Source organism: Triticum aestivum, chromosome 6B (genome assembly GCF_018294505.1).
Source record: "Triticum aestivum cultivar Chinese Spring chromosome 6B, IWGSC CS RefSeq v2.1, whole genome shotgun sequence".
NCBI classification, from domain to species: domain Eukaryota; kingdom Viridiplantae; phylum Streptophyta; class Magnoliopsida; order Poales; family Poaceae; genus Triticum; species Triticum aestivum.
Genome location: NC_057810.1, coordinates 682,830,834 through 682,902,922, shown reverse-complemented (window position 1 = coordinate 682,902,922; position 72,089 = coordinate 682,830,834). Strand labels below are relative to the sequence as shown.

The following is a 72,089-nucleotide window of genomic DNA, read 5'->3' as shown; positions in this document are numbered from 1 at the left end:
TCAAGAAGCTTACAGCGGTCGGCAGCATTCTTCAAATTTACAGCCATCTTGGCCATTTCCTTCTTGCTTTGGCAGTGAGCAGTCTGTTCGGCTTTCAGCTCTTCAGCCGCCTTTAAGGAAGCCGCATTGCTTTTCCTGGCCTACTCCTTGGCTCGGGCAAGTTCTGCCCAAAGGTTCTCCATGGCAGCGGCACCATCTGCATCAAGCACACATGTTGTAAGGTACGGGCATCAAGCTCCTCTTACCAAGTGTCTTCGGAGAAATTACATACCTTGTGCCTCGTCTAGCCGCTTGTTGACAAGCGCGATGTCGGCATCTGCCACGTCAAGTTGCCGCTTTAGTTCGGCAAATTCATCAGTCCGGCTAGCCACCGGACACTTCGCCACCTACATAGGAAAGGCGACATATTATACCTGGGATTATGATCCTCGGCGCGCCATCATTTTTGATAACGCACCGAGTCTCAGGGGCTACTATCTATACATGGCACATCTTATATATGCGAATCTGTCAAAAGGTACATCATTTCGCGTACCTCAAAAGCTGTCAGTAAACTCCTGACGGCCTCGTACAACTCGCTCTCCGCGAATGAAATCCTTCCAATCACCGTATCCATCAACGCACGGTGTTCTTCTGAGATAGACACTCGCCCGAGCAGATCCTTCAGCTCCTTCGACCGTGCACCGGATGGTGCCGCACTCGTCCGATGGCCTTTCTCGAAGGCCGGACACGGAGGGCCTTGGGGGGCCATACGACTGTGTTCCGGCTCTGCCGGATTCGGAGAAACCCTCCGTGATGAAACCTCAGGGTCACCCGCCTCGCAAGGGGGTACGGCAGGGGGAGGCGTTCCGCTCTCCATCATCTCCGGACGAAGATCCCCTGAAGATGAGCTCTGCTGAGAAGGGCTGAGATCCGAACTACAAGGTAAAATTTCGGTTATCTTACTCAGAAATAGAACAGGGATGTCTCTCATTTTCAAACCCCCCTCTTTACTTACGGCTCGGTGGAGAGCTGATCCCCTTGGGGGCGCAATGCGACCGAGGCACCCCCCGGCGCCGGACCCTCTGAAAAAGATTTCTTCCCCCGCTTTGGGACCATGGCCTCCGGGTCTTCTGAGGCGGTCCTCTTCTTCCCCTGGTTAGAGGAATTCTCGATTCCTCCTTTCCTGACAGCCTCCTTCGGGGAGGCGGTAGCTTCCTTGTTCCCCTCTTCGCCTTCTTCCAAAGGCGCAACCTCCAGCATCCTGGTTAACACGGGATCCGGCGTAGTCTCAGGGAGGGGGGGCGGACACCTGATTAGCTTTGCTTTTGCTATCCACTCCTGTTTAAGGGACAACTCTTTTAAGGGCAATTTTATGATAAATATACGGATAGCGTGTCCGGCTACAGGGCTACTTACTTGCGTATCCGGGCGATTGCAGCTCACACCTGCATCCTCGGACGAGTCCGGACACATTGCTTGTGACCCGAAGAACAATTTGTACATCTCCATGGGCGTCGCGCCCACAAAATGTGGGAGGGCTTGTGGTCCTTCCGGATTAAACTCCCACAGGAGGAGGGGGCGACGTTTGCAGGGCATGATGCGGCGAATCAACATAACCTGTGTCACTACGGCCAGATTGATATCTCTTTCTAGGAGACCTCGAACGCGGCCCTGCAACATGGGCACGTCCTTGGACGGCCCCCAGTTAAGCCTTTTATTGACCCATGACGCTAGCTGTGGTGGGGGACCCGAGCAAAAGGCAGGTGGCGCCACCCATTTGGAGCACCTGCGAGCTGTGATATAAAACCACTCTCGTTGCCATAAGCTGAACTCCTCTTGGAAAGAGCCCTCAGGCCATGGAGCATCAGCATTCTTGCTTATAACAGCACCTCCGCACTCTGCGTGCTGCCCCTCGATCATCTTTGGCTCTACTTTGAAGGTCTTAAGCCACAATCTGAAGTGAGGAGTAATACGGAGGAAGGCCTCGCACACGACAATGAACGATGAGATATGGAGGACGGACTCCAGAGCTAAGTTGTGAAATTCCAGCCCGTAATAAAACATGAGCCCCCTCACGAAGGGGTCCGTCGGGAAGCCTAGCCCCCGAAGGAAGTGAGACGTGAACACCATGCTCTCACCAGGCTTGGGAGTGGGGATAACCTGCCCTTGAGCAGGCAGCCTATGCGAGATTTCGCCGGTTAGATACCTGGCATCTCTTAGCTTTAGCACGTCTTCTTCTGTAATGGAGGAAGGCATCCACCGGCCTTGAAGGTCGGAGCCGGACATCCTCGGAGGTCCGAAGCGCCTGAATCTGGAGCTTTGGGTGTTGGAACTCAAGGTGAGAGGCGGATTTGATTGAGATTGAAAGAAAGGAGTCGAGCCTTGGTCTCTTTATAAAGAGGTTGAATACCAAGAGCCCTCCCCATGACCGTTTGGGACTCGCCTTCGATTGAGGAGACATACCAACAGGCACGATCGGGTTACCCACGCCCGTATTGGTGAGAATCCCAAAATAAGGGGACACGATCTCTGCTTTGACAAGATGTGCCAAGGAAACCGCCTCGCTAAACGCGCTGATGAGGGACAGTAAAATGATTCGAATAAAGGCTTGGCCGTGGCGTGATGTCACGCTGCGGAATACGTCAGCAGATTAGATTTGTGCAAATATTATTCTCTCTACGGTGGTATGTGGAACTTGTTTTGCAGAGCCGGACACTATCCTTGTGTTCAAAATCTTCAATGAAGTATTCGGAGGAGGAACCCGCCTTGCAATACCGAAGACAATCAGCGCACCGGACTCGTCGTCATTGAAGCCTGGTTCAGGGGCTACTGAAGGAGTCCTGGATTAGGGGGTGTCCGGCTGACCAGACTATAACCTTTGGCCGGACTCCTGGACTATGAAGATACAAGATTGAAGACTTCGTCCCGTGTCCGGATGGGACTTTCCTTGGCGTGGAAGGCAAGCTTGGTGATACGGATATGTAGATCTCCTCCCATTGTAACTGACTCTGTGTAACCCTAGCCCTCTCCGGTGTCTATATAAACGGGAGGGTTTTAGTCCGTAGGACGAACAACAATCATACCATAGGCTACCTTCTAGGGTTTAGCCTCTCTGATCTCGTGGTAGATCTACTCTTGTACTACCCATATCATCAATATTAGTCAAGCAGGAGTAGGGTTTTACCTCCATCGAGAGGGCCCGAACCTGGGTAAAAACATTGTGTCCCTTGTCTCCTCTTACCATCCGCCCAGACGCACAGTTCGGGACCCCCTACCCGAGATCCGCCGGTTTTGACAGCGACACTTGGGTCGCCTGTTGAGCCGTAATATAGACATCACGAACATCTAAATGGGTGCTTTGGTTGATTTCAACTATCCCTATATGTTCATGAGTCTCCTTCGGTTGAAACCAATAACTTTTGAAGACTACGACATTCGGTGGGTTTTCGCCATAGAATAGAAGTTCATAAATTGCTTCAACTCTCCCATAATACTCGGTACCTCCTTCACCAATAGCAGATACACAACAATTTGTAGACTTTCGGTCGGCCATAGATAGCTCTTTGCCATAGGTACGAAAGCGATACCCGTTGATGTCGTATTTGTCAAATGAACGGACCTTATAGTCAAAACCATTAGCGACTTGTCTCAATACGGCGTCCATAGACTCTGAATTAGCCTACAAGTTTAATACGAAAGGATTGTTGCATTACGCACAAATTAGCAAATGAAATGAAATTGTCTAATAGAAATTACCGTTTGTTTGAACCAAGAGATGAAACCGGGATAGCTGCCTCCTTGCTTAGCGAGAATCTCGTACACTTCGACGGAATCCTTTTGGATCATCGCTCCGTACGAGAATATGGCGACGTATTGACTGTATGAAATATCCAGGAATAAGAGCAGTTCAAAGGAAATAGAAGTTGCAAAACAATGTACCGAGATCTTACTCGATGTACGGTCGCACTTCTATCATGTTGTTGAAGATATACAACGAAATGGTCCGCCATTCTTCGTTATCTAAAGATACTGGATTTGAAACACTAACTGGTGCGAGATTCCCTTTGAATAGGCTGAGGTTGGATCCACCCTTCTTAGGGTCGTCAGCATTGTCCTGAGGCTTCGGATTATGCAAATGACGATTTTTGGCTTCGTAGTGTGCTGTCACGAAGTTTGCCGCCTCCTCAGTGATGAATGCCTCAGCCATCGATGCTTCAATTCTACGTTTATTTTTACATTTTTCTTGAAGCGTCTTCTGCATCCTCTCAGTTGGGTAGCACCAACGATTTTGCATGCCCCCCCCCAATCTTGCCTCGTTCTGGAGATGCAAAATCAAGTGCTGCATTGGATTAAAGAAGCCCGGTGGAAAGATCTTCTCTAACTTGTAGATCAACTCCGACGCCAACTCTTCCATTTCTTCTAGCACGCCAGGCGACAGTTCTTTCGTACAAAGAACACGGAGGAAATAGACGAGTTCTGGCAGTACTAGCCATTCATCCTCAGGGATGAAGCCACGCAACATCACCGGCATTACCCGCTCAATCCATATGTGCCAATCATGACTCTTGAGACCAAATATCTTCAATTTATCAAGACTCGCTCCCCTTTTTAGATTCGCTGCATACCCATCGGGGAACATCAACTACATTTTCACCCACAAGATAATTTCCCTCATAGCTGGCCTTCCAAGATTGAACCATGCCTTCGGCTTCATCTAGTTCTGCTTTCCTTATGGTTCTTTCATGTTTTGTAACGGCCTATCACATAGCGCCTCCAGATCGACTCTAGACTTAATATTATCCTTTGACTTCCCATCTATGCCGAACAATGTACCAAAAAGTGCCTCAGCAATATTCTTCTCAGTGTGCATTACGTCGATGTTGTGTGGGCAAAGGAGGTCTTTGAAGTAAGGCAAATCCCATAAGCATGTCTTGTGAGTCCAGGCGTGCTCAGAATTATACCCCTTGAAGTACCCTGGACGCTCTGGATCTAGCTCGAGAACGTTTAACTGATCCAGGGTCTGTTGGCCTGTCAACGCAGGTGGTGCAGAGTTTTTGACAACTCTACCTCTGATGAAGTTCTTCTTGTCTTTCTTGAACTTCTGGCGAGGATCCAGGAACTGTCTATGCATGTCGAAGCAAGAAACCTTGCGACCAGCCTAAAGCCAACGAAACTCAAGAGCTCCCTTGCATGTGGGACACGGGAACCTTCCATGCACACACCAGCCAATGAATAGTGCATACACCGGCAAGTCATGCGTCGAGTACATGTACCAGACACGCATTATGAAGTTCCGTTTGCTATAGGCATTGTATGTCTGGAACCCATTATCCCAGGCTTCTTGCAATTCGTCCTTAAGCGGCTACATGTACACATTCATATTTTTCCCCGGATAGTTGGGCCCCGGAATTATCAATGTCAGGAAAATATTCTTTCTTTGCATAATCTGTCCGGGGGGAGATTAAGTGGAAAGACAAATATGGGGCAACAACTGTATTGGGTTGCCATCATACCAAACACACTGAACCCATCCGTGCTGACACCGACTCGAGGATGCCTTAGATCTGCCGCTTTGTCAGCATGTAATTCATCAAACTTTTTCCACGCAACACCATCCGATCTGTGTATCATCATCAGATTCCCATCAGCATCTAGTTCAGTTCTTTTGCCTGTTTTGTGCCATGTCATCTGTCTGGCCGTCTCTTCGACCATGAGAAGACGTTGAAGTCTTGGTACGATTGGCATATACCGAAGAACACTAACGGGGATTTTGGTCTGTGTCTTCTCACCCATACCGTTGTCTACCACAACATACGTGGAAGACTTGCAAATGGGACAATAGTTCAAGTCCGCATTGTCAAGCGTAAATAAGGCACATCCTTTCTCACAGGCATGTATCTTCTCATAGGGCATCTTCAGTGCACGGAGGATTTTGTCCGACTGGTACATGTTTGCAGGAATTACATGGACTTTGGGTAGAAAGCATCCAAATACTGTCATCATTGCATCGTAGCATTCACTGCCCAAGTTGAACTGAGACTCCAGAGCCATTACTTGGGCGATGGCATCCAACTGACAAAGCTCAGTGTGCTCGTGGAGCGGATGTTTTGAAGACTCCAACATTTCATTGAAGGCCTTTGCAGAGTCCTCCATCTCCTCGTCCGAATCCCGAGCATCATCATAGTCTTGCACCATGTTTTCCATCTCGGTACCATGCTCGTCGGTGCGACGATGATCCACCTTAGCTCGGTCGTTGAGCAGACTCACCATGATATGTCCACACCGTATAATCGGGCATAAAACCACTCTTCTGCAGGTGTTTGCCCATTTCAGCCTCTGTCCTCTTTTCCCAATTGCCGCACCGGAAACAGGGGCACCAGGTTTTCCTCTGGCCATTTGCAAATGCGGCTTGCACAAACCCCTTGGTTTTTGTGAACCATTCAGTGCTCCATTTGTTCTGACCAGTGTGACCAGTATACATCCACGCACGATCACTCATCTTGACTTTCAGAGCAAATGGACACACAACAAATATATATATATAATTCACCATGTATATATTCATCAGTTGATCTACTTTGTCAATTTTAATACGTCCATGCAACCTACACTCTAATAGGTAATGATAGGTCCTAATCCCACCCGAGTATGTGTAGATTGGGTTCATTTTCCCATGCTATGCTCCGGATACGACGCAAAATTTCGGCAGCACCTCCCCGTTGTTCTCCTGATACATGTCTCTGCAATAAACAGTGAGGATGTGTACCCGGAGAACAACATGGGAGGCACTGACAAAATTTATGCGTCGGATCCGGAGCAAAGCATATGGAAAAACGAAGCGAATCTACACATACTCGGGCTGTCCATGGATAGCGTTGGACAATTCGAAAGAATCAAGGTTATAAATATGCAAATGCATGCATATTTATAACTATAACGCTTTCGAATGGCAGACACATATTGGTTACGCATACTTATGATTCAAGACACATATATAGCTAGCTATCAAGTTTCATCGGCACGAACACCGGAACAGAGAAAATAATAAATGGGGGAGGAGGACATGTTATTTGTGCTCACCCATGAACGAAGGGGCAGAGCTCGTCAAACGCACAGCGAGGTCATCGAACACCAAACCTCGCAGCGATGAAACAACTGCACATTTAAATCTACCCGATCAACACAATTATATATGATGTTTTTCATAAAAAAATCGAAAAAATATGACCTAACTCATGATGCACAAATATATGACCCCGTCGGCCTCTGGAAGGCCAAAGAGCACCTTTTCGGGAGGTTTCGGGGGTCGGGGTGTCGTGTCGGTGTCGGGGTCGGGTTGCTGTTTCGGGGTTGGGGTGTCGGGGTGTGGTGTCGGGGTCGGGGTGTGGTGTCGGGGTCGGGGTGTCAGGGTCAGGGGGTCGGGGTCAGGTGTCGGGGTGTGGTGCCGGGGTCGGGGTGTCGGGGTCGGGGTGTTTCCTTCTATCCTTCTTCTTCTTTCCTTCTCTTCTTCTTCTTTTTTGTTCTTCTTTCCTTTCTTCTTCTTCTTCTTGCATCTTTTTTCTACTTCTTTTACTTCTTTTCTTTTCTTCTTTTCTTCTTCTTCTACTTCTTCTACTTCTTCTACTTCTTTTCTTCTTTTCTTCTTCTTCTTTTTTCATCTTTTTCATCTAAAACCCATGCACTAAATCTAACACTAACACATATGTAGCACTAAATCTAACACTAACACTAACACATATCTAGAACTAAAACTAACACTAACAATTAAACAGCAAAAAAACGGAAAAAAAACTCACCGGAGCCGGGGGCGACGCTGGCGCCGGGGTGGTGGGCGGGTGGGGGGCGGCGGGGCTACAGGGCAGTGGGACGGTCAGGCGGGTGGGGGAGGGGCGGGGGCGGGGGCGGCGTCGGGTGGCATGATGGTGGGGCGTCGGCGGGTGGGGGAGGGGGCGGTGGTGGGGGCAGCGCCGGGCGGCGGGGGCGGGGGCGGTGGCGGGGTGGTGTTGGGCGGTGGGGGCGGGGGCGATGGCGGCGGCGGCGGGGCACCGAGGCGGCGGATGGTGGGGCGTCGGTGGGTGGGGGAGGGGGCGGTAGCAGGGGCGGGGGCGGTGGCGGGGCGACGGCGGGCGGCGGGGGCGGCGCGGTGGGTGGATCTGGCGTCGAGGAGGAAAGAGGGAGAAGATAGAAAGAGTAACGGGCGAGGGGGGGCGCTCGGCTGTTAATTAGGTTGGCCTTTGCCGTCCGCCCCTCCTTTGCCGTCCGCTTTTCTTTATCTTTGTCGTCTGCTGCGGACGGCAAAGAGGGGGGACGTTAAGTTTTTCCGTTAGTGGGTGCCACCTCCCTCTTTGCCGTCAACCAGCGGACGGCAAAGATTCTTTGTCGTCAGCCTGCGGACGGCAAAGAATTGGCAGATGGCAAAGGCCTTCTTTGCCGTCTGCCATTTGTTTGCCGTCAGCTTCTTTGTAGCTGATGGCAAAGACCTTCTTTGTTGTCCGCTAGCTGACGGCAAAGAATTGGCAGACGACAAATTCCCTCATTCCAGTAGTGTCCCCCTCTAGTCCGAATTGGACAAGGACGGGGGCGGCGCCCCCCATTCCTTCCTCACCTCTCTCCCTTCCTCCCCCCTCTCCTACTTGGACAACGAAAGGAGGGAGTCCTACTCCCGGTGGGAGTAGGACCCCCCTTGGCGCACCCTCCTCCTGGTCGGCCGCCCCCTCCTCCTTGAACCTTTATATACGGGGGCAGGGGGGCACCTCTAGACACAACAATTGATCATTGATCTCTTAGCCGTGTGCGGTGCCCCCCTCCACCATAATCCACCTCGATAATATCTTAGCAGTGCTTAGGCGAAGCCCTGCGTAGGTAGAACATCATCATCGTCACCATGCCGTCGTGCTGACGGAACTCTCCCTCGACACTTGGCTGGATCGGAGTTCGAGGGACGTCATCGAGCTGAACGTGTGCAAGAACTCGGAGGTGCTGTGCGTTCGGTGGTTGATCGGTCGGGCCATAAAGACGTACGACTACATCAACCGCGTTGTGCTAACGCTTCTGCTTTCGGTCTATGAGGGTACGTGGACACACTCTCCCATCTCGTTGCTATGCATCACCATGATCTTGCGTGTGCGTAGGAACTTTTTTGAAATTACTATGTTCCCCAACAGTGGCACCCGAGCCTAGGTTTTATGCGTTGATGTTATATGCATGAGTAGAACACAAGTGAGTTGTGGGCGATACGAGTCATACTGCTTACCAACATGTCATACTTTGGTTCGGCGGTATTGTTGGATGAAGCGGCCCGGACCGACAATACGCGTACGCTTACGCGAGACTGGTTCTACCGACGTGCTTTGCACATAGGTGGCTGGCGGGTGTCAGTTTCTCCAACTTTAGTTGAACCGAGTGTGGCTACGCCCGGTCCTTGAGAAGGTTAAAACAACACTAACTTGACGAACTATCGTTGTGGTTTTGATGCGTAGGTAAGAACGGTTCTTGTTCAGCCCGTAGCAGCCACGTAAAAACTTGCAACAACAAAGTAGAGGATGTCTAACTTGTTTTTGCAGGGCATGTTGTGATGTGATATGGTCAAGACCTGATGCTATATTTTATTGTATGAGATGATCATGTTCTGTAACCGAGTTATCAGCAACTGGCAGGAGCCATATGGTTGTCGCTTTATTGTATGCAATGCAATCTCCCTGTAATTGCTTTACTTTATCACTAAGCGGTAGCGATAGTCGTAGAAGCAATAGGTGGCAAAACGACAACGATGCTACGATGGATATCAAGGTGTCGCGCCGGTGACAATGGTGATCATGATGGTGCTTCGAAGATGGAGATCACGAGCACAAGATGATGATGGCCATATCATATCACTTATATTGATTGCATGTGATGTTTATCCTTTATGCATCTTATCTTGCTTTGATTGACGGTAGCATTATAAGATGATCTCTCACTAAATTTCAAGATAAAAAGTGTTCTCCCTGAGTATGCACCATTGCCAAAGTTCGTTGTGCCCAGACTCCACGTGATGATCGAGTGTGATAAGCTCTACGTCCATCTACAACGGGTGCAAGCCAGTTTTGCACACGCAGAATACTGAGGTTAAACTTGACGAGCCTAGCATATGCAGATATGGCCTCGGAACACTGAGACCGAAAGGTCGAGCGTGAATCATATAGTAGATATGATCAACATAATGATGTTCACCATTGAAAACTACTCCATTTCACATGATGATCGGTTATGGTTTAGTTGATTTGGATCACGTGATCACTTAGATGATTAGAGGGATGTCTATCTAAGGGGGAGTTCTTAAGTAATATGATTAATTGAACTTTAATTTATCATGAACTTAGTCCTGGTAGTATTTTGCAAATTATGTTGTAGATCAATAGCTCGCGTTGTTGGTTCCCTATGTTTTATATGTGTTCCTAGAGAAAACTAAGTTGAAAGATGTTAGTAGCAATGATGCGGACTTGGTCCGTGATCTGAGGTTTATCCTTATTGTTGCACAGAAGAATTATGTCCTTTATGCACCGCTAGGTGACACACCTATTGCACGACCAGATGCAGACGTTATTGAACATTTGGATAGCTCAATATGATGACTACTTGATAGTTCTGCGCACCATGCTTTATGGCTTAAAACTGGGACTACAAAAACGTTTTTGAAATGTCATGGAACATATAAGATGTTTCAAGAGATGAAATTGGTATTTCAGACTCATGGCCGTGTCAAGAGGTATGAGACCTTTGACAAATACTTCGCCTAAAAGATGGAGGAGAATTGCTCAACTAGTGAGCAAGTACTTAGATTGTCTGAGTACTACAATCGCTTGAATCAAGTGGGAGTTAATCTTCCAGATAAGATAGTGATTGGCAGAGTTCTCTAGTCACCATCACCAAGTTACTGGAACTTCATGATGAACTATAATGCAAGGGATGACGAAAACGATTGCCGAGCTCTTCGTGATGCTGAAATCGACGAAGGTAGAAATCAAGAAAGAGCATCAAGTGTTGATGATTGACAAGACCACTAGTTTCAAGAAAAGGGCAAAGGGAAAGAAAGGGAACTTCAAGTAGAATGACAAGCAAGTTGTCACTCCCGCGAAGAAGCCCAAAGCTGGACCAAAGCCTTAAACTGAGTGCTTACACTGCAAAGGAAATGGTCACTGGAAGCGGAAATGCCCTGAATATTTGGTGGATAAGAAGGATGGCAAAGTGAACAAGGGTATATTTGATATATAGGTTATTGATGTGTACCTTACTAGTGTTTATAGTAGCCCCTGAGTATTTGATACTTGTTCTTTTGCTAAAAATTAGTAACTCGAAACAGGAGTTACAGAATAAACAGAGACTAGTTGAGGGTGAAGTGATGATGTGTGTTCGAAGTGGTTCCAAGATTGATATGATCATCATCGCACACTCCCTATACTTTTGGGATTAATGGTAAACCTACATAAATGTTATTTGGCGTTTGCGTTGAGCATGAATATGATTTGATCATGTTTATTGCAATACGGTTATTCATTTAAAGTCAGAGAATAATTGTTGTTCTGTTTACATGAATAAAACCTTCAATGGTCATACACCCAATGAAAATAGTTTGTTGGATCTCAATCGTAGTGATACACATATTCATAATATTGATGCCAAAATATGCAAAGTTGATAATGATAGTGCAACATATTTGTGGCACTACCGTTTGGGTCATATCGGTGTAAAGCGCATGAAGAAACTCCATAAAAATGGACTTTTGGAATCACTTGATTATGAATCATTTGATGCTTGTGAACCGTGCCTTATGAGCAAGATGACTAAAACTCCGTTCTCCGGAACAATGGAACGAGCTACTGACTTATTGGAAATAATACATACCGATGTATGCGATCCAATGAGTGTTGATGCTCGTGGCAAGTATCGTTATTTTTTGACCTCCGCAGATGATTTGAGCAGATATAGGTATATCTACTTAATGAAACACAAGTCTGAAACGTTTGAAAAGTTCAAAGAATTTCAGAGTGAAGTGGAGAATCATTGTAACAAGAAAATAAAGTTTCTGCGATTTGATCGCGGGGACAAATATTTGAGTTACGAGTTTGGTCTTCAAATAAAACAATATGGAATAGTTTCACAGCTAATGCCACATGGAAGACCACATCGTAATGGTGTGTCCGAATGTCGTAACCGCACTTCATTGGATATGGTGCGATCTATGATGTATCTTACCGATTTACCACTATCGTTTTGGGGTTATGCATTAGAGACAGCTGCATTCACGTTAAATAGGGCGCCATCTAAATCCGTTGAGACGACACCGTATGAACTATGGTTTAGAAATAAACCTAAGCTGTCGTTTCTTAAAGTTTGGGGTTACGATGCTTATGTGAAAAAGTTTCAACCTGATAAGCTCGAACCCAAATCGGAGAAGTGCGTCTTCATAGAGTACCCAAAAGAGACTATTGGGTACACCTTCTATCACAGATCCGAAGGCAAGATCTTTGTTGCTTAATATGGATCCTTTCTAGAGAAGGAGTTTCTCTCGAAAGAAGTGAGTGGGAGGAAAGTAGAACTTGATGAGGTAACTGTACCTACTCCCTTATTGGAAAGTAGTTCATCATAGAAATCTGTTCCTGTGATTCCTACACCAATTAGTGAGGAAGCTAATGATGATGATCATGTAACTTCAGATCAAGTTACTACCGAACCTCGTAGGTCAACCAGAGTAAGATCCGCACCAGAGTGGTACGGTAATCCTGTTCTGGAGGTCATGTTACTTGACCATGGCGAACCTATGAACTATGAGGAAGCGATGATGAGCCCATATTCCGCGAAATGGTTTGAGGCCATGAAATCCGAGATGGAATCCATGCATGAGAACAAAGTGTGGACTTTGGTGGACTTGCCCGATGGTCGGCAAGCCATAGAAAATAAATGGATCTTCAAGAGGAAGACAGACGCTGATAGTAGTGTTACTATCTACAAAGCTCGACTTGTCCCAAAAAAAATTCGACAAGTTCAAGGTGTTGAATACAATGAGATTTCTCACTCGTATCGATGCTTAAAGTCTGTTCGAATCATGTTAGCAATTGCCACATTTTATGAAATCTGGCAAATGGATGTCAAAACTGCATTCCTTAATGGATTTATTAAAGAAGAGTTGTATACACTACTAGGGAAAACCTTATACACAGAAATTTAGCAACAGCGCGGGTCAAAAAAGAGCGCTGGTGCTAAATTGCAGTAGCGATTGGCGGAAAACCGCGCTACAGATACAACTTTAGCAGCAGCGCGTGTAGTGACAAAAGCGCTACTACTAATATTCCCATTGCTAGAATGACAGGGTACGCATAGCAGTAGCGGGCTTAGAGGAAACGCGCTGCCGCTACGTCATAAGTAGCAGCGCGTTTCCTTAGAAGAGCGCTACTACTAACGGAAATAAAATAAGATGAAAAACAAATAGAAAAGTAAATGAAAATTAAAGAAATAGAAAAATGAGAAAGGAAAAAATTAAATGTAAAGCAAAATAAATGAAAAAGCGAAAAAACAGAGGAAGGCATAGCAGCAGCGTGTGTTTGTAAGAGGCGCTATAGCTAACGTAGCTGCAGCGCGTGTCCTAGACCCCCGCTATAGAAACAGAAAAGGAAATTAAAAAAATGGAAGAAAATTACATAGCTATAGCAGCAGCGCGTTTTTCTAAAACCGCTATAGCTATCTTAGCTATAGTGCGTTTTGCCAAACGCGCTACCGCTAAGTTTGACTTAACCAAAAAACCGTTTCCCCCCGGCCACCACTTCTCCCCCAAATCCCTCAACCCACCCCGCGCGCCGTCGTCTCCTCGATTCGCCGTCGCCCCACTTCGCCGCCGTCTCCTCCCGACGTCGACGCAACCAGAGCCGTGCGCACGCGACGCCACCGGAGCCGCCCCCAACGCCACGGAGCCGCGCGGCCTCATCAACGCCACCGGAGCCGCCGTCAACGCCACCGGATCCTTCCTCGCCACAACTGCCTCCCTCGCCGTCACCGGAGACGCCCCTTCCTCCCTCGCCGTCACCGGAGACGCCCCTGCCTCCCTCGCCACCACTGCCTCCGTCGCCGCCACCGGAGCCATCCTCTGTAAGCCCCCACCCCTCCTCTCTCTCTCTAATGCATAGGTTAGCTAGTTTAATTAGGTTAATTATCTAGGTTAGGGCAAAAATTTAGTTAGGGCTTTGACAGAGAAGTAGTTAGGTTAACTAGTTTAATTAGGTTAATTATCTAGGTTAGTGCAAAAATTTAGTTAGGGCTTTGACAGAGAACTAGTCAGGTTAACTAGTTTAATTAGGTCAATTATCTAGGTTAATTAGTGCAAAAATTTATTTTGGGCTTTGACAGAGAACTAGCTGCACTAACTAGGTTAATTAGTGCAAAAATTTATTTTGGGCTTTGACAGAGAACTAGCTGCGTTATCTAGGTTAATTAGTGCAAACATTTAAGTGGCCGTGTTATATCTTTTCATTGAAGTTGTTCGATTGTGCCCAAGTGGCTTTGTTGTTTCCAGGGAATGATGCTGAGTGACCTATGTTTTGCCGGAATGTTGATTCATTTCTGTTCCGGCAAATTTCAGGTTCTCGATTTGTCCACTTTTTAGCAAAGGTTATGCCGAAATTTACCGTGAATTTCGGCATGACTTGTGCTACAAACTAGGACACATCGAGTGCCCGGGATTTTCCGTGCCAGGAAGGAGTCAACATTCCTGCAAAACAATAGTCCTTTTTTATGTCATTATTCATTTTATTATGTCTAGAATTAATTGACTAGATTTAATCATAGGAAACATGGCTAGCAACGATGAAGGACAGGGTTCTGGTGATTGCGACGACGTCTACCTGGCGGCAGACGAATTTTTTAGCCTTACCGACGATCAACCGATGTTGTTGCTGGGCCCACCGGTGGCATCGGGGACTGAGACCGACATGCAGACCGGTGCTGAGACTGAGACCGGCGCTGAGATTCAGACCGGCATCGAGACCGACACTGAGACTGGCGCTGAGACCGGTGCTGCCTCGGAGAGCGGAGCCGGTGTAGAACCAAAAGCAAAGAGGCAATAGGTTCCTAACAAACTCAGGACTACTAGACTGGTGGTCACGGAGGTGGAAGACGGCAATTTTGAGCTAAAGGCGCCCGAGGAAGCGCGCGCGTGCTACGGCAATCAAATAGGCTGCATCGTACGGACAACCGCCGCCATCAACGATGAGAAACTAAAGAAGATAGAAAATATGAGGAGCTCCCTCCTAAAGAAGTTTCACCAGATATTCTTGTTCCCGGGCCGGAATGAGAAGGATTATGAAGATCCAGACGAGGACCCGGCAATGAAGAAGATAAACAAACACACCATGACCAAGTTTAGCGACACGTTGGCCGCCTGGAAAAATCGAGTGAAAGCAAAGATCAACGACGGGGAACCCTACTCCGAGATTGTAAAGGATAATTCGACAATCACGGAAGAGCAGTTTCAAATATTCAAGGAGGCTTGTGAGGCCGAAGCTGCCAAAAAAAGTCTAAGTACATGAAGGGGCTTCAAAAGAGGAACATTGGGAGCCACCACCTCGGAAGCCGTGGTTACGGCGGAAAGAGGTCCAAATGGGCCAAGGAGGACGCGGAAGCCGCGAGTTTGGGCATCCCAGACCCCTTGCCAGATTTCACCGTCCCGCAGGAGCGTGACGTCCTGAGGGCCCGGCACCGTTGGGACCCAGTGAAGAAGGTTTACGAGACAACACCGGTCATTACGGAGTTCATGAGACTGCTGGTAATTTTAGTTTCTGGTCAATTCGACTGCACATGTTAGTCATATTTGTAAACAATCCTTGTGCCTTTTGCAGAGAGAGCAGCACCGGATTGCGGCCGAAAGCGACTCGCCGTCTGAGGCATTGGCGAGGCCCAAGTGGGACACTCCATTCAACCGCGCGTTGAACATATTGAAACAACAACCGGTGGATACTCGACCGTCGTATGGACGCGTGCACGGTGTTGGAGACGGCGCCACGTGGAAGAAGTACTACCGTGAGACCACGGAGGAGAGAAAGGAAAGACGGAGGTTATCTAAAGAAAACATCGACAAGAAGGTTGAGATTGCGGTTGAGAAGAAATCATCTCAGACAGTCGCACCAGCGGTAGCTGCCGCAAAACAGGCGATTGCAGATATATCTACTTCCTTGGTGACGGGCGTTTTCACTTGGACAAGGCAAAATCCAGAAAAAAATGCAGAGGACTTTCCCCTTGCTGACTTCTTGGGAGCACCTGCTCCCGCACCGGCTCCCGTACCTGCTCCCGCACCGGCTCCCGCACCTGCTCCCGCATCGGCTCCCGCACCTGCTCCCGCACCGGACGTGCTCGGTGGTGCCTCCTCTTTGGCTGAGCTCGACGCCCTCACGGTATCTGTCACACCGGCCCCCTTCAATATAAATGCATAATCTCCCGTTTTCGTGCCTTTCGGATGTCTCACATCGCAGACTTTTCTTTGCAGGCCGACGAAACCCCGTGCACCATATTGTACACCATCGGCGAACAGAAGGTGGACGTGGGGAAGGCGACGATAATGGAGCCGAAGGAACCATTGTTCCACAGCCGGCCGATCCCCTCGAACGTCTTCAAGGTTTCCGTGGCCAGTGTCAAACCGGGCCACGAGAATTTGCCTCCTCTAGTACTAGTGGGGGATGACGACGAGACCCCGCGGCGGCTTGGTGATTGTTGCAATGGGTGGGTCCTGTTGTGGCCAAAGAGTCTGCTTCGTCTGGAGGCGGCCGGGAGCACACCCACTATGAGCACGCAGCCTCAACAAGGTATGAACATCAACACCCCACCTACCCAATTAGCATCGGGTGTCGGGTTGGGTGATAGCCGACGGGGTAAGCAGGTGGCTCCATTAGTCGCTGATGACGTCGCCATGGATGAGGATGAGGATGACGATGGCGCTGAACAATATGTCTATACTGGCGCCTCCTCAGGGTTTGAGCGTCATGAGTCGGTGCCTGAATTACCGTCTCAACGTATTATTGACGACCTTCCGGTAGTAAAGAAGTCTAGCAAGAGAGCGAAGAAAGGCAAAAAAGCTGATTCTATGATCCAGCCGCCTCAGCAGCCTCGGCTTCAGGACCGTGTAGATATCCCCGATGCGGATAAATGGCATATCCCCGGTCAACCAATCCTACCTGAAACAGCGCTACGGGCCAGATTCGGCGATCTAAGGAGACTTCATGACGATGTGCTGCGGGTAGAGAAAGGCCTCATCGCCTTGAAAGATCCAGGATACCCACTCTACGTGGTTAATGTTCCGCGGCAAATGTCGTACGTCGATAGCTTCCCCGCGGATAAGTTCTTCCTCCGATTCGATTACATATTCGACATGTTTCACGTGAAGAAGCTGGATTTTACGTTTGTCCGCCTTTATTCCTTGCACATGAACTACATCATTGGGGTTGAGCAGATACGTCATATCTGTGTCGCTGACCCGTACTACATGCACGAGGGCTTCTTGGGAGTCTGTGCAGAGCAGCGTGAATACGCGAGGGATTACATCATCAGTTTCATGCTTGCCAATAAGGACAAGGAGGCGATTCTCGTGCCTTATCATCCCGTGTAAGTCATCCGTGCTGCTATCCTTCCTTCGATTTCAATAATTCATTTGCACGGTGTAGGCGAATTAATTTGATGTGTACTTATTTTGCACAGCGGCGGGCGCGCCATCCTCATCATCCCCTACCCCCGATTCTCCCACGCTCTTTACTTGGACTCGTCGAAGAACATTCACAAAAAGGATTACACCCACATCAAAGATGTTCTCGACAGTGCTATGTTTTACTACCAAGCAAGGGGTGGAGAGGTTAGGGACAAGAAGAGAAGGGGCGGCAGGGCCGCCTTCAGCCATAAGACCGACTTCTGCTGCATCCAGCAACCAAACGATTCTCTTAATGATGGATTCTATGTCCTACACGACATGCTGGATTACAGACGGGATCACCAGAACCTTCACATGTCACCTAGGAGATATCGAGGATCATCGACTTCGAGCTGAGTTCTATAACATCCAGCGTGAACTTGCCCAAATCATCATTAATGAGGTCGTCGGAAAAACAGGGATGTTCTACGCAGAAGGACAAATGTCGCGGGAAGACGTCCGAACATGGATAGCCTCTCAGCGTCTCGACCTGAAGCCTTTCACTAAGCTCAGGGACTATCTCCCTAACCTCGATGGATGGCACGGCATGTTGGAGTGATTGTCGATATATGACAATGTGTTTGTTTAGTCCATACTTTCTGTATGACTAAACTTTGAGTTATGCGCAGTGAAACTTTATTTGTGATGTAATTAAACCGTCCTCCTCCTCGACTAGCGGAGATCACTCTAGTTAGGGCATTTTGGGTACGATGAACTTTGTTATTTATGCTTATGATATGTTGTTTCTATTTTTGTCAAGTATGTCTCTTTCTGTTGCTAAACTATATATGTTGCATATCATCGACTCATGTGACGATGCAGGTGCAAAGATCATAGATGGCGAAAAAGTGCTACGCCAGGAGTATATATACGACAAGTGGCCGGAGTGTCAGGCCCAGGTGTACCGGTTTTCGGTTTCCGAGCGACACGCAGTAGTGAGTTTAGGTTCACGCTAATGCGAGAGAGGGATACGAACTCATGTACTCAAAGTGATAGCTATTCTCGCGTATATCATTGTTTAGATGGATGACGATGTATTTGCAATTAATAGAGACTTGTATCTCTATTTTCGAGATTGATGACGAGAGACCACTTTGTGTTGGATGATGATTATGACGATGACATGATTTGATGAGACTAATTGTATGTATATGCTATGATTACATTTGTATGTGGATGATATGCTAAAGATTATTGTATAAAGCCTATTGAAATACAAAACAAATATGCAGGAAAAAAACTAATAAAACTAGTAGTAGCGAGGGGGGAAATTTAGCAGTAGCGCCGCCTTACCAGTAGCGCTTCCCTGTAAACAGCGCTGCAGATAATATCAGTAGCGCCCTTTTCTAAAGAGCGCTGCGGATATTCATGTGTAGCAGTAGCGCCGGTCAACAGGCGCTACTGCTATAAGTTAGCTGTAGCGCCTTAGCGCCGGTACCCGCGCTACTGAGAGGGCCAAAACCCACGCTGCTGCTAGGCTTTTCCCTAGTAGTGATATGATGCAACCAAAAGGTTTTGTCAATCTTAAAGGTGCTAACAAATTGTGCAAGCTCCAGCGATCCATCTATGGACTGGTGCAAGCATCTCGGAGTTGGAAAATACGCTTTGATAAGTTGATCAAAGCATATAGTTTTATACGGACTTGTAGTGAAGCCTGTATTTACAATAAAGTGAGTGGGAGCACTATAGCCTTTCTGATAAGTATATGTGAGTGACATATTGTTGATCAGAAATGATGTAGAATTTTTCTAGAAAGCATAAAGAAGTGTTTGAAAGGAGTTCTTTAAAAGAAAGACCTCAGTAAAGCTACTTACATATTGAGCATCAAGATCTATTGAGATAGATCAAGACGCTTGATAAGATTTTCAATGAGTACATACCTTGACAAGATTTTGAAGTAGTTCAAAATGGAACAGTCAAAGAAAGAGTTCTTGCATGTGTTGCAAAGGTATGAAATTGAGTAAGACTCAAATCCCGACCACGGTAGAAAATAGAAAGAGAATGAAAGTCATTCCCTATGCATCAGTCATAGGTTCTATAAAAGTATGCCATGATATGGACAAGACCTATTGTATACTATTCCCTGGTTTGGCAAGGGAGTACAATAGTGATCTAGGAGTAGATCACTGGACATTGGTCAAAATTATCCTTAGTGGAATAAGGATATGTTTCTCGATTATGGAGGTGACAAAAGGCTCGTCGAAAAGGGTTACGTCGATACAAGTTTTGGCACTGATCCAGATGACTCTAAGTCTTAATCTGGATACATATTGAAAGTGGGAGCAATTAGCTAGAGTAGCTCCGTGCAGAGCATTGTAGACATAGAATATTTGCAAAATACATACGGCTCTGAATGTGACAGACCCGTTGACTAAACTTCTCTCATGAGCAAAACATGATCATACCTTAGTACTCTTTGGGTGTTAATCACATAGCGATGGGAACTAGATTATTGACTCTAGTAAACCCTTTGGGTGTTGGTCACATGACAATGTGAACTATGGGTGTTAATCACATACAGATGTGAATATTGGTGTTGAATCACATGATGATGTGAACTAGATTATTGACTCTAGTGCAAGTGGGAGACTGAAGGAAATATGCCCTAGAGGCAATAATAAAGCTATTATTTATTTCCTTATTTCATGATAAATGTTTGTTATTCATGCTAGAATTGTATTAACCGGAAACATGATACATGTGTGAATACATAGACAAACTGAGCGTCACTAGTATGCCTCTACTTGACTAGCTCGTTTATCAAAGATGGTTATGTTTCCTAGCCATGGACAAAAGAGTTGTCATTTGATTAACGGGATCACATTATTCAGAGAATGATGTGATTGACTCGACCCATTCCGTTAGCTTAGCACTTGATCATTTAGTATGTTGCTACTGCTTTCTTCATGACTTATACATGTTCCTAAGACTATGAGATTATGAAACCCCCGTTTACCGGAGGAACACTTTGTGTGCCACCAAACGTCACAACATAACTGGGTGATTATAAAGGTGCTCTATAGGTGTCTCCGAAGGTACTTGTTGGGTTGGCGTATTTCGAGATTAGGATTTGTCACTCCGATTGTCGGAGAGGTATCTCTGGGCCCTCTCGGTAATACACATCACTATAAGCCTTGCAAGCAATGTGAGTAATGAGTTAGTTGCGAGATGATGTATTACATAACGAGTAAAGTGACTTGCCGGTAACGAGATTGAACTAGGTATTGAGATACCGACGATCGAATCTCTGGCAAGTAACATACTGATGACAAAGGGAACAACATATGTTGTTATGCGGTTTGACCGATAAAGATCTTCGTAGAATATGTGGGAGCCAATATGAGCATCCAGGTTCCGCTATTGGTTATTGACCGAAAATGTGTTTCGGTCATATCTACATTGTTCTCGAACCCGTAGGGTCCACACGCTTAAAGTTAGATGACTGTTATATTACGAGTTTATATGTTTTGATGTACCAAAGGTAGTTCGGAGTCCTGGATGTGATCACGGACATAATGAGGAGTCTCGAAATGGTCGAGACATGAAGATTGGTATACTGGACGACTATATTCGGACACCGGAATAAGTTTCGCAGAGGGAAGCAGGGATTCGTAGAGGTGCAAGAGCTCGATTTTAAAATAGAGATTGAATAATATTTTAAGCGGCATACTTTCACTGTCAACACAACAACTATGAGATGGATATATCTTCCATACTACATGCATTATAGGCGGTTCCCAAACAGAATGGTAAAGTTTATACTCCCCCACCACCAACAAGCATCAATCCATGGCTTGCTCGAAACAACGAGTGCCTCCAACTAACAACAGCCCTGGGGGAGTTTTGTTTAATTATATTGATTTGCTTTCATCTTTTTGGATCATGGGACTGGGCATCCCGGTTACCGGCTCTTTCTCGTGAATGAGGAGCGGAGTCCACTCCTCCTGAGAATAACCCACCTAGCATGGAAGATACAGGCATCCCTAGTTGAAACATGAGCTGCTCGAGCATACAAATCAGAATTTCATTTGAAGGTTTGGAGTTTGGCACATACAAATTTACTTGGAACGGCAGGTAGATACCGCATATAGGAATGTATGGTGGACTCATATGGAATAACTTTGGGGTTTATGGAGTTTGGATGCACAAGCAGTATTCCCGCTTAGTACAGGTGAAGGCTAGCAAAGACTGGGAAGCGACCAACTGAGAGAGCGACAACAGTCATGAACATGCATTAAAATTAATTTACACTAAGTGCAAGCATGAGTAGGATATAATCCACCATGAACATAAAGATCATGAAGACTATGTTGATTTTGTTTCAACTACATGCGTGAACATGTGCCAAGTCGAGTCACTCAATTCATTCAAAGGAGGATACCATCTCATCATACCACATCACAATCATTTTAATAGCATGTTGGCACGCAAGGTAAACCATTATAACTCATAGCTAATTAAGCATGGCATAAGCAACTATAATATCTAAATGTCATTGCAAACATGTCTACTTCATAATAAGCTGAATCAGGAACGATGAACTCATCATATTTACAAAAACAAAAGAGGTCAAGTTCATACCAGCTTCTCTCATCTCAATCAGTCCATCATATATCGTCATTATTGCCTTTCACTTGCACGACCAAACAATGTGTATAATAATAAGTGGACTAAGATGGAATCTGCAAGCATTCATTTCAAGAGAGAAGACAAGGTAATATGGGCTCTAAATTAAATCAACAATCATGCATAAGAGAGCCACTAAACGTTTTCAATATGGTATTCTACTCTTGACCCCCAAAGAAAGGAAAAATAAATAAAACTATTTATATGGGAAAGCTCCCAACAAGCAAAAGAAGAACAAGAAATATTTTTGGGTTTTCTTTTTAATTATTTCTACTACAGGCATGAAAATTAAACTAACTAATTTTTTTCGTTTTTTTATAAGGTTTATCAAACACACAAGAAGAAAACTAGAAATAGAATTTAAACTAGCATGGATAGTACAATGAAAGAGTATGAGCACCGACGACTAGAATAGTGTGTGGACATGAATGTAAAGTCGGTGGGAAATACGTACTCCCCCAAGCTTAGGCTTTTGGCCTAAGTTGGTTTATGGCCATGGATAGCGGCTACTCTCCCCAGTATACTGAGAAGTGTCCTCGTATTGCCACCGGTTAGCGATCTCCTCCAGATCCCACTAATAAGATGTTGGACGATAAGGGTCCAGTGGTGGTTCTGGCTCAGGTTCTGGAGATGATGTCTAGCCTCGGTATATGTACACCACTTCCAGTGAGACAAGGTAGTGCCTGTTCGATAAGGCCTTACTTCCGCTATGCGAGGAAGATTATACTTGGCCTTTTCTTTCTCCTTAGCTTGCTTATCCTTGGAGGCTTGGCTAGAAGAGCCCCTCAATAACCACCTCTTCATCTTTTCTGAAAATTCTGAAATTTTTAGTAACTTCAAAATAAAAGTAAACAAAACTAAACAAGATTGATAGCAACTACTCCTACAAGTGCCTAGAGCCTATATCATGCATTAAAATCACTTGGAACCTCATAAATTTGACATGCAAGCTCAAGAACAGAGTCACCTATGCAGCAAAATTTTTGCAATGAATAAAGCACTAGAACAAAAACTAATTGGATCAATGGAGGAGTCACATACCAAGCAACAATCTCCCAAAGCAGTTTTGTGAATGGGGCTTTGAGCAAGGAGATCGAAAATCGCAGCAAAATGGGCTGGAACTCGTGCTTGAGCTAGATGAGGATTTTTTTGGCAGGAAGATGGAGTGTGTGGGTGCAGGAATAAGTGGAGGGTGTCCACCATGGGCCCATGAGACAGGGGGCATGCCCTCCACCCTCGTGGCCAGGTGGCAGACCCCCTGCAGTGTTTTCAGTGCCTAAAATCCTTAAATAATCCATAAAAAATCATACTAAATTTGCAGGGCATTTGGAGCATTTCTATTTTCGGGATGTTTTTATTGCATGGATAATTCGGAGAATAGACAAAATATTGTATTTCTACTTTATTTATTCTAAGTAACAGAAAGTAAAGAGAGGGTACATAAGGTTGTGCCTTCTAGCTTCATTCGTCTCATGATCCTCAAAATGAATCCACTAACAAGGTTGATCAAGTCGTGTTAACAAACTCATTCCGAATCGCATAAAAATGGAGAAATTTCGAAGTGACACTAGGTTACCTCAATGGGGATATGAAAATCCCCAATAATAAGAATATCATACTTTTTCTTTGCAGTAGGAAGAGGAAATTCAAAACCTCCAATAATAATTGATGGAATTTTCTCAATAAAATTTATGCTGTGAACTTGAGGTTGTTCCTCGGATAATGTACCGCATGCTCATTTCCATTAACACGAAAGGTGACATTGCCTTTGTTGCAATCAATAACAGCACCTGCAGTATTTAAAAAGGGTCTACCGAGGATAATCGACATACTGTCGTCCTCAGGAATATCAAGAATGACGAAGTCTGTTAAGATAGTAACATTCGCAACAACAATAGGCACGTCCTCACAAATGCTGACAGTTATACCAGTTGATTTATCGGCCATTTGCAAGGATATCTCAGTGGGTGTCAACTTACTTAATTCAAGTCTACGGTACAAGGAAATAGGCATAACACTAACACCGGCTCCTAAATCACATAAAGCAGTTTTAACATAATTTGTTTTTATGGAGCATGGTATAGTGGGTACTCCGGGATCACCAAGTTTCTTAGGTATTCCATCCTTAAAGGTATAGTTAGCAAGCATGGTGGAGATTTCAGCTTCAGGTATTTTCCTTTTGTTAGTGATGATATCTTTCATGTATTTAGCATAAGGGTTTGTTTTAAGCATATCAGTTAAGCGCATGCGTAAGAAAATAGCTCTAATCATCTCAGCAAAACTCTCAAAGTACTCATCATCCTTTGTCTTGGATGGTTTAGGAGGAAAGGGCATGGGTTTCTGAACCCATGGTTCTCTTTCCCTACCATGTTTACTAGCAACAAAATCTCTCTTATCATAACGTTGGTTTCTTGATTGTGGGTTATCAAGATCAATAGCAGGTTCAATTTCTATATCATTGTTATTACTAGGTTGAGCATCTACATGAACATCATTATTAGCATTATCATTAGGTTCATGTTCATCTCCGGATTGTGTTTCAGCATCAGAGATAGAAGTATTATTAGGATTCTCAGATGTTTCTACATTGGGTTCACTAGAAGCATGCAAAGTACTATCATTTTTCTTTTTCTTCTTCTTAGAAGAACTAGGAGCATCTAGATTATTATTTTGAGAATCTTGTTCAATCCTCTTAGGGTGGCCTTCAGGATACAAAGGTTCCTGAGTCATTTTGCCTGTTCTAGTAGCCAATCTAACAGCAAAATCATGTTTATTATTTAATTCATCTAGCAGTTCATTCTGAGCCTTAAGTACTTGTTCAGCTTGCGTGGTAACCATAGAAGCATGTTTACTAGTGAGTTTAAGTTCACCCTTAACTCTATACATATAATCACTCAAGCGTCCAATCATATAAGCATTATTTTTCAACTGTCTACTAACATAATCATTGAAATTTGCTTGTTTATCCATAAAGTCATCAAATTCATCTAAGCACTGCTAGCAAATCTAGTAGACGGAATTTCAACTTTATCATATCTATAGAGAGAATTTACCTTTACTACCTGTGTCGGGTTATCAAGACGATGTGTTTCTTCAGGTGGTATATTAAGACCATGTATCTCTTCAACAGAAGGTAAATTCGTAACATCTTCGGCTTTAATATCTTTTTCTTTCATTGATTTCTTTGCCTCTTGCATATCTTCAGGACTGAGAAATAAAACACCTTGCTTCTTTGGAGTAGGTTTAGGAATAGGCACATGAGTTGGCTCAATTGGTTCAGGAATTGCCTCAGGAATTGGCTCAGGAAGAGTCCAATTATTTTCATTCGTCAACATATTATTCAATAACAATTCAGCTTGGTCGACTGTTCTTTCCCTGAAAACACAACCAGCACAACTATCCAAGTGGTCCTTGGAAGCATCGGTTAATCCATTATAGAAGATAGCAAGTATTTCATTTTTCTTAAGAGGATGATCAGGCAAAGCATTAAGTAATCGGAGAAGCCTCCCCCAAGCTTGTGGGAGACTCTCTTCTTTGATTTGCACAAAATTATATATTTCCCACAAGGTAGCTTCTTTATCATGAGCAGGGAAATATTTAGCACATAAGCAATAAATCATATCCTGGGGACTACGCACACAACCAGGATCAAGAGAATTAAACCAAGTTTTAGCATCACCCTTTAATGAGAACGGAAATATCTTAAGGATGTAATAATAGCGAGACTTCTCATCATTAGTAAACAGGGTGGCTATATCATTTAACTTGGTAAGATGTGCCACAACAGTTTCAGATTCAGTGCCATAGAAAGGATCAGATTCAACTAAAGTAATAATCTCAGGATCAACAGAGAATTCATAGTCCTTATCAGTAACACAGATAGGTGAAGTAGGAAAAGCAGGGTCAGGTTTCATTCTAGCATTAAGGGATTGCTGCTTCCATTTAGCTAATAACTTCTTAAGATCGTATCTATCCTTGCAAGCAAAAATAACTCTACCAGCTTCTTCATCCATAACATAACCCTCGGGAACAACATGCAATTCATAATTAGGAGGAGAACCTTCATCATCACTTTCATCAATAATTTCATTTTCAATAATTTCATTCTCCCTAGCCCTAGTAAGTTGTTCATCAAGAAATTCACCTAATGGCACAGTAGTATGAAGCATAGAAGTAGTTTCATCATAAGTATCATACATAGCAGAAGTGGCATCATCAATAACATGCGACATATTAGAATTCATAGCAGTAGCAGGTTTAGGTGTCGCAAGCTTATTCATAACAGAAGGAGAATCTAGTGCAGAGCTAGATGGCAGTTCCTTACCTCCCCTAGTAGTTGAGGGATGAATTTTAGTTCTTTGATCTTTCAAGTTCTTCATAGTGCTCAGCAGATCTAAATCCCAAGTGACTCAAAGAATAGAGCTATGCTCCCCGGCAACAGTGCCAGAAATTAGTCTTGATAACCCACAAGTGTAGGGGATCGCAAAAGCTTTCGAGGGTAGAGTATTCAACCCAAATTTATTGATTCTACACAAGGGGAGCCAAAGAATATTCTTAAGTATTAGCAGTTGAGTTGTCAATTCAACCACACCTGGATAACTTAGTATCTGTAGCTAGGTATTTAGTAGCAAAGTAGTATGATAGTAATGGTAACAGTGGTAAAGGTAAAGATAGTAATGATAGCAGTATTGTAGTGATTGTAACAATAGCAACGGAAAAGTAAATAAGCGAAGCACAATATATGAAAAGCTCGTAGGCATTGGATCAATGATGGATAATTATTTCGGATGCGATTCCTCATGTAATAGTTATAACATAGGGTGACACAGAACTAGCTCTAATTCATCAATCTAATGTAGGCATGTATTCCGAATATAGTCACACGTGCTTATGGAAAAGAACTTGCATGACATCTTTTGTCCTATCCTCCCGTGGCAGCGGGGTCCTAGTGGAAACTAAGGAATACATGAACTTCTCAAACTACGGTCATCACCGAGAAGTATCCCGATTATTGTCACTTCGGGGTTGTCGGATCATAACACGTAATAGGTGACTATAGACTTGCAAGATAGGATCAAGAACTCACATATATTGATGAAAACATAATAGGTTCAGATCTGAAATCATGGCACTCGGGCCCTAGTGACAAGCATTAAGCATAGCAAAGTTATGGCAACATCAATCTCAGAACATAGTGGATACTAGGGATCAAACCCTAACAAAACTAACTTGATTACATTGTAAATCTCATCCAACGCATCACCATCCAGCAAGCCTATGATGGAATTACTCACGCACAGCGGTGAGCATCATGAAATTGGTGATGGAGGATGGTTGATGATGACGATGGCGACGAATCCCCCTCTCCGGAGCCCTAAACGAACTCCAGATCAGCCCTCCCAAGAGGTTTTAGGGCTTGGTGCCGGCTCCGTATCGTAAAACGCGATGAAACTTCCTCCTTGGTTTTTTTCTCCGCGGAACGGAATATATGGAGTTGGAGTTGAGGTCGGTGGAGCAGCAGGGGGCCCACAATACAGGGGGCGCGCCCTATAGGGGGGCGAGCGCCCCCCCACCCTCGTGGATAGGGTGTGGGCCCCCTGGCCTTCATCTTTTGCCAGTATTTTTTATATTTTCTGAAACTTATCTCCGAGGATTTTCAAGTCATTCCGAGAACTTTTATTTCTGCACAAAAATAACACCATGGCAGTTCTGCTGAAAACAACATCCGTCCTGGTTAGTTTCATTCAAATCATGCAAGTTAGAGTCCAAAACAAGGGCAAAAGTGTTTGGAAAAGTAGATACTTGGAGATGTATCAACGATCAAGTGCGAAGCTAACGGAATGGGTCAAGTCAATCACATCATTCTTCTAATGATGTGATTCCATTGATCAAACGATAACTCATATCTATGGTTAGGAAACTCAACCATCTTTGATCAATGAGCTAGTCAAGTAGAGGCATACTAGTGACAGTATGTTTGTCTATGTATTCACACATGTATTATGTTTCCAGTTAATACAATTCTAGCATGAATAATAAACATTTATCATGATATGAGGAAATAAATAATAACTTTATTATTGCCTCTAGGGCATATTTCCTTCAGTCTCCCACTTGCACTAGAGTCAATAATCTAATTCACATCACCATGTGATTTAACACCAATATTCACATCTATATGTGATTAATACCCATAGTTCACATCGTGATGTGATCAACACCCAAAGGGTTTACTAGAGTCAATAATCTAGTTCACATCACTATGTGATTAACACCCAAAGAGTACTAAGGTATGATCATGTTTTGCTTGTGAGAGAAGTTTAGTCAATGGGTCTGTCACATTGAGAGTCGTATGTATTTTGCAAATATTCTATGTCTACAATGCTCTGCACGGAGCTACTCTAGCTAATTGCTCCCACTTTCAATATGTATCCAGATTGAGACTTAGAGTCATCTGGATTAGTGTAAAAGCTTGTATCGATGTAACTCTTTACGACGAACTCTTTTATCACCTCAATAATCGAGAAATATCTCCTTAGTCCTCACTAAGGATATTCTTGACTGTTGTCTAGTGATCTACTCTTAGATCAAAATTGTACTCCCTTGCCAAACTCAGAGCAATGTATACAATAGGTCTGGTATACATCATAGCATACTTTATAGAACCTATGACTGAGGCATAGGGAATGACTTTTCATTCTCTTTCTATTTTCTGCTATGGTCGGGTTTTGAGTCTTACTCAACTTCACACCTTGCAACACAGGCAAGAACTCCTTCTTTGACTGTTCCATTTTGAATTACTTCAAAAACTTATCAAGGTATGTACTCATTGAAAAATCTTATCAAGTGTCTTAATCTATCTTTATAGATCTTGATGCTCAATGTGTAAGCAGCTTCACCAAGGTCTTTCTTTGAAAAACTCCTTTCAAATACTCCTTTATGCTTTCCAGAAAATTCTACATTATTTCTAATGAACAATATGTCATTCATATATTCTTATCAGAAAGGCTGTAGTGCTCCCACTCACTTTCTTGTAAATACAGGCTTCACCGCAAGTCTGTATAAAACTATATGCTTTGATCAACTCATCAAAGCGTATATTCCAACTCCGAGATGTTTGCACCAGTCCATAGATGGATCGTTGGAGCTTGCACATTTTGTTAACACCTTTAGGATTGACAAAATCTTCTGGTTGCATCATATACAACTCTTCTTTAAGAAATCCATTAAGGAATGTAGTTTTGACATCCATTTGCCAGATTTCATAAAATGTGGCAATTTGCTAACATGATTCGGACAGACTTAAACATCGATGCGAGTGAGAAAATCTCATCATAGTCAACACCTTGAACTTTGTCAAAAACCTTTTTCGACAAGTCGAGCTTTGTAGATAGGAACACTACTATCAGCGTATGTCTTCCTCTTGAAGATCCATTTATTTTCTATGGCTTGCCGATCATCGGGCAAGTCCACCAAAGTCCACACTTTGTTCTCATACATGGATCTCATCTCAGAATTCATGGCTTCAAGCCATTTCGCAGAATCTGGGCTCATCATCGCTTCCTCATAGTTCGTAGGTTCATCATGGTCTAGTAACATGACTTCCAGAACAGGATTACCGTACCACTCTGGTGCGGACTGTACATTGGAAGACCTACAAGGTTCTGTAGTAACTTAATCTGAAGTTTCATGATCATCATCATTAGCTTCCTCACTAATTGGTGTAGGAATCACTGGAACTGATTTATGTGATGAACTACTTTCCAATTCGGGCGAAGGTACAATTACCTTATCAAGCTCTACTTTCCTCCCACTCACTTCTTTCGAGAGAAACTCCTTCTCTAGAAAGGATCCATCTTAGCAACAAATATCTTGCCATCGGATCTGTGATAGAAGGTGTACCCAACATTTTCCTTTGGGTATTCTATGAAGATGCACTTCTCCGATTTGGGTTCGAGCTTATCAGGTTGAAACTTTTTTTACATAAGAATCGCAGCCCCAAACTTTAAGAAACGACAACTTTGGTTTCTTTCCAAACCACAACTCATAAGGCATCGTCTCAACGGATTTTGATGGTACCCTATTTAAAGTGAATGCAACTGTCTCTAATGCATAACCCCAAAACGATAGTGGTTAATCGGTAAGATACATCATAGATCGCACCATATCCAATAAAGTGCGATTACGATGTTCAGACACACCATTCCGATGTGGTGTTCCATGTGGCGTGAGTGGTGAAACTATTCCACATTGTTTTATATGAAGGCCAAACTCGAACTCAAATATTCTCCTCCATGATTAGATCGTAGAAACTTTATTTTCTTGTTACGATGATTCTCCACTTCACTCTGAAATTCTTTGCACTTTTCAAATGTTTTAGACTTGTGCTTCATTAAGTAGATATACTCATATCTTCTCAAATCATCTGTGAAGGTCAGAATATAACGATACCTGCCACGAGAATCAACACTCATTGGACCGCATACATCGGTATGTATTATTTCCAACAAGTTAGTAGCTCGTTCCATTGTTCCAGAGAACGAAGTTTTAGTCATCTTTCCCAAAAGGCACGGTTCGCAAGCATCAAATGATTCATAACCAAGTGATTCCAAAAGTCCATCTTAATGGAGTTTCTTCATGCGCTTTACACCGATATGACCCTAACGGCAGTGCTACAAATAAGTTGCACTATCATTATCAACTTTGCATCTTTTGGCATCAATATTATGAATATGTGTATCACTATGATCGAGATCCAACAAACTATTTTCATTGGGTGTATGACCATCAAAGGTTTTATTCATGTAAACAAAACAACAATTTTATTCTTTGACTTTAAATGAATAACCATATTGCAATAAACATGATCAAATCATATTTATGATCAACGCAAACGCCAAATAACATTTATTTAGGTTTAACACTAATCCCGAAAGTATAGGGAGTGTGCGATGATGATCATATCAATCTTGGAACCACTTCCAACACACGTCGTCACTTCACCCTCAACTAGTCTCTGTTTATTCTGTAACTCCTGTTTCGAGTTACTAATTTTTAGCAACTGAACAAGTATCAAATACCCAGGGGCTACTATAAACACTAGTAAGGTACACATCAATAACCTGTATATCAAATATACCGTTGCTCACTTTGCCATCCTACTTATCCACCAAATATTCAGGGTATTTCCGCTTCCAGTGACCATTTCCTTTGCAGTAGAAGCACTCAGTTTCAGGCTTTGGTCCAACTTTGGGCTTCTTCACGGGAGTGACCACTTGCTTGCCATTCTACTTGAAGTTTCCCTTTCTTTCCCTTTGCCCTTTTCTTGAAACTAGTGATCTTAACAATCATTAACACTTGATGTTCTTTCTTGATTTATACCCTCGTCGATTTCAGCATCACGAAGAGCTCGGGAATCATTTTCTCCATCCCTTGCATACTATAGTTCATCATGAAGTTCTACTAACTTGGTGATGGTGACTAGAGAACTCTGTCAATCAGTATCTTATCTGGAAGATTAACTCCCACTTAATTCAAGCGATTGTAGTACCCAGACAATCTGAGCACATGCTCACTGCTTGAGCTATTCTCCTCCATCTTTTAGCTATAGAACTTGTTGGAGACTTCATATCTCTCAACTCGGGTATTTGCTTGAAATATTAACTTCAACTCCTGGAACATCTCATATGGTCCATGACGTTCAAAACGTCTTTAAAGTCCCGATTCTAAGCCGTTAAGCATGGTGCACTAAACTATCAAGTAGTCATCATATTGAGCTAGCCAAACGTTCATAACATCTGCATCTGCTCCTGCAATAGGTCTGTCACCTAGCGGTGCATCAAGGACATAATTCTTCTGTGCAGCAATGAGGATGAAACCTCAGATCATGGACCCAGTCCGTATCATTGCTACTATCATTTTTCAACTTATTTTTCTCTAGGAACATATCAAAAAATAAAGGGAAGCAACAACGCGAGCTATTGATATACAACATTATTTGCAAAATACTATCATGACTAAGTTCATGATAAATTAAAGTTCAATTAATCATATTACTAAAGAACTCCCACTTAGATAGACATCCCTCTAATCATCTAAGTGATCACGTGATCCAAATCAACTAAACCATGTCCGATCATCACGTGAGATGGAGTAGTTTTCAATGGTGAACATCACTATGTTGACCATATATACTATATGATTCACGCTTGACCTTTCGGTCTGCATGTTCCCAGGCCATATCTGCATATGATAGGCTCGTCAAGTTTAACCTGCGTATTCTGCATGTGTAAAACTATCTTACACCCGTTGTATTTGAACGCTGAGCTTATCACACCCGATCATCACGTGGTGTCTCGGCACGACGAACTTTGGCAACGGTGCATACTCAGGGAGAACACTTCTACCTTGAAATTTAGTGAGAGATCATCTTATAATGCTACCGTCAAACAAAGAAAAATAAGATGCATAAAGGATAAACATCACATGCAATTAATATAAGTGATATGATATGGCCATCATCACCTTGTGCTTGTGATCTCCATCTCTGAAGCACCACCATGATCACCATTGTCACCGGCGCGACACCTTGATATCCATCGTAGCATCGTTGTCGTCTCGCCAACTATTGCTTCTACGACTATCGCTACCGCTTAGTGATAAAGTAAAGCAATTACAGGGCGATTGCATTGCATACAATAAAGCGACAACCATGTGGCTCCTGCCAGTTGCCGATAACTCGGTTACAAAACATGATCATCTCATACAATAAAATATAGCATCACGTCTTGACCATATCACATCACAGCATGCCCTGCAAAAACAAGTTAGACATCCTCTACTTTGTTGTTGCAAGTTTTACGTGGCTGCTACAGACTGAGCAAGAACCGTTCTTACCTACGCATCAAAACCACAACGATATTTCGTCAAGTTAGTGCTATTTTAACCTTCAACAAGGACCGGGCGTAGCCACACTCGGTTCAACTAAAATTGAGAAACTGACACCCGCCAGCCACCTATGTGCAAAGCACGTCGGTAGAACCAGTCTCGCGTAAGCTTGCGCGTAATGTCGGTCCGTGCCACTTCATCCAACAATACCGCTGAACCAAAGTATGACGTGCTATTAAGCAGTATGACTTGTATCGCCCACAACTCACTTGTGTTCTACTCATGCATATAACATCTACGCATAAACCTGACTCTGATACCACTGTTGGGAAACATAGTAATTTCAAAAATTTCCTATGCACATGCAAGATCATGGTGAGCCACAGAAACGAGAGGGGAGAGTGTATCTTCATACCCTTGAAGATTGCTAAGCGGAAGCATTTATCAACGCGGTTGATGTAGTCGTACACCTTCACGATCCGCCCCGATCAAGTACTGAACATACGGCACCTCCACATTCAGCACACGTTCAGCTCGATGACCTCCTCGCCTTCTTGATCCAGCAAGAAGGGCAAAGTAGTAGATGAGTTCCGACAGCACGACGGCGTGGTGACGGTGTTGGTGAAGAACAATCTCCGCAGGGCTTCGCCTAAGCACTATGGAAACTATGACGGAGGATAAACTAGAGGGCACGGGGTTGCCGGCACACGGCTTGGTGTTTTTTTTATCTCTCTTTGGTGCTAGCCCTGCCCCTCTATTTATATGTTGAGCCTTGGGGTCAAAACTTGGAGTAAAAGCCTCCACAAAGTCGGTTTCACCTGAAAGGCAAGAGTCCTTCTCGGACTCCTGGGTCAGACGCCACGGTTTCTGGCGTCTGGACACAGACGCCAGGGACCCTGGCGTCTGGCCCCTGGACTCCGCAAAACTTTCTTTTGCACTTTCCAAAAACCTTGTGGGCTTTCCCCTTTGGCCCAAATAAAGTGTTCTCGTACACAAACATTTCGGGAAACATCCGGAACCCCTTCCGGAGACCAGACACTATTACCCCATGTATCAATCTTTATCTCTGGACCATTCCGGAGTTCCTCGTCATGTCCGTGATCATATCCGGGACTCCGAACAACATTCGGTCACCAACATACATAACTCATATAATACTATATCATCAACGAACGTTAAGCGTGCGGACCGTATGGGTTCGAGAACTATGTAGACATGACCGAGACATCTCTCTGGTCAGTAACCAATAGCGGAACCTGGATGCCCATATTGGCTCCTACATATTCTACGAAGATCTTTATCGGTCGAGCCGCATAACAACATACATTGTTCTCTTTGTCATCAATATGTTACTTGCCCGAGATTCGGTCGTCGGTATCTCAATGTTGGAAATATGCCCTAGATGCAATAATAAAATGGTTATTATTGTATTTCCTTGTTCATGATAATTGTCTGTTGGTCATGCTATAATTGTATTAACTGGAAACCGTAATACATGTGTGAATACATAGACCACAACATGTCCCTAGTGAGCCTCTAGATGACTAGCTCGTTGATCAATAGATGATTATGGTTTCCTCACCATGGACATTGGATGTCATTGATAACAGGATCACATCATTAGGAGAATGATGTGATGGACAAGACCCAATCCTAAGCATAGCACACGATCGTGTAGTTCGTTTGCTAAGAGCTTTTCTAATGTCAAGTATAATTTCCTTAGACCATGAGATTGTGAAACTCCCGGATACCATAGGAATGCTTTGGGTGTACCAAACGTCACAACGTAACTGGGTGGCTATAAAGGTGCACTACAGGTATCTCCAAAAGTGTTTGTTGGGTTGGCACGAATCGAGACTGGGATTTGTCACTCCGTATGACGGAGACATATCTCTGGGCCCACTCGGTAATGCATCATCATATTGAGCTCAATGTGACTAAGTAGTTAGTCACGGGATCATGCATTATGGAACGAGTAAAGTGACTTGCCGGTAATGAGATTGAACGAGGTATTGGGATACCGACAATCGAATCTCGGGCAAGTAACATACCGATTGACAAAGGGAATTGTATACGGGGTTGATTGAATCCCCGACATCGTGGTTCGTCCGATGACATCATTGTGGAACATGAGGGAGTCAACATGGGTATCCAGATCTCACTATTGGTTATTGGCCGGAGAACTATCTCGGTCATGTCTGCATGGTTCCCAAACCCGTAGGGTCTACACACTTAAGGTTCAGTGACGCTAGAGTTGTTATGGGAAATAGTATGTGGTTACCGAAGGTTGTACAGAGTCCTGGATGAGATCCCGGACGTGACGAGGAACTCCGGAATGATCCGGAGGTGAAGATCGATATATTGGACGAAGGGTATTGGAGTCCGAAATTGTTCTGGGAGTACCGGGTGACGACCAGCGTGACTGAATAGTGTTTCAGAGGCCCCGACAAGCTTTGGGGGGCCTTATGGGCCAAGTGGAGGGGGCACACCAGCCCACTAAGGGGCTGTGCACCCCTCCCAACCCCTATCACGTAACCTGGAGAGGTGGGGGCGCCTCCCCTAGGGCAGCCGCCCCTCCCGGCTTGGGGGGCAAGTTTCCTAGGGGTGGGGGCGCCCAAACCCATCTAGGGTTTCCCCGGTGGCCACCACCCATCCCCTAGGGAACCCTAGGGCGCCTCCTCCACCCCCCTTCCCCCTATATATAGTGAGGGAGAGATAGGGCAGCCGCACCCTTCCCCTGGCGCAGCCCCTCCCTCCTCGTACATCTCCTCCTCCTCCGTAGTGCTTGGCAAAGCCCTGCTTGAGAATCACGAGCTCCACCACCACCCCGCCGTCGTTTTGTCGGAGTTCTCCCTCCACTTCTCCTCTCCCCTTGCTGGATCAAGAAGGAGGAGACGTCCCCGGGATGTATGTGTGTTGAACGCGGAGGCACCGTCCGTTCGGCGCTAGATCGGATCTTCCGCGATTTGAATCGCCGCTAGTACGACTCCATCAACCGCGTTCTTGTAACGCTTTCGCTTAGCGATCTTCAAAGGTATGAAGATGCTCATCCTCTCCCTCTCTTGTTGCTAGAATCTCCATATATTGATCTTGGTGTTGCGTAGAAAATTTTGAATTTGTGCTACGTTCCCCAACACTCAATACCTAGTTCAATCTCATTACCGGCAAGTCTCTTTACTCGTTATGTAATGCATGGTCCCGCAACTAACTCATTAGTCACATTGCTTGCAAGGCTTATAGTGATGTGCATTACCGAGAGGGCCCAGAGATACCTCTCCGACAATTGGAGTGACAAATTCTAATATCGAAATACGTCAACTCAACAAGTACCTTCAGAGACACTTGTAGAGCACCTTTATAATCACCCAGTTACGTTGTGACGTTTGGTAGCACACAAAGTGTTCCTCCGGTAAGCGGGAGTTACACAATCTCATAGTCATAGGAACATGTATAAGTCATGAAGAAAGCAATAGCAACATACTAAACGATCAAGTGCTAAGTTAATGGAATGGGTCAAGTCAATCACATCATTCTTCTAATGATGTGATCCCATTGATCAAATGATAACTCATATCTATGGTTAGGAAACTCAACCATCTTTGATCAATGAGCTAGTCAAGTAGAGGCGCACTAGTGACACTATGTTTGTCTATGTATTCACACATGTATTATGTTTCTGGTTAATACAATTCTAGCATGAATAATAAACATTTATCATGATATGAGGAAATAAATAATAACTTTATTATTGCCTCTAGGGCATATTTCCTTCACAAAGACACCTCGGCTCAATGGTCTTGCAGAGAGAATGAATAGGACACTCACAGAGAGGGTCACAGCTATGCTCTCTCATGCTCATTTACCTAATTCTTTTTGGGCTGAAGCATTGATGAATGCTATGTATGTGGTTAACATATCTCCCTCAGTTCCTCTTGCAGGTGATATTCCTCAGAGAGTTTGGTCAGGGAAGGAGGTATCATACAAGCACTTGAAGGTCTTTGGTTTCAGGGCATTTGTACATGTTCCAAGGGACGAGAGATCCAAGCTTGATAGCAAGACAAAGCAGTGCATCTACCTCAGCCAACCAAGTGAAGAGTTTGGCTACAGGTTGTGGGATCCAGCCAATAGAAAGATTGTGAGAAGCCGAGATGTGGTGTTCATTGAAGATGAAACAATAAAAGATATTGGAAAACCAGAGAAGCCAATGACCAACACACCTCAGGTTGACATGGATCCAATCCATCCTCCTCTTGTGCATGACAATCATGGGGGAGATGCTGACACTGAAGACAGTGGAGATGCAACTGATCAAGGCAGTACAAGTCAAAGTGACGAGCAGCCATCAAGTGATGATGATGATGAAGTTGGTAATGATGATGCTAACGAAAATCCACCTGATTCACCACTAGTGCAGCAGCAAAAAGAATAAGTGAAAGAGGTCACATTCCTTCTTCTAAATATCCACCACATTAATATGTGTTGATGACAGATGCAGGTGAGCCCTCATGCTATGAGGAGGCAATGGCTGATGAGAACAAAGAAGAATGGTCAGAAGCCATGCAGGATGAGATGGATTCCCTGTATGAGAATGATACTTTTGAGTTGGTGAATCTGCAAAAGGGCAAGAAAGCACTCAAGAACAAGTTGCTGTATAGAGTGAAGACTGAAGAAAACACCTCACATCCATGGTACAAGGCCAAATTGGTTGTGAAAGGATTCAGTCAGAAAAAGGGCATTGATTATGGTGAGATATTTTCTCCGTTGGTCAAGATGTCTTCGATCCGAGTTGTGCTTGGCATGGCTACCACCATGGACTTGGAAATTGAACAACTTGATGTGAAGATAGCATTCTTACATGGTGACCTAGAGGAGGAGATATACATGGAGCAGCCAGAGGGATTCATGGTTGCACGCAAGGAGCACTTAGTTTGTAAATTGAAGAAGAGCTTGTATGGCTTGAAGCAACCTCCTCGGCAGTGGTACAAGAAGTTTGAGTCTTTTATGACTGGGCTTGGTTACCATAAACCACAACCTGACCATTGTGTCTTTATGAAGAGGTATGCCGAGGGTGACTTCATTATTCTCTTGTTGTATGTTGATGATATGCTGATTGTTGGAAATGGCACAAAGAGGATTGCTCTCCTCAAGAAGGCATTGAGTAAATCATTTGCCATGAAGGATTTAGGACCAGCTAAGCAAATACTTGGCATGAAGATCTCCCGTGATAGATCAAAGAAGCTGCTTTGGCTCTCACAGGAAAGACACATAGAAGGTACTTCAAAGGTTTAATATGAAAGATGCAAAATCTGTTATCTCTCCACTTGCAGGCCATCACAAACTGAATTCTAAACAATGTCCTATAAGCAAGAAGGAGAAAGAATAAATGAGGAAAGTACCTTACCAATCTGTTGTGGGCAGTTTGATGTATGCCATGGTATGCACTAGGCCTGATATTGCCTATGCAGTTGGAGTTGTTAGCCGGTTCATGACAAATGCAGGTAAAACTCACTGGGAAGCAGTGAAGTGGATTCTCAGGTATCTCAAGGGTACTTCTACATCTTGTCTATGCTTTGGAAATGGTGATCCTGTATTGCAGGGCTATACATATGCAGATTATGCAGGTGACAAGGATCGTAGGAAGTCCACATCCGGATACCTGATGACTTATGTAGGGGGGCAGTGTCATGGCAATCAAGATTGCAGAAATGTGTCTCTACATCAACTACAGAAGTTGAGTACATTGCAGCAGTTGATGCTGGCAAGGAGGTTTTGTCGATGAAGAATTTCTTGCAAGAGCTCGGCATGAAGCAAGAGAAGTATGTTCTGTTTTGTGACAGTCAGAGTGCTATTCATCTTGCCAAGAATTCAAGCTATCACCCTCGAACCAAGCACATTGATGTGAGGTACCATTGGATTTGAGATGTCGTGAGTTCCAAGTTGCTGAAACTTGAGAAGATCCATACCGACGAAAATGGTTCGGATATGATGACCAAGTTATTGCCAAATGAGAAGCTACAAGTATGTTGCAAGGTAGCGGGCATGGCGGTGCCCCCCTCATGAGTCGGAGGGGGAGATTTGTTGGGATATCCTCCTCATGTGGGCTGTGAGTAGATGACCAATTAGAGGCCTTTTAGGCAGCCCAAAGAGGTGCAAAAGCCCACTACCCATTAGGGTTATGACCTAGAGTCATTTTAGACTTTGCACATGAGTGGATGGGGATGCTTTACCCTCCATCCAGCAGCCACCACCAAGAGTGACGAAAATCAGTTCATCCTCCAAGAGAGAAGAAGAGAGAAAACCAAGAGAGCAAGGGAAGAAGAGGAAGATTGAGGGAAGAAGAAAAGGGAGCTCCTCCCCAAGGTTGTGATGGTCCAGATCCACTACCTTGTCTCCTTCAAGCTTCGGTTCCACCATCTTTGGTGAGATTGTTCCAATCCCTAGTTCTTGAGCCCCAAATTTTGTTGTGTTCATCCAAGATTCAGAAATCTTGATGTATGAGATCCTCTAGTGTTGTCTAGAGAAGAACTTGTTGTACCCCACATTTGATAATAGTGGAAGAGGATTTGGGTGGCTTCGGCCCGTGGTTTTTCCCTCAAGTTGAGGGGTTTTCCACGTAAAATCTGGTGTCTCTTTGTTGATGCTTGGTGCTGTCCAGAAACTTACTCCTATCACAAGACACTAGGCTGAGAAGTGTCTTGCCTGCTGCCTAACATTTTTTGCCTCCATATATGCTGCTGCATATATTTCCTTCCGTGCTAAGCAATGATCTTTGAATTAGTACATGATGTGGTGCTGAGATTACCTGTTTCCGCTGCAGTTTTTAGTTAACCACAAGTGCATTTGTGTGCTAATTCCCAGCAAAACATTGCACATTTGTCAACAGTTTTCGTGCGTACTTTCTAAAACTAGCCTCGACAAAAAGGTTGAAACTAGTCTGGACAAAAAGGGTGGCTATTCCAACTCCGAAGGAAAAGAAGCTTCAAGATAACTTTAAAATGCATCTGCATGTATCTTTAGGTTGACATCGAAAATGACGGCGCAGGGAAGAAGACGATGGAACGTGGTCGACTGGACTTGAAACAATCAAGTAAAATTAATAGAAATTATAATGCAGTATAAAAAAACAAGCAAGTAAAATTAAGGGAAACTATAATGCAGTATCAAACAAAACAAGCAAGTAAAATTAAGGAAAACTATAATGTAATATCAAACAAAACAAGCAAGTAAATTGAACAAAGCTGTGATGGACGTGGCCATGATTTGACATGAGTGCTAAACAAATTTGTTCAATCACAAACATTGCATATTTGCCGACAATTTTCCTGCATAGTTTCCAAAACTAGCCTGGACAAAAAAGTTGAAGCTAGCCTGGACAAAAAGGACAGCTCTTCCAACTTCGAAGGGAAAGAAGCTTGGAGATAACTTTAAGATGCATCTGCACGTAGGCGTGCAAGGGTGCCGTCAAAAATGACGGCACAGGAAAGAAGACGGTGGTACCGGTATGTGGTCGACTCGACTTGAGAAAAAAAAGTCGTGTGACAATTGTAAGATTTGCTTTTCAGAGGAACGTAAGGGTTCTATTTGAGGCGCGCATGCATGGCGAACGTTCCGGAGCAGCATGGCAAGCGGCCGGGGTGGACGTGGCAGTTTTTACTGCATTTAGGGGAGGGGATGGGGCATGCGCGGCAGTTTTTATAAACTGTCATGAAAGTTTCTTTCTTCCTAGGTATTTTTTGTAGTTCTTTTTTGTGTGTGCAAAAACTACCATCCAACGAATGAAGTTTCATCCAATTCAGGTGTGGTTCGTTGGAATTTCATCCTCAGAGAAAACGTCCCTCAGGTAGCATTTTCAATGGATGAAATTTTCAACCAACCGAGCTAGCCAGGGTCGACTTGCAGGCTTGATTGCCGATTAAGGCAGGCAGCTATAGCCAGCCTGGGTCAACCATACCATATAGCTTGGCGTCATCATTGACGGACGGAAGAAGAAGAGCACGAGGGAAAAGGATCGGATGGGATGTGCGCGACGCAACCACCGAGACCGAACCACCGCCGGTCGATGGGAAGAAAAAGGAAAGGCGGTGCGCCACTCCACCCCTCCACCACCCTAAACCTGCTCAACCCCAACGAAGATGCACGCAAGGAAGGAAAGCATATCGCTCCCGCTCGTCAGCTTCGGCGTCAGCAGGAGCTGCGCGCACACGTAGCGCAGACAAAGGCAGCCGCGATTAATTTAAACGATAGCACTGGCATTTGACTATTCCGGCCATGGTTGACGGCGACGAGCAGAGCGGATTCGGCCGTCCCCGTCGTCCAGGCATCGATCGTCGTCTGGCGGACGCAGCGCGTGTCGCGGGACGGTGACGCGCGGGAGGAGGCGGACACGCGCGCGTACGAGCCAAGGAGGCGCCGGTCGAGCGGAGCGACACGTCGCCGGCGGAGTCGGTCCGCGTGTATTTTCACTCCCGGCTCGGTTCGGCTCGACACGACGCCGGCGAAGCGAGCGGGGTTATGCGACACGTTTGCTTGTTTATTAAGCTGCCAGTAATCCTTTTGGCGTCGTCTTGGCGAGGACACGCTTGCTTGTTTCAGCTGCCTGTAATTCGTTCTGGCGGCGACACGTTTGCTTCCTGCTCACTCCTGACGTCCAGTCCAGTGCGGCTGTGCGGAAGTGCACGACAGCTCAATCGCCAGCCCTTGTCCATCGCGCTCGAGAGGACGCGCGCGGTTTCTCGAGGCACCACGCGCATGCTTCGCTGCTCGACACACCAGCTTACCATTCAGAACAAAGAAATCCAAAAGAGCAAACCTTCTAAAGATATCCAAAAAAACAAAGGAACGAGGGGATTAAATTGAGTAAAACATTCTAAAGTGTGCAAGTAGAGAATACATTCAACATACCACGCCTCATAACAATCTAATAAAACAGCACTGTTTATTTGTGAGTTGGTATATTTTCTAAAAGTATTTAGTCATACAAATCCTATATAATAGAGTACCTAACAGAGTCATCTCGCTAACTTATTTATCTCGACATGTAATCATATAACACTTCACCGTAAAATTACGAAGGGAATGAGGCTCGCCTGAACATGTAATCATACAACACTTCACCGTATAATTATGAATGTAATAAGACTCGTGTGAACATGCGCCGATTATGAGAAGTTTTGTGTCCATGATAGCTGGGAAGCCCTTGTGCACGTGCCCCTAAGACCAACGCCATGAAGCCATAGTGGTCGCCATTGAATTCTTGCATAGTCCTGAAGCACCTGACATTAAATCTCCTCGTAACTGGTACTAACAAGTAGTTTTTTTTTTGAGAGAGAGTACTAACAAGTAGTTGACGTGTATAAGTGATAACAGTTCTCTCAACCACCTTCATCCAAAATAGTTTAAAACCGCCTAAAGTAGTATCAAAGGATAATGTAAAACAGTTTAAACAGTTCATTTTAAAACGGAAACAATTTTAGAGTCCACGGTTGAAGAATGAACTTCTGCGGTAGTCAAAATTGATGGGTGTATTTTCCCCTCAATTTTGAAGCGTGTAGGTAAGCGGCCACCTCGTTGAAAAAATACGCCCAATTGAGCTTATATCTTGATTGAATACCAATGCAGTTTTCTTACTGGTTGCGTGTGATCCAAGTACTCCCGTGGACGAAGTCTCATTTGCACCTTCTTGTGAGGTACCAGTGAACTCTTCCAGCATAGAGGCGCACACAACCTTGCGGCCGAAGGAACATACATATATAGTACTCCCTTCGTCCGAAAATACTTGTCGAAAAAATAGATGTATCTAAATGTATTTTACTTCTAGATATATTCATTTTTATTCATTTTCATGACAAGTAATTTTGAACTGAGGGAGTACATTGCACGTACCTGCGGGATGGACGCCCCTAAAGATCAGCTCAAGACCTTTTCAAGTCAATGCGCCTTTTGGCGCCCTTTCGGTCATGGGCGTTCCACTGCACCCACACTGTACATTAGGTCGTCTCCATCCATATCTATCTCCAGTTCAAACATTTTTTATTCCCCCATCACCTGGCCATTCCTTGCAGCGAAAGCATCCATCCCCCGCGTGCACAATTTCTCGAGTTCGCAAGGACGTGCCGGAGACCAGTTCAGAATCATACCATATCATCAGCTGAATAATAACCACTGTCAAGAGTAGAACCGTTGGCCGGTCCGCGTCACATCACACTGATCACTGTCACGGAGATGATGACTTGGAGACTAGCCCGGGCAAAAAGGACGGCCACCATCCAACTCGGAAGGAAAAGAAACTTCAAAGTTGCAGCCGCACGTACGTCTGGGTTTTATAATCGTAGCCCATCAGCAGCAGATTCCCAGCTTACCGCCGGTTCACACTTCACGCCTCACCTTGCACCCGCGATCACCACAGAAATCCCGGCCATCTTGACGCCCTTTCTCGGCCCGTTTCATGGCTGGAACGACCGGGAAAAATCGGGCTGATATTTAGGGCGCAACGCAACGCCAACGCAGGGTATATGCGGTGGGCGCGCGATCCGCCCGCACTACGTAGCGCCTACGCAGCCGCCGACGGGGATTTTCCGGTGGAGGTGCCGTGCGGGCCCCGGCGACGGGGCCGCCTTCCTTCCTTCTCCAGCCGCGCGAAAAGTTGGCGACGGCGACGGGCCGGATGGGACGGGGGACGGCATGAAGTCGATCGGCGCCGGCCAGAAAGACACATCATCGGAGATAATGTACTAGATAGAGATCATTTCTTCAGAGGAAAATATCAGCTCGTTGGAACATACGTACACTGTAATTTCCGTCGATCCTTGCTGCATCCCTAGCCTAGCTTAGCTTCATCCAGAAGAATAATGGTGCGTCGTGGATTCTGATTCAACGTCCACCGGGTAACAGTAAATGAGATCGTGGTGTATGATCGAGCGAGCCTAGGGTAATGCTATTCTACTGCTTTGACGCCTTTGCTGGTCTTTTCCGTGGAAAGGGGTTTGTGCTCTTTGACTGACCTTTTTCTCTGTGCTTTGTCCTGTGTGGATGGATACAAGGAGAACTTGGAATCAGTGCTTCTTTGGTGGGGTTGGTGGTAGAAGAAGATACTCTGAAACTTGATAGGGAAATGGATCACGCTTGTGTTCGTTGATCTGACCCTGGCGGTGTTTCTTGGCTCTGCATATCTTCGGGTGAAATATAGGTGCAGTACTGATAGCTCCTGTGCTGCTGCTACCTTGTCATTTTTTTCCTTTTTAATGCAGGAGGACAGTTGTACTGCTGCAATATTGCTACTGCTCTGTTTTTATTTTTGAGACACAGCTGCTGCTTTTTTTTTTTTGAGAAATGCAGCTGCTGCTTTTTTTTTTGAGACACAGCTGCTGCTTCTAGGAAATAGAGATGCAGAGTAAAGAGACAGCAGCAGTACCACACTCCTGCGAGGAGGGATGTAGGTCTCTATTGATCACGGCCCGGCCCAAGGCTCTGCTCTGAAGCCCACATAGAGGCATCTTCTCTTCTTCGCCACTTCCCCACCAAGGCGCCGCGAGAATCCCTCAGAAAAAAAAAGGGCAGCAATAGGCGCCGGCGCGCCGGCCGAAAGTTTCGGCCGGTCCCCTGGCAGCCGCGCGATACGAGTTACGTGGGCCATGGGATTCTGGCATGATCCTCGTAACACAAGTGCTTCGCAGAAAAAAAAAACTGCCCACGACCTCGTCAAACCACTGCATATCCGGGCTCGTGCTCTTCGCCGCTGCCTATTTCCAGCATGTAGTGCGCACTCATCGGCGCCGCACTCTTAGGCTCCATCCCACCCCCGAATCTAGTTCTAGCGCTTCGTGGCCCTCGCCGAGCTAGCACTATGTCGTCGGCGACCTCGTTGCTCCACGCCGCCCCGGTCGCAGCACCCTCCGTCAAGCTCGCGGCACACGCTGCTGCGGTCGCCCGACGCACTCCATGGCTCGTCACCGTCCTGCTTCATTAAACGCATGCAGCAAAAAAAGCTCATTAGTCCCAGCGAAAAATTGTTAGGTTAGCGCTGAGACATGAATGGTTGAAGCTTTCTTCATGGCCGGTTATAGCTTTTGTCACCGACAGTTGCAGCTTTTCATCGCCGTTCATAAGTTATACCTTTTGTAGTCTGTGGTTGAAACTTTTCTCATTGCCGCTTGAAGCTTTTCTCATCACCGCTTCCAGCAAAAATATATTGTAGCATCTTCTTCTCGCCCACCCCGGTCACCGGTTGTAGCAATTCCGATCACTGGTCGTGCTTTCCCTCTGGTTGTAGTTGCAGCTTTCACATGGCCAGTGGACGCTTCTGCCATCACCGGTTGCAGCACCCCATGATGCCGCTTCCAGCAAATGTGCAGCTCGTGGTCACCGTCGATGTAGCTCGTGGTCACCGTGACAATGGTTGAAGCTTTTTTGTTTGCTGGTTGTAACTTTTCCCGTAGCCAGTTCCAGCTTTTTTCATGGCAGCAGCTTCCGTCGTTCTTCGATGCAACAAAAAAACTCGCCGGTCCCAGCAAAAACTCTTGCCGGTTGTAGCCCTGTGTTATGCCGGTTGAAGCACATCGATTCGCCGCACCGTCCAGGCTCCAGTCATCTACGGGTGCCCCCTGTTTTGCAGCGGCCGGTGGTCATCGTTCCCAGCTCCGGCGGGTGCTGGTTGCAGCATCCGCCGTCGTGCTCCCCCTGTGGTAGGATCTCCTGCTGAAGGCCATGGCGTCCGTAGCAAGGAGCAGCGCGAGGTGTGTGAGATGGGCACTGGGAAGAGATATTTGGGGAGGGAAAGACGAGACAGAGGTGGGAGGAGATAAGGCGAATTTGTCTTTGGGTGGGCCTCCCTCGGGCCCGCCTGGGCGCAACCAATTAGGGGCGCGTGAGCGGGAGCGACCGGCCGAGCGTTCCGCCGGCGCTCCGTTCCCAAACGATTCCCAAAAAAAAAAGCGCCGCCAGACGAGGATTTCTGCTCCGAGGTCGCGGCAGAGGTTTCCTGCCGCCGGCCGCCACCCAGTTCCGGACCGCCCCACGATCGACGCCGTCTCCGCTCGGTCCTTCCCTCCCGACGCCGGCATTCCTTATCCCCCTGCGGTACGGATTCGGGTCGATGCCTTTCCCCTTTTGAGCAGAACCTAGGTGAACTCGATTGCTGCACTGCGCTTAGTTAGTGGTGTTGATTCCGCCGTCTAGTGTCCAGGTGAGCTTCATTCTTGCGCTGTGCTCTGTTGATTCCATGACCGTGTTGTGTCTAGGTCTGATTTAATTGCTGCAGATTTATGTATGAACCTGCTCTGGAACTTTGGATGTGTGCGGAATGCAGGAGTGGATAAGTTTGTTTTTGTTAGTATCAGATGTTCCAGAGCGTCTAAAATTTATAACATGCTCATGTGATTGGTTAGATACATCAACAAATACGGTGCTGTTAGCTACAAATAAAATAATCAAGGAACTATTTTTGTTCCACGATTCAGAATTTTTTTCAGATACAAATAGGTGCTATCATCGTCGACTGTGGAACAAATTGAGTCCGAATGGGGAGCTGCCCTGTATAATTTTATTAAGTTACTGTGAGACACTAGCGCTCGTCACAGGACTCGAGCCCTACTCGGTAGGGACATACACCACAATGCTCCTACCACTGGGCTATGACTCAGTTCTCAATTAGGGTTCAGTCTGAAGTTTACCGCACGAATATTTCAGAAGATACATAACCGTTCAAAGCCTCATCAATGTTCCCTTTACATGAGTTTTAACAGCTATTATCTGATTATATTGATTTGTTCCATTCTGATAATAATATTTAAATTTCAGCTCTTTGCCGAGCATTGAGATTCCCAAGTCATGCCACGGAGATTCTCGATGGAGGGTCTCCCAGAGGCACTGCTTTTAGAGGTCGTCAAGAGGGTTACCAAGACAAGTGATCGTAATTCTCTTTGCCTCGTGTCGAAGCAGCTCTGCACCATCGAGGCGGAGCATAGGGATGATATCCGTCTTGGCTGTGGACTCAACACTAGGACAGAAGCCTTGGTATCGCTGTTCTCCCAGTTTCCCAATTTGGCGAAAGTAGAGATCAATTATTCTGAATGGAAGCACAGTGACGGGGACCAGTTGAAAAACCAAGGCCTCCTTGTTCTATCATCTCACTGCCACTCGCTGTCCGATCTTGCTTTAAGCTTCTGCTCATACATCGATGACATTGATCTTCCTTATCTAGTAGAGAGCAAAAATTTGAGGTCCCTCAGGCTAAACCACACACCAGCAGTAACTTCTACTGGGATTTTGCAGGTGGCGGTCGGTTGCAGGTATCTTTCGGTTCTCCACCTTGTTGACTGCACGGCAATAGACAAGATGAAGTGACTGGAATACCTTGGGAGGTACGGATCATTACGAGAACTTGTTGTAAAGGATTGCGATTGAATCAACCAGTATGACCTCCTAGAATTTGGTCCAGGATGGGCGAATCTCCAAAAATTTGGGTTCGAGATTAATGGAAATTACGTTGAGATGGGAGCCCATGATTCCTCCTACGTGTCTGGCTACCCATATAGCTATGACATCTGCTGTGATAATTTGAAGGATCTTAGATTGGCTCATTGTTAAAATACGTAATGGGCCTAATGGGTCCGCTAGTCTTAGAATTAATTAGAGATAAGGGTCGCTTGCTTAGGGTCAAGTAAGCCTTGCTTGGGAGTCAAGTAAACCTCTCTATATAAAGAGAGGAGATGTATCAATCTAATCAGGCAAGAATTAAGAAGGAAATCCCTTCCCTCTTGCCCGGCCGTGGGCAGAAAGGCCCCCGGCCGGCCCTCTCGCGCCCTCCTTCTAGCAGCGCCATAACAATTTGGTATCAGCTAGCTTCGGTTCGATCATGTCTTCACCACCGTCAAGCCCGTCTCTTCCGCTGCCGGTCACCTTGTCGCCTCCGGCGACCACCACGACCGTCATCCCGCTCCTGCCCGCGCCAGGATCCTCTGTCGCGCCCGCCCCCACCGTCCTCACCTGGGAGGACGTGTCCGGAGTGCTGCGGGACCTAACCCAGGTGGTCCAGGAGATCCACCTGTTCTTGGCCGGCTCCTATGGGCCGCATTCGGTTGCGCCACCCATCGCCGCCCTCGCGCTGCCGTGGCTGCCGTGGCAGCCGCCGCACCAGGCGGCCTTCGCCGCGCTCGCCGGGCCGCTGCAGCTGCCATCCATCGCCACCATCGCCCAGCCCTGGCTGCAGTGGCAGCCGCCGCTCCTGGCGGCCTCCGCCGCGCCCGGCGCGACAGCGCAGCAGCCGTTGCAGCTGCAGCAGCCCCCGTCGGTCAGCTCCGCCGCCCAGTATGGGATGCCCTATGACGGGAGTGCGACGACCTCGTTCCGATCAGCGCCGCCGCCATCCCAGGGCGTCCACATCCAGCAGATCAAGTCCCTGCCATCGCCGTCACCGCTTCTGTCTTGGATCGCTACCCGCCATGTGTCGGCGGCGGTGAGGCTGCAGGCTGCTGCGCGCGGCCTCCTAGCGCATCGGCGTGTGCGGGAGATGCGTGGTCTGCAGCTGTCGCTCCTCCAAGTTGCCCTTCGCTGCGCAAAGGACCTCGATCTCGTCCGCTGCGTCGGGGATCTTGGGCATGTGGTTTCCCCCACGGGCGGCCTGCGCTGTTTTCCCCGCGGTCAGCGACCTCAAAGTCTGCGACATCGGCGGTTGGGGGGGCGCACCCCTCCTCGTCATTCTCCATGGCAAGCCCTCCACTCTTTCATGTGCGGTGCAGACCAACAGCCGTCCGGCAGGGAGAAGGCATGGTGTCACCGATAGGAGCGCACCGCGTAGCACCACTGCATTACGCCACCGGCCGCCGCGAGGGCACCTCTGCTGGTCACTCTTGCGCCCACTTCCAGGTGGCCATACACATGCACTCCTTTTGTTCAGGTGGTGTCCATGGGATCCAGGTGGCTGTACACGTGCACGCCCGACGAGCGGATGGTGTCCACTTTTTGTTAAGGGGTTCAAAATAAAGCGTCCCAGTCCATTTTAGGTTGAGAATAATAAAACAAGCCGAGATGTAAAAGGCTTGTTTTTAGGTGTTAGGTTTGTGTTGCGTCGAGTCATGGTTATAAGTTGGTTAGGCTGCAGCTCGAGGACAAGCTGCATGTCCAGGTGGGGTGTAGTGTTAGAATACGTAATGGGCCTAATGGGTCCGTTAGTCTTAGGGTTAACTAGACCATGATGGCGCGCATTGCTGCGCCCGTCCATTTTTTCAATAGAATGATTTGGATTTATGTAAATATTAAGTGGCATAAAAGTTGAATATAAAAATACCAAAGGTACAACATGTAGAATGAATATATGTATATACATGCTTACTAATAAATATAGTTATGCCAGTAACGTGAACCCAAATAAAGTGGCAAACATAAAAGTGATAGTAAAATCACCAAAAGAAAACAATGTAAGCGAGAAACTACTTTGTTCATTCTCTGCGGAGAGCGGCCATCAATAGGGAAGAATGTACATAAAGTCAACGTGGTATGGCAAGATGTTGGGAGTTACAACTGGTTTAGTATCTCTAGTGGCATCAACTAACATCCTTCATAGCACAATGGAGTAGTTGTTCGTGTAGACATCAGGAGAAATTAGTACAATGACGACTGTGTTGCATTGAGTCCTAAGGTGATATTTATGCAAAAAAAAAAATGCTGATTCATAAACTGTAGCAACATGATAAGCTCCCGAAAGCCTGGAGATGTAGGCCTGCAGCATGCTAACTTAAAAACCTAAAAACAAATGGAAATTGCAATATTATAATTGCATGGTTATACAGAACTGCTAGTTCTGTTATTGAGCAAATTATTTTCACCAAGGCTTATTTTTTTTCTAACTACGAAATGCATGACCTTGTAAGTTTAGATTCTGAGTGAATAATTGCCCTTCCTGATGTACAACATAAAATGAAACTGGACAACACGTGGATTGGCTCAAAAGAGAAAGTCAAAGAAGTTTTTTTTAACTAAAATGAAAAACTGAACTAACCAAACCCAGAATGATTCAATGTCGCAACAAGTCATGAATGACCTGAATCAACTACTATGGTGTATCACTGAATGGATAGTGAATGATACTGACTTTCTCGTTCCCACATATTTTTAGAGAGACTAAACCAGGTGTTTAGTTTCTCAACCATATGAAACACGCACTGCTACATCTCGAAAGAATTCTCTGTACAATAGAGATAAAATGGATGCCAGCAAACATATATAGGTTTCCGTGATAGCATAACATACTTCTTGGAATATATAAGAGATGCCAGCTGACAAACAAAGTCCATAAGTAATGCACTTCCTAAGAAGACGTGAGACTTTCATCACTGGTAAAATCGATGTTGCAGTATATATAAATCTACACAGTGAACTACAGCTGAAGAGAAGGAAGACACTTCTATTGCATACATGATGTACCTTATAGTTATTTGGAGGCAATGATGTACCTGATATGGTCATATTGATAATTGACTAAGTGGCATTCCACGTGTGATCTGTAATCCTGCTTGACTTCTATTGCATACATGAATTATCAATATGCGCATCAAAAGAAAAGAGATGTAAAACCAGTGACACAAAGTAAGAGGCACCCTGACCGTGCTATCTTCTTTTTGCTGCTTTTGAAAAGAAGTTGCAAACCGAAGAGAAAATAAAAATGTGTTACCAATTTAAAAAATGAAAACAGAGGCCGGTCAATTAGGTGAACACGCAATGGACAACAACATCCACGCATGCAAACACAAAACAATGTGTCGGCATCATCCTGCCTATGATCTCCTCGACCCCTGCTGCTTCTGAGGATAGAATGAATCAATGTGAAGGACACCGGCCAAAGTTTGGTTGTTTTCAGTGGAAGAAATATGAATTGCATTTGGTTTGTGATAACCATGACACCCCATGTATTTTGCATGTTTTATGTACAGTTAAACAATGAAAGATTTAGGTTGCAATTCGTGACTATTGTCATCTATCTTGGTTTATTGCAATTTTCCAAAAGAATCCATAATAGAAATTCCATGCAAAGATCCTATTAAATATATAGATGAGAAGAAATTAGGTTTCATGAAGAGTTAAGTGCATCCTAAGTCCTCGAACTATTCTAGAGGTGTTACGTAGGTCCTCGAACCGTGAAAAGTCCTCGAGGGTCCTTTGAAGTGCAATAAGTGTGTACTTACGTGACACCTCTGAATTAGTTCTAGGATATGTGTGACACTTCTGAAATGGTTTGAGAATCTGGATGGCACATATATTGCACTTTGAGGACCTATATGATGATTTTCATAGTTCGAGGACCTACATGGTGTGTCTGAAATTGTTTCAGGACCTAGGATGCACTTCACTCTTTCATGAAAATGGCCAAAAGGAGATCTGCACCAAGATTTTGACTCACAACATAAATAACCTGCATGTTTATTTACAGATCATCGTATTATATCACAACATAAAAAATCACAAAAAATTACGTGGAAAATACAGCTATAAAATGTGAATAGTCCTATGCTATTCTAGATATTGGTATAGGCTGCATTTTATTTACAAAGCATCATATTATATCAAAATGTCACACACAAAATCAGACATAAAAATGAGATGGAGAAATAGCCAAGAGAAATACAAATAGTACTAACACGATATTTTTCTTGGATCGCATAGTCACCAGCACAATAATTTGACCTCTCATTACTGTTTAATCTTGCAAAGTTTTCGGATAGCATCATTAGGAAAAAAATATATGAAGCAGTTCATGGAGGCAGAATAGTACACGCATACTAACCTGTCTGTTACTCATTGGAGATTGACATAATCTAACCTAGGAGAATCACACTTGAATCCATTGACGCCTGCATTCATTTAGGAATTGGGAGTACAAAGAACATCATGAATAAGAAGAATTGTAAAAATTTGATAAGGATGGGAGAAGAGGGAATGTTCGAAGGAGGGAAGACTGGCAGAATTTAGAAGACAAGGACCAAAGCGCCACTGCCGGTGACAGTATTTGCCAGAGTATGGAGGCGGACGGGAAGAAACAGTGAGATTGAAGTAGGGACATGGTAACTGACCTGAATTAGTGCCCACCGGTGAGTTACGAACATGTTACCATTAAAGACCTGTAGCAACAGTGAATTATCCCTCAATTTGCCGGTGAGTCACTCGATTGGCTTCCCCGTCACCTCCTGTTGCCGTCGCCCGCAAGAAGACCCTGTAGCTCGCGCAGCACCTCAGCGAACGGGGCATCCCACATCGACCCGACCCGTCGAGGTCAACATCACGCACTGGAGGGCGTCGCTCGACACATGAAATTCGTCCTCCCGTCGTCCTGCGTGCGGACTATGGTTTTGTTTTCCCCTTCCAAAACAATGACACGGAAACAATTAATATTTGAAGGCTCAAGGCCTAGTTGGCCAAGTTAACAATAGACTGCAAATTTTGTTACCGGAGCACCGCCCAGCCCGCTAGCTCTCCGGACCTAAGCCCACACGGGATTGCTGATAAATCCAACTACCCCTAAAAAATGCCGATAAATCCAACTGCCAGCGACGCCCAACACTCCAGATCCGACGGCCGAAAACATGTATGACCTGAGAGGGCTGGAAAAGTGCTCGGTTATAATGTCTCTAAATTAGAGATAAGGGTCGCTTGCTTAGGGGTCAAGTAAGCCTTGCTTGGGAGTCAAGTAAACCTCTCTATATAAAGAGAGGAGATGTATCAATCTAATCAGGCAAGAATTAAGAAGGAAATCCCTTCCCTCTTGCCCGGCCGTGGGCAGAAAGGCCCCCGGCCGGCCCTCTCGCGCCTTCCTTCTAGCAGCGCCATAACACTCATATTATAACTCAGCCAGAAATTGGACTTCGTTTTCTCCTGGGGAAGTGCAAAGCATTGGAGACACTTTATTTGGAGTACGTTATTGGTCTAAGTGAGGGTGAGATGATCGCATTATTCCAGAATTGTAGCAACCTTAAAAGCATCTCACTTCGACTCATCCCTCTGCACTGTGAAGATTATGAGTTTAGGACGTCATTGACTGATGTCAGCCTTAAGGCTCTAGCACTCAGCTGCCCTACGCTTCAGGTTGTTGAGCTCACATTCGCATTTTGCTCTGTTCGTCGGCCAACAAATATAGGCTTTACACAAGAGGGTATTGTAGCGCTCATCCAATCACTAGTAGAAAAGGGGCTAATGGTCCAGGCCGGTCCAGCCCATTAGTCCCGGTTCAATCCAGAACCGGGACCAATGGGGGCATTGGACCCGGTCCGTGAGCCCCAGGGGCCGGCCGGGCCACGTGGGCCATTGGTCCCGGTTCGTCTGGACCTATTGGTCCCGGTTGGTGGGACGAATCGGGACCAATGGCCCTCGCTCCTGGCCCACCATCATTGGTCCCGGTTGGTGGCCTGAACCGGGACCAAAAGACGACCATTAGTCCCGGTCCATTCCAGCAACCGGGACTACAGGGTTGGTCCTCGTTGCGGCCAAAGTTTAGTCCCACCTCGCCAACCAAAGGAGAATCAGACCGGTTTATAAGCCCCTCCCTCTCTGCCTTATTGAGCTCCTCTGAAAATGAAAATAGATGCCCTTATATAGGGAATTTAGGCTAAAGTCATACGAATTTCTCTTGAAATTTGTTATGAATTTAATTTGAATTTCCTCTATAAGCGCATCTATGCTCATTTCTTAGTAGCTTTTTATATAGTTTTTTTTTCTTTTCTGCTATATTTATTTTTTTCTTTTTATTTCTGAGTTGTAATAAGTCATTAAAAATAAGCATCTATGCTCATTTTTTAGTAAAGTTAATTATAACTATTTTTTATTCTATTTATTTTTGAATTGTAATAAGTCATTAAAAATAAGCATCTATGCTCATATTTTAGTAAAGTTAATGACAACTATTTTTTCTTCTTTTTATTTCTGAGTTGTAATAAGTCATTAAAAATAAGCATCTATGCTCCTTTTTTAGTACAATTAATCACAACTATTTTTTGCTTCAATTCATTTTTGAGTAGTTTTCTATATAGTTTTTTTCTGCTATATTTATTTTTTTCTTTTTATTTCTGAGTTGTAATAAGTCATTAAAAATAAGCATCTATGCTCATTTTTTAGTACAGTTAATCACAACTATTTTTTCTTCTATTTATTTTTGAATTGTAATAAGTCATTAAAAATAAGCATCTATGCTCATATTTTAGTAAAGTTAATCACAACTATTTTTCTTCTTTTTATTTCTGAGTTGTAATAAGTCATTAAAAATAAGCATCTATGCTCCTTTTTTAGTACAGTTAGTCACAACTATTTTTTGCTTTAATTCATTTCTGAGTAGTTTTCTATATAGTTTTTTTTCTTTTCTGCTGTATTAATTTTTTTCTTTTTATTTTTGAGTTGTAATAAGTCATTAAAAATAAAAAAGAGGCGCAATGCTTGTTAATTTGCTTCAAGCCTTTCGGAATAGTGTCAACTGCACTGCACATAGCTCTGTGCAGTCTACCGTATTCCTCAAGGCCTGAAGCTAACCAACGTGCAGGAGCATTGAGCCTCTTCGTCATCGTCTCTGCACTCAGGGCTTATAAACAGCTGCGAGTGCCTCTCGCTTGGCGAGGTGGGACTAAAAAAACAGCTGCAGGAAGAATAAAAAAAAATGCCACCTAAAGGGCTACCACGACCTGAATACGACTAGAAACCCAACAATGGGCCAGGATTCAGGCCCGCAATAGGCCCAATAGGCCCACAGGCACATATAATGCGTTTAGGCCCGTAAGCCTGCATTTGAGAGGAGCTCGAGAGGGCAGCGGGACTGGGGCTTATAAACCACTCTCGAGCTCCCTCGGCTAGCGAGGTGGGACTAAACTTTCGTGCCGCGACGCGGGCAGCACATGGCCTTTAGTCCCGGTTGGTGGCACCAACCGGAACTAAAGGGTTGCATTGGTACCGGTTCGTGGCACCAATCGGTACCAACGCCCCCCCTTTAGTCCCGGTTGGTGCCACCAACCACCAACCGGTACCAATGCCCCCCCTTTAGTCCCGGTTGGTGCCACCAACCGGGACCAAAGGTCTTCATTTCCCGCCCTTCGAAGATCTTTGGTCCCGGTTGGTGGGACCAACCGGGACTAAAGGGGGGCATTGGTCCCGGTTTGTTCCACGAACCGGGACCAAAGGCTTTGCTATATATACAACACTTAGCGCGACTTCGATCTCTCCTGCTCCACTCACGTCGCCGCGCGTCTCCCTGCCTCCACCTCGCCGTCGTCGCCCCGCCCCGACGCCGTCGCCGCCACGCCCCGCCACGCCCCGACACCGTCGCCGCCACGCCCCGCCACGCCCCGACACCGTCGCCGCCCCGCGCCGCCCCGCCCAGCCCGCCCCGCACCGTCGCCGCCCCGCCCAGCCCCGCCCCGCGCCGTCGCCGCCCGCGCGCCCTGATCGACGTCGCCGCCCCGGCCCGCGCCGCCCCGCTCCGCACCTCGCCGTCGCCTTCGCCGTCGCCGTCGCCGGCCGTACATGAGCACCTCGCCGTCGCCGTCGCCGGCCACCGTCATTTTTTTGTTAGATTAATTAGATTTTTTGTTAGGTTAGATGTGTAGGAATTTAGATATGTAGTTCATAGATTTTTTTTGTTAGATTAAATTTTTTTGTTAGATTAATTAGATTTTTTTGTTAGGTTAGATGTGTAGTAATTTAGATACATGTAGTTCATAGATTTTTTTGTTAGATTAGATGTGTAGTAATTAATTTGTTTATATTATGTTAGATTTTTTTGTTAGATTAATTAGATTTTTTTTGTTAGGTTAGATGTGTAGTAATTTAGATACATGTAGTTCATAGATTTTTTTGTTAGATTAGATTTTTTTGGGTTAGATTAGATGTGTAGTAATTAATTTGTTTATATTATGTTAGATTTTTTGTTAGATTAATTACATTTTTTAGTATTTAGAAAAAGGAAAAAAAATAAGAAGTAGTTTATATATAGTTGATCTAGCTAGTTGATTTAATAAACTAATTTATTTTACTATATATAGAAGTAGTTTGTTTTAGTAAGTACTACTTAGTTATTTATAGTAAGTGCTTAGTAGTTGAACTAGATAGTTGATTTAATTAATAAAACTACTTCTATTTAACTATATATAGAATTAGTTCCCGCATCGACGTCGGCGATGCCTATCCCGCATCCTCGTCGTCGTCGACTCGGCGGTGGAGGCCTGCTTGGTCAGGGCCATGTTCGGGACTGGGCTCCGCCGGGCTGGTATTGGGAGGTGCTACCTTCCGGGGGACGTAGGTTGGTGAGGAGGCAGCCCGTTGTTGACCCGATCCTTGTTTGGTGGTGGTCGCGTGGGCCAGTGACGGTGGTGAGGCATCCGGACACCGCGGAGGTGGTACGTCACCGTGTCAGCGAGGAGGACGAGCATGTCCGTCACTACATGGTTGCATTGGAGGGCAGGTTCGACAATACCTGGCAGGTTCTTCAGGGATCTCACTGGAGCTATGATCCTGTGATGGTTCCTTATCTTTGGGTGTCCACCGCCCGCGTCGATACCCGTCGGGCGCTACGGTTCTAGTTGTATTAGTGATAATATTCGACGATGTACGAACACCAAGAGATGATGTACTTTTGCTTATAATTATTGAATGCATGCTAATTTGAATACTATACTTTATTTTATGATTTTGTTTTGCTTATTGAATGCTCATATTGGATAAGTTGTCCTTCATTCCCGTGTGCTAGACAATTTGATATAATAATGCATTCGGGAATGAAAGGAGGAGCTACGCACATCGATCATCGATAGTCAACCCGTGATTAATAATAATGATCTAGTTTAATATTTGAATTATGAACGTAGGCCGGAAATGTCGTACTCATCGGACGACGAAAACCGCCCGGGGGAGTGCGACTGGTGCCACGACGACCGAGGTATCTGCGACAGGTTCATTGTGCTGGACGAAGATCGTCGCTTCAGCATTAAGCTCGAGGAGACCTTCGATGTTCATACGGTACGCAACCGATGATAATAGTTTTTTTTTTCGTAATTACTCATGACTTCAACTATTTTAATCATGACAATATTTTTCATATTTTCCTATTCGACTAGCTTATTCCATGCTTTGCAAGACGCTATGTCTTGGAGAGGATGGGTTTTGAAGACCATGAAAGTTTCGAAACCAAAAAAATTATCCTAAGTACCCATCATGGTGTGGATTTTCAAGTAAAGCTGTACAGTGCTCAGAGTGTAACCCATTTTGGTTGCAAAAATTGGGAAGCACTTTGCAAGATGTATGGTTTTGATGAGGGTATGCTTGTTACCATGGATCTTGGTGATCCTACGATCGAGCAAGAGAGACCTATGATTTACGTCCTTGTGGATACACCTCCAATTCTTCCCCCATGTGAGCTTAACATAGTTATTAAGTAATTTATATTGTTTATTTCAAAATAGTTGACAACTTATTCTCCATTGACAGCTTATTTTCATTCTTCAAAGAATGTGCGGAAGATGGTAGACAGAACCTACTACACCGAAGGCTCCGAACTAACTTATCAGGAGAAAAATCATCTGGTCACATTTTGTACTGATCTTGATAATTACAATGTCTATAATCGAACTCCTCAACATTATGGTCAATACGTGCCACTAGTGCACGTGTTGAACTACGGTAACTACCATGGAGATACCCTGGTAAGATTTTTTACTATTACGACATCCGTGCATCTTTTTGCACACTTCTAAAACTAGTACATCATATCATTGCTAACTACGAAGTTATTACTATATTTTTCAACAGATAATCCCGAATGATTGTGTGCCTCATCTGATGTATACACACGGTAGCCTTCATGTTTTGAGCATACAACCAGGTCGTTCTACGAATCTCAACTGTCCATACCGGGTTTCTAAAAGAAGTGGAGACATGATAATCAAAGAATGGAAAAAATGTATGGACAGTCGTAAGGAGCTTCTTGGAAGCAACATTCAGCGAAGGGCAAAAATTGGAGACAGGATGATCGCCATTCTTCATAATGGAGAGTCAGGGTCTATATTGTTTTATGCTATTTTACCTTAAGGGTGTTTAGGTCCTACCTGATACTGATGATCATGTGTTAAGAACAATTATGTAGGGTTGGGTTCGATGACTATGAGGATGATGATCGTATGACTTATTATTAATAACGAGTAGAAGTTGTATGATGATGCATGATTAGTAGGACGAGTACTTGTTATTATATATGCTGATGTATGCGAGCATGCATGAGTTATTATATCAGCGGGTAAAATGAACATATATAGCAGCAGCGTTGGTAAACCAAGGACGAAGATATAAGATAGGACACTTCTCTCTATTAGCTAGCTAATATAACAACCGAAAAATAACCCACAAAACCCCTCAAGCAGCCACTTTCCAAAAAAACATGGACTTTTGGTCCCGGTTGGTTCCACCAACCGGGACCAAAGGCCCCCTGACTGGGCTCGGCGCACAGAGCCACGTGGAGGCACATTAGTCCCGGTTCTTGTTTTAACTGGGACTAATGGGTGGAGGTATTAGTAACGGCCCATTAGTCCCGGTTCATGAACCGGGACTAAAGGCCCTTACGAACCGGGACTATTAGGTGTTTTTCTACTAGTGAATCCTGTCCAATTCGTGCTCTTGTGCTAAACGGTGCCACCATTTTCTGTGACGAGGGGATGAAGGGCCTCTCATCCTCACAGTTTCTGGAGACACTCGAGCTTGTGCATTGCAAGTCTATAACTGATGTTGGGATGGATCTCATTGCTCAGGCTCCTTGTTTGAGTCACCTCACGCTACGTCGATGTAGCAGCGTGACTGATGATGGAATGGCCGCACTCGTACGTTCTCATAAGTTGGAGCCACTGATGGTTATAGGCTACTGTCAGATCTCTCGGGAGGGCATTCAGGGAGCTGCCAAAACAGTTCGCTACTCGGTAGAGATTGAAAGCCTTGGCAGCTTAAAAGGAATGCGGCTTACTCAGTATACTGAGTTTTAGTGATTACAGTATCATGGAAGTAACTAGAGGATAGATGTACGCGTTGACATTTTCGTGTGGTACAACTCTAATGCCTCAGTTATTATTGCTGGGGAACGTAGCAATAATTCAAAAAACATTTACGCATCACCAAGATCAATCTATGGAGATTCTAGCAACAAGAGAGAGGGAGTGCATCTTCATACTAACTACAGACCCGAAGGTCTACAAACTACAGACCCGAAGGTCTACAAAGAACTACTCACGCATCATCGGAGGGCACCAATGGAAGTGGTGAACCCCTCCGTGATGGTGTCTAGATTGGATCTCGTGGTTCTGGACTCTGCGGCGGCTGGATGAAAATTTCATCGACTCCTCTAGGGTTTCTGGAATATTGGGGTATTTATAGAGCAAAGAGTCGGTCCAGGGGGCACCCGGGGTGGGCACAACCCACCAGGGGGCGCCTGGGCCTCCTAGCGCGCCCTGGTAGGTTGTCCCCTCCTCGGGACTCCCCCCAGGTGCAACCAGGGCCCGTTGTGTTCCTTCCGTCAATGAAGGAGCTTCTCCATCAGGGTCCTTGCACATGTTGACTTCCCCAGCTATTCACTCTATCCGGAGCACACCAGATCTTCAACCTTGAATTGCATGAAAGACTTCATTTGCTCTACTCTAGCATTCTTACCACCCTCTTCAGATTTCTTCGATTTCCCTACTTTTTCCGCAAAAGAGTCCAACCATTTAGCCATCTGGCAATCATATCAATGAGGACACAAGGGTCAGTAATTTTTGCTTTATCAAACACAGCACTATCTCTTATTTACCGCATATGCGTACTATCACGAATCTCATGGCATTAGAACGACGGGCCACAGTAATATGCATTCCAGTTCTCCTATCAACTGGTACAATATCGAATCATGGAAATTGAAAGTGATAATTGGCACAACAACCTTGGCTAGTAGTACAATACATGTACATCAATAGAGATCAAGGAGGGGGCTATATAATAGAGCAACAACCTTACTTAGCCAGTAGTACAACAAATGAAGCAAAATTCGGAGTATAAAGAAATGGACCAAAGTCACATGTATCCATGCATATCGTGGTATACCTGATATATTATGACTGGGAGACATCGGTAATCTACTGGCAGCATGTATTTGGTAGTGTGGTAATCAATGAAATTACCAATGTAGAGTCTTCAGTTATGGACGTAGCAACGAGTAGGGGTCTAGCGCAGTGATGAAAGGAGTTGCATCATCTTGAGAGGTTCATCTCCATCCTCCGCGCAAGGGCCAGAGCCACAGATCAGCAGCCCGCAGTTCCTCTGGGAAGGCCAGCAAAGTTTCTTGGGATCAACACGTTCTCGGGATCAACACGCCTTTGCATCGGCATTGGAGTATCTTTGTTTCTGTAGTTTCTAGCTTGAGCACTCGCTGCTCCCTTGTTCTCATCGGACCGTGTACCAAACCTCGAATCTACATAAGCCTTCTTATCACAATGCACATTTTAGTATTTCGTTAGGTCAACCTAGATACCTTGGTCAATATCACAAATATCATTGCTAGCTTACTGTCTGGTCTCATAGATTTAAGTGCGGAGCCCCCCTCACAAACAGTTAAAAAACATTTGTAGGTAGCATTATAAGCATGATCGATTATAGTACACCCTGCTTTATGGCTCTCATGCTTCATGCATTGGGTCCGTAGCTGATTCACCAGGCACATACTGTCTAACGGCATACATTAAGTTACAAATGGAGTGATATGATTAAGACCAAACACCAGTTAATCATGACTGTAGGATGAACCATAAGTAGATGTGAGGGAAGGAAGCAGGAAACTATACACACGAATAGAAATTAACATGTTTTTGTTATGCTTGCTCCATCTATATAATCTCACAACGAAGTTTCTTTGGTTATTGCTTTAAGTTTCTGCTCTTCCATTGATGACTCTGGTCTTGGTTATCTAGCTGACTGCAAAAGTTTGAGGTCACTTAGGCTGAACCATGCACCAGCAGTAACTTCTAGTGGGTTTTTGGGTGGCAGTTGGTTGCAGGTATCTTTTGGTTCTCCACCTTGTTGAGTGTAAAACAATAGACAATGTTGAGTGGCTGGAGTACCTTGGGAGGTGTGGATCATTAAGAGACCTTGTTGTAAAGGATTGTGAAGGTATCAGCCACTATGACCTTCTAAAGTTTGGTCCAGGATAGCCGAATCTCCAAAAGTTTGAATTTCAGATTGATGGAGATTATTGGATGACAGGGGCCCGTGATCCCTCCTATGTGTCTAGCTACCCTTATAGCTATGACACCTTCTGTGATAATCTCAAGGACCTTAGGTTGGCTCATATTATAACTCAGCCAGAAATTGGGCTTCGTTTTCTCCTGGGGAAGTGCAAAGCATTGGAGACACTTTACCTAGAGTATGCTATTGGTCTAAATGTGAATGAAATGATTGCACTATTCCAGAGATGCAGCAGCCCTAAAACCATCTCACTTTGGCCCATGCCTCTGCGATATGATGATTACGCATTGACTGATGTTAGCGTTAAGGCTCTAGCACTCAGCTGCCCTATGCTTCAGGTTGTTGAGCTCACATTCCCATTTTGCTTTGATCGTTGGCCAACAGAAGTAGGCTGGACACAAGAGGGTATTGTAGCGCTCATCCTATCCTGTCCAATTCGTGCTCTTGTGCTAAACGGTGCCACCAATTTCCGTGATGAGGGGATGAAGGGCCTCTCGTCCTCTCAGTTTCTGGAAACACTCGAGCTCGTCGATTGTGAGTCTATAACTAATGCTGGGATGGATCTCATTGCTCAGGCTCCTTGTTTGAGTCACCTCACACTCCGTCAATGTAGCAGCGTGACAAATTATGGGATGGCCACACTCGTAAGTTCTCATAAGTTGGAATAACTGATGGTTATAGGTTGCCGTCGGATCTCTCAGCAGGGCATTCAGGGAGCTGCCAAAACAGTTCGCTACTCGGTAGAGATTGAATGCCAAGCCAACTTAAAAGGAATGCGGCTTACTGAGTACATGGAGTATATTTGGATGTTTGCTTATGCTGCAACTTATGATGGCATAATTTAGTAGTTACAGTATCATCAAAGTAACTAGAGGACAGATTTACGCGTTGACATTTTCGTGTGGCACAACTCCATTGCCTCAGTTATTATTTTGGACTGCTGGCAACTCGTGAGTTCCTCAAATTCTTCTGTGTCTCGAGGCTTGGAATGGAGGTTACTTTTCTTATTCATGTTGAATTCTGGCAAGCCGTGGGGCTTGGAATGAAGGGTTATTTTTCCTATTCATGTCAAATTCTTGCATGCCTTGGGGCTTTAAATGACGGTTGTTTTCCGTATTTCTAATGTAGTAACATTGCTTCTTCAAAGAATAAGCAGGGGCAGAAAGCTCCTCTCTAACGTCACACCTGTTTCGTGTATAATTGCGTGGGCCATTTGATTTGAAAAGAATAACAGGTGGTTCTACTTGCACAATCAACTGATTATCCTTTCTGCTCCACTGCTGAAACCCGGGCTCACTTATCTTGTCATTGCAGAGCTCACTGTGTCTTCCTATGAGATCTGAGGAGGGGTAGCCGGAGCTACAGGGCTTTATCTTGGATCCTAAATAATCTCCATGCTGCATCATGGATGCACCATCCTCTAGCTATTCCATGGATCCATGCTGCATTGTCGATCGTCGTTCTGGTGGCTGCCGATGTCCTTAATGCGACTGACGATGTGTGTCATTTGTGCCTGAACCTCTCACCGCCTCCTCCATGCCTTGAATTGGCTCCGAATCTGGCTACTGGGTGGCTACACGCAGCTCCATCGTGTGCCTCGCGCTGCCCTGACCTGCACCACATTCTCTACCGGCCAACACCAAGGTCATGAACTCATGATCAAGATCCTACACGTGCCTGGCTATCTGGTTCCATTCTTCCCACACGCCTTTCCATCTCCATCAGTCTCTAGTTGTTGTTGTAGAATGGATACTGCCTATAATTCTTTGCTTGAGCGATATTTCCAGTCAGTTGATGCATGTCAAAACATTATTTATTTTTTTCTTCTAAAACGCCATGATGCATTGGATTTTAACTCGACTTACTTAATTGCTTCTATCAACTGCTGGAACAGCTGCAAATTCATTTGTTTTTTTCTATTCATTTGATGGAAACGAGACCGGCGATCAGCTAGGGCCTGACTACAAATGTAAATCATTTTCGCTAATATTACTCACTTTTTTTGCATTATTAAGCATTACTGACTTCTTTTTGCACTCCAAAATGCTTTTAAAAATAGCTTTTTTTGGAACATCAAGTTTTTTCCTATGATGTCCACGGATGTCATTCCATCATGAAACTTTGCGAGCACTCAAGACATTCTACAACGTTTTTTTAATCATTTTTCTATGATTTTGCTATTCATCCGGGTGCATATGTACTCATGAGCAGATACTCCACGTCCAAAAGGACGTTTTGCTCCCTCCCAATTTCAACATTTGTGGCGGGAGAAAGTTTACGTCGTCACCATCACCACTCAAATCGTTGCCCATGGCATCACCTTTCACGACCCCAACTCCTGTGACCCACGCTTCCCTCACCAACCGCGTCCCCGCCCTTCACTCTACCCGCTCATGTTAGAGCAGCCTCCTAAACCATCACCATGGTTGTTGTCTCCTCACACCACCAAACCAAGCTCGTGGTCATCGGTGGGTAACCTCTTGGCTGGCTCCATGTACGCGTCCCAAAAGCTGGTAGCCGTTGTCAGTCATGCGCGACTCCTGGCCTCCTAGACATCTTCACCATCGGAGCCGACCTAGGACAAGATACGATGTTGCGGTGTGGCGCATCGGTGAGGCTATTAATCGTGTATTGACACCACCTTCCCCACGCCTCTCCGTCCAGCATGTACAACACCACCCTTTCAAAATCAAATATAGAAAATTCTCATTACCAGACTACTTACCCCCCGCTTGTTTTTTTAAACGCGGTTCCTTAAAACATGATTAATTAAAAAAGGTAGAATCGAGATGCTCGATTAATTAATGAAAAACGGGTAAAACCTACAACATGCACACAAGAAAGGGCAACCCTGCCGACCTAGCACATGCAAAACCACACACACTGCCAAGTAGAGGAGGTTGCCTGCAATGTCATCGTTGCCACCTCTTCCCGAGCAGGTGACGCCGACTTCGCCATTGACAACCATCAAGATTCCTCCGGACGAACGACACATGAGGACCTTCAGCCATAGCCAAATCAAACATGCAGCTCCAATTTTGTTGATACGCCTCACAAGAGGAAGTTTCAAGCCTCACACGAACCTTATGGAATCATCATTACCGCAGAGGCCCCGCGCATGCAACTCTGACTTCTCTGTTAGTGAGAAACAAACATAGGCACACTCGTATTTGGATGTGAGAAATTAATCACCGCATCTTGTACAAGCGATCCTCCTGTCAGCAATTACGCCTATTTGGCTGTCAAGTTGTCCATCCATGCCATCAACATTTGTTTTACCTAATACTCCCTCTGTAAACTAATATAAGAACGTTTTGATCATTACTTTAATAATAGTTGATTCATGATCCTTGCTTCCCCCTGTTTACCGCATTTTTTTGGTAAACATGGCTCTCCATATGATTTCATTTATCAGAAATAACAAGTCTTTACATGTAGATATCCTAGAGCACCTAACAAGCCGCAAGCTGACCATGACCTGGGAAATCCACCTGGGACTTCAGATCACAATCAACAGATGCCCAGGAAGATAAGAAGCAATGTTTGAGACCCTGCTTATACTAATAGTACAATCAACCAACTAACAACCACAATAGGGAGGAAAGCAAAGTACATTGCCAGCCATTTTTTTGAAACGTCACCGGGGGCGGGGGGGCAGCAGAAAACTGCCCACCTGAATTTTCCATTAACTTCACATTGAACCGAACATGCAGAAAAGGTTTTTACAACTGCACAAAGAGGCAGCAAGAGAGGGAGAGGGGGGGGGGGGGGGGGGGGGGGGGGGGGACTAGTGCAACACAGTGAGGAAATAGACCCATGATTCCAGGATTGTTTTACAGATAGTACGAGAGCATCTCCATTTCCAGAGCGAGACGTACGCGGAGATGTTACGGGCCACATCAGAGAAAAGGAGGTTTTGCGCGCGGAAGACCTTCGCATTCCTGCTCTTCCAAACATTCCAGAGACGGCGATGCAGACGGTGGCCCGGAGACGAGGCAGCACGGGGAAACCCCCGCCGCAACCAGAACACAAGGCCTCCCCCGACAGGGGGGCCGCAGCGCTCGAGGAGGCCAAAGCCCAAATGGCGCGAGCGTGGGCGCAGTCGAACAACAGGTGCTCCGTGGTCTCCAAACCACCACAGAACACACAGTCCGGACTAGCAATGATATGCCTCCTGAAGAGCAGATCGGCACTAGGCAGCCGCTAGTGATGACAGAGCCACAAGAAAATTTGCATTTTCCCGGAGTGAAACTATGCCAGATCGTCGGCGCGAAGGCATCCACCGCATGAACTTCCATGGCAGCCCGATACGCGCCCCTGGCGCTATAGGCGGCCCCGGAGATGCGCAGGGACCGTTGGTCAGGAACGCCCAAGGTCAGGGCCACACCTTGCAGCTCATTCCGAAGAGAGTTTAGCTCAGCCCGAGCGGCCGCGGAGAGCCGCGGTTGGAGCTGCTCACCCAAGCCAGCCAAAACCGAACTAGACAGCAAATACCCAGAAGGAGCTTCTCCATCAGGGTCCTCGCACATGCTGACTTCCCCAGATGTTCACTCTATCCGGAGCACACCAAAATGTCAACCTTGAATTGCACCAAAGACTTCATTTGCTGTCTACTCTGGCATCTTACCACCCATTTCAGATTTCTTTCATTTCCCTGTTTTTTCTGCAAAATAGTCCAATCATATAGCCGTCTAGCAATCATATTAAACACATTACTATCTCTTATTTACCGCGTATGCGTACTTATCGTGAATCTCATGGCATTAGAACGAAGGGCCACAGTAATATGCATGCCATGTGCTACCTATCAACTGGTACAATATCGAATCATGGAAACTGAAAGTGATAATTGGCACAACAACCTTGGCCAGTAGTACAATACTTGTACATCAATAGAGATCAAGGAGGAGGCTATATAATAGAGCAACAACCTTACTTAGCCAGTAGTACAACAAATGAAGCAAAATTCAGAGTATAAAGAAATGGACCAAAGTCACATGTATCCAGGCATATCGTGGTATACGTGATGTATTAGGACTGGGAGACATCGGTAATCTAGTGGCAGCATATATTTGGTAGCGTGGTAATCAATCAAATTACCAATGTAGAGTCTTGAGTGATGGACATAGCAGCGAGTACTGGCCTACCGCAATTGTGAAAGCAGTTGCGTCATCTTTAGAGGTTCATCTCCATCCTCCGCGCAAGGGCCAGAGCCACAAAGGATAAACCTGCTGCCTGCAGTTCCTCTGGGAAGGATGGTAGAGTTTCACAGGATCGAGTCGAGCCTTTGCATCAGCATTGGAGTATCTTTCTTTCTGCAGTTTATAGCTTGACCACTCGCAGGGCCCAACCTTCGGTCGTAACCTCAACTGATTGGGGAACCGCTGGAAAAGGCGAAATGTAATGATCTTCAGAAACAAAGTCGACTCAGGCTCGTTGTTTTTCTGCCGAGGATATGATTCTATTGTTTCATCGCGGCTTGCCCGTCGATAAATGGTTGCGATATGACGGGGGGTGCCATGTTATCTCCCAGCGTGCCACTTCAGTTTACTGCTTTCTGGTCGTATCCAATTCTTGCAAATACGTACTTGTACTTTGGATCTCTTGTAAAAGGTGGTATAGTAAGAAAAAATGAACATGTTCTTCTGGCTGCTTGTAGTTCCTGCATTGGACAAGAATTGTCTGAACATGGTCACAACACAGATTAACAATAAAAGGCGTGCACATATGAACACAATTAGTACAGTAACTATCTAACTGAATCACATGCCTTGAGCTGCAACTAAAGAACCAAAGCAGTTCGTTACACTTTAACTGAATAAACGGTGCCAGCCTCTAACGGTTAAGGCGCACCGATCCATGGTGACCAAGTCATGTAGGAGGCAGGCCGGTCAGCTCAGCCGCCTGACCGCATCTACGTGTGGGGAGCAGGCGCCTGCAGGTGTTCGGCGGATTGCCCCAGAGGGAGACTGCGTCGCCGGTGTACCAAGTCTTTACATCTACCAAACATGAAATAAAAGGCAACACAAACTAGATATCCAAGAGCACCTAACAAGCCGCAAGCTGACCATGATCTGGGAAATCCATGTTAGATGTGTATAGTCTTTCTTGCACTTTGTCATACACATGTATATGTACTGGCCCATGGCCCTCCTGTAAAGGCAGTTGCCCATTCCTAACATGGTATCAGATGCTTAGGTTCCTCTCCCGCTCCCGCACGCTCGCAGCTCCGTGCCTCGCTCCACCGTCGCCGGCCTCCCTCTACCTCGTCGCCGGCACCGGCCACCTCCTCCCTCGCCCCTGGTCTGCGCTGCCCCGAGCTCGGCCGCGGCCTGTCGTCGTTGTCCCGCGCCGCCCCGAGTGCGGCCGCGGTCTTCCCTCGCCGCTTCGCGCCGCCTCGCACCTTCCCGTGCTCGGCCACGGCCGACAGCCACCTCTCCGCGCCTCCCCGCACCCGGCAGCCTCCTCCCCGCGCCTTCCCGCGCCCGGCAGCCTCCTCCCCGCGCCTTCCCGCGCCCAGCCGCCACCTCCCTGCGCCTTCCTACGCTCGCCCACAACCTCCCGCGCCCGGCCGCCCCTGGCTGCCTGCTGCAGCCGGTGCTGCCCTGGTCCGGCTCCTCCCACGCTCGCCCTTCCCCCCGTTTCCTCCATCGGGGCTGGATCGGGCCAGCGCGAGCCTGATCCCGATCTGGATCGGGGTCCCCTGTAGTGGTTGACCAAAAAAAGAGCTCCTCATGTCTTCTTTGGGCTATGTCGCCGTTCCTCGGTGCTTGGTGATCTTCGATGGCACCAACTATGCCGAGTTTGCGAGGTTCATGAGAATCCATATGCGCGGTCTCCTTCTGTGGGGTGTTCTGTCTGGCGAGGTCCCCTGTCCGCCTTGCCCTGTTGCTCCTGTGGCTCCTACCCCGTCGGCACCGCCGGTTCTTGCTGCTGATGCTTCTCAGGCCGATCGCGATGCTGCCAAGGCTCTCGATGATACTGTAGTTGAGGCCTATGATCAGCAGATGTTAGCTTATTCGGATGCCCTTTCTGCCTATCGTGATGATCTGTCTGCTTACACTCAGTGGTGCAATGATGATGCTCGTGCTGCTGCTGTTCTTACTGTGAGTGTCCTTTCTCAGTTCGCCTCGGAGTTCATGGGATTTGGCACAATTGCAGCGATGTGGTCTTATCTCTGTCAGCGCTATCAGCCCTCTGGTGATGCTCTCTACCTCTCTGTGGTGCGTCAGGAGCATGCACTCCAGCAAGGTGATTCCTCTATTGATGAGTTCTATTCACAGTGCTCTGCCATCTGGCGTCAACTTGACTCTCTTCGGACCGTCATTTGTGGAACTTGCCGTTGTTGTCAGACTACATGGTCCGATTTGGATATCAGAGGGTTCACGAGTTCTTATCTCGTCTTCGCTCTGAGTTCGAGCCTCGCCGTGCTCACCTGCTTGATCATGGTCGTGTTCCTATCTCGGAGATCCTTGCTGAGCTCCGTGCTGAAGAGACTCAACTTCGCTCTGCCGGGTTACTTGTGGTTCCATCAGTGTTGGCCGCCCGAGCTCCTACGCCACCTGCTCGCCTCACAGCTCCACCGCTCCTGCCTACTCCTTCAGGGGGGTGGGTCGTCCTTCTGCTGAGAGGGGCCGGTCGCGCTGTGACACCTTTTGTGGCTATTGCTCATGGTCAGGTCACCCAGAGTCTGATTGCCGTGAGAAGAAGCAAGACCAGAGGCGCTCCTCTTCCAGTGGGACTCCTGGATCCTCCTCGACCCCGTCACTCACTGACCAGGACATTATGAGGCTCAAGCATCTCTTAGCTTCCTCGGGCTCTTCATCGACCGGTTCCGCTGCTGCTGTGACTGCAGCCACTGCTCCACCACCGCAGGCATCTACAGAGTCAGGTACATCTTTGTGGGTTCTGGATTCTGGAGCCTCTTTTCATATGTCTTCTGATTCTTCCGTGCTGTCTTCTCTCCGACCGCTTGATTCGCCTGTTAATGTTCTTACCGCTGATGGCACACCTCTTCCTGTTGCTAGCCGTGGTCTTCTTTCCACTCCATCTTTTTCTGTTCCTAGTGTTTCACATGTTCCTCGCCTCACCATGAACCTTTTTTCCGCTGCCCAACTTACTGATTCTGGTTGTCGTGTCATTCTTGATACCGACTCTTGCTCCATTCAGGATCGTCGCACCAAGGCTTTGGTTGGTGCTGGCCCCCGGCGCCGTGAGTCTGAGGGCCCTTGGGAGGTTGACTGGCTTTGTGTTCCTTCCGCTGCCACCACTTCAGCCAGCTCCCATGCTCTTGCTGCCTCTTCGTCTGCGTCCTTCCAGCAGTGGCATCATCGTCTTGGTCACATATGTGGCTCTCGCTTGTCTTCTTTAGTCCGTCAGGGCCTCTTAGGGCCAGTATCTGGAGATGTTTCTTTACATTGTAATGGCTGCAGACTTGGCAAACAGACCCAGTTACCTTATCCTACCAGTGAGTCGGTATCTCAGCATCCCTTTGACTTAGTTCATTCTGATGTATGGGGTCCTGCTCCCTTTGATTCGAAAGGTGGTCACCGCTACTATATATTGTTTATTGATGATTTCTCTCGCTACACTTGGCTCTACTTCATGAAATCTCGTAGCGAGGTTCTCTCTATATACAAACGTTTTGCTGCCATGGTTCACACCCAGTTTTCCACGCCCATTCGCACTTTTCGTGCTGACTCCACTGGTGAGTTTATCTCCCAGCTATTGCGTGGTTTTCTTGCAGAATAGGGTACTCTTGCCCAGTTCTCATGTCCGGGTGCACATGCTCAGAATGGCGTTGCCGAACATAAGCATCGTCATCTACTTGAGACGGCTCGCGCTCTGATGATTGCCGCTTCTCTCCCACCCCACTTTTGGGCTGAGGCTGTTTCTGCATCCACCTATCTCATCAACATACAACCCTCGATTGCTCTGCAGGGTGGTATTCCTATGGAGTGTCTCACTAGTCGCTCTCCTGACTACTCCGCTCTTTGAATGTTTGGATGTGTGTGCTATGTTCTTCTTGCCCCGCGAGAACGCACCAAACTGACTGCTCAGTCGGTTGAGTGTGTTTTTCTTGGCTACAGTGATGAACATAAGGGCTATCGCTGCTGGGATCCTGTTGGCCGTCGTTTGCGCATCTCGCGTGATGTGACCTTTGACGAGTCTCGCTCTTACTACCCACGTCCTTCTACCTCGAGCTTCTCTATGGATGATCTTTCCTTTCTTCTTCTCCCTGCTACACCCTGCTATGTGCCTCCTCATGTCTTTCCTCCTCCTCCTGCACCTCTCCTTCCTTCTCCTTCACCACCGACACCATCTTCCCCATCCTCCTCCTCCAACTCTCCACCATCATCTCCAGTCCGCCCCCCTCTCTCACCAATTCCTCTTCACTATACTCATCGCCCTCGTTCTGAGGATGTTTCCCCTGATGCGCCCTCCACCTCTGGTGCACCTCCTTTCACGCCTCCCCCGGTTCATAACCTCTGTGCTCGGCCTTGCCCCCCGCCTGACCGCTACTCTCCCAATCGGTATGGTCTCTCTGTTATTGCTGAGCCCACTTCCTATCGGACTGCCATGACTCAGCCTGAATGGCAGCTTGTGATGGCCGAAGAGCTTGCTTCCCTTGAGCGCTCTGGCACATGGGATCTGGTTTCCCTTCCTTCCGGTGTCTGTCCCATCACATGCAAGTGGGTCTACAAGATTAAGACTCGCTCTGATGGTTCTCTTGAGCGCTACAAAGCGCGCCTTGTGGACCGTGGTTTTCAGCAGGAGCAGGGACGCAATTATGATGAAACATTCGCTCCTGTGGCCCACATGACCACTGTTCACACTCTTCTTGCTGTTGCTTCTGTTCGTCATTGGTCTATCTCTCAACTTGATGTTCAGAATGCTTTTCTTAATGGCGAGTTGCGTGAGGAGGTTTATATGCAGCCACCACCGGGGTACTATGCTCCTGAGGGTATGGTCTGTCGACTTCGCTGCTCCCTCTATGGCCTTAAACAGGCCCCTCGCGCCTGGTTTGAGCGCTTCGCCTCTGTGGTGACTGCCGCTGGTTTCTTGCCCAGTGATCATGATCCTGCATTGTTTGTTCACACGTCTCCTCGTGGTCGGACTCTGCTCCTTCTCTATGTTGATGACATGATCATCACTGGTGATGACTCTGACTACATAGCCTTTGTTAAGGCTCGCCTTCGCGACCAGTTCCTCATGACTGATCTTGGTCCACTTCGCTATTTTCTTGGGATTGAGATCTCCTCGACCTATGATGGCTTCTACATCTCCCAAGAAAAATATATTCAGGATCTTCTTACTCGCGCTGCTCTCGGTGATGAGCGCACAGTTGTGACTCCTATGGAGCTCAACGTTCAGCTTCATGCCTCTGATGGTGACCCTCTTCCTAACCCCACTTGCTATCGTCACCTTGTTGGCAGTCTTGTATATCTTGCTGTTACGCGTCCTGATATCTCCTATCATGTTCATATCCTGAGTCAGTTCGTTGCAGCACCCACCTCTGTCCACTATAGTCATCTCCTCCGTGTTCTACGATATCTCCGTGGCACGCTCTCTCATCGCCTTTTCTTTCCCCGCTCCAGCTCTCTTGAGCTCCAGGCCTACTCTGATGCTACCTGGGCTAGTGATCCCTCTGATCGACGCTCGCTGTGTGCTTATTGTG

At 45.8% G+C, this 72,089-nt stretch overlaps 2 pseudogenes; both read left to right on the top strand.

The window, feature by feature from the left end:
* The first annotated feature begins 47,038 nt into the window (after positions 1–47,038).
* LOC123139614 (F-box/LRR-repeat protein 14-like) lies at positions 47,039–59,184 on the top strand (annotated as a pseudogene).
* Positions 59,185–60,317: 1,133 nt separating this feature from the next.
* LOC123139613 (F-box/LRR-repeat protein 14-like) lies at positions 60,318–62,256 on the top strand (annotated as a pseudogene).
* The last annotated feature ends 9,833 nt before the right edge of the window (positions 62,257–72,089 follow it).